This window comes from Schistocerca cancellata, chromosome 2 (genome assembly GCF_023864275.1).
Source record: "Schistocerca cancellata isolate TAMUIC-IGC-003103 chromosome 2, iqSchCanc2.1, whole genome shotgun sequence".
Lineage (NCBI taxonomy): Eukaryota > Metazoa > Arthropoda > Insecta > Orthoptera > Acrididae > Schistocerca > Schistocerca cancellata.
This window is the reverse complement of record NC_064627.1, coordinates 95,808,302-95,880,390: the sequence shown is the minus strand read 5'-3', so window position 1 is coordinate 95,880,390 and position 72,089 is coordinate 95,808,302.

Sequence of the window (72,089 nt, the reverse complement as noted above, 5' to 3'; positions counted from 1 at the left end):
CAAGAAAGGCTCAAAGCACGAACTATTAGAAGAGTTACTCCTCTTGTAAATAAGTCGATATTTTGCCTTTTGTATTCAATATCGAAGCAATTTCTGTGTTTCATCGTTGATTTGAAGGTCCAAGGGATACAGTAAACCTGCAATGATGCGTCGGTATCTATTACTGCTGTCCCAGGAAAGGCTCAAATCACGAACTATTAGAAGAGTTACTCCTCTTATAAATAAGTCGACATCTTGCCTTTTGTATTCAATATCGATTCAATTTCTGCATTTCATCGTTGATTTGAAGGTCCAAGGGATACACTAAACCTGCAATGGTGCATCGGAATCTAATACCGCTGACCCAGGAAAGGCTCAAAGCACGAACTATTTGAAGAGTTACTCCTCTTGTAAATAAGTCGACATTTTGCCTTTTGTATTCAATATCGATGCAATTTCTGGGTTTCATCGTTGACTAGAAGGTCCAAGAGATACAGTAAACCTGCAATGGTGCATCGGAATCTAATACTGCTGTCCCAGGAAATTCTCTAAGCACGAACTATTAGAAGAGTTACTCGTCTTGTAAATAAGTCGACATTTAGCCTTTCGTATTCAATATCGATGCAATTTCTGTGTTTCATCGTTGACTCGAAGGTCAAAGGGATACAGTAAACCTACAATGGTGCATCGGAATCTAATACTGCTGTCGCAGGAAAGGCTAAAAGCTCGAACTATTTGAAGAGTTACTCCTCTTGTAAATAAGTCGACATTTTGCCTTTTGTATTCAATATCGATGCAATTTCTGTGTTTCATCGTTGATTTGAAGGTCCATGGGATACAGAAAACCTGCAATGGTGAATCGGAATCTGATACTGCTGTCCCAGGAAAGGCTCAATACACGAACTATTAGAAGAGTTACTCCTCTTGTAATTAAATCGACATTTTGCCTTTTGTATACAATATCGATGCAATGTCTGTGTTTCATCGTTGATTTGAAGGTCCAAGGGATACAGTAAACCAGCAATGGTGCATCGGATTCTAATACTGCTGTCGCAGGAAAGGCTCAAAGCACGAACTATTAGAAGAGTTACTCCTCTTGTAAATAAGTCGATATTTTGCCTTTTGTATTCAATATCGATGCAATTTCTGTGTTTCATCGTTGATTTGAAGGTCCAAGGGATACAGTAAACCTGCAATGATGCGTCGGTATCTAATGCTGCTGTCCCTGGAAAGGCTCAAAGCACGAACTATTAGAAGAGTTACTCCTCTTATAAATAAGTCGACATCTTGCATTTTGTATTCAATATCGATGCAATTTCTGTGTATAATCGTTGATTTGAAGGTCCAAGGGATACACTAAACCTGCAATGGTGCATCGGAATCTAATACCGCTGCCCCAGGAAAGGCTCAAAGCACGAACTATTAGAAGAGATACTCCTATTGTAAATAAGTCAACAATTTTCCTTTTGTATTCAATATCGATGCAAATTCTGTGTTTCATCGTTGATTTGAAGGTCCAAGGGATACATTAAACCAGCAATGGTGCATCGGAATCTAATACTGTTGTCCCAGGAAAGGCTCAAAGCACGAACTATTAGAAGAGCTACTCCTCTTGTAAATAAGACGACATTTTCCATTTGTATTCAATATCGATGCAATTTCTGTGTTTCGTCGTTGATTTGAAGGTCAAAGGGATACAGTTAACCTGCAATGGTGCATCGGAATCTAATACTGCTGTCCCAGGAAATTCTAAAATCACGAACAATTAGAAGAGTTACACCTGTTGTAAATAAGTCGATATCTTGCCTTTTGTTTTCAATATCGATGCAATTTCTGTGTTTCATCGTTGATTTGAAGGTCCAAGGGATACAATAAACCTGCAATGGTCCATCGGAATCTAATACTGCTGTCCCAGGAAAGGCTCAAAGCACGAACTATTAGAAGAGCTACACCTCTTGTAAATAAGACGACATTTTCCATTTGTATTCAATATCGATGCAATTTTTGTGTTTCATCGTTGATTTGAAGGTCCTAGGGATACAGTAAAGCTGCAATGGTGTATAGGAATCTAATTCTGCTGTCCCAGGAAAGGCTAAAACACGAACTATTAGAAGAGTTACACCTCTTGTAAATAAGTCGATATCTTGCGTTTTGTGTTCAATATCGATGCAATTTCTGTGTTTCATCGTTGATTTGAAGGTCCAAGGGATACAGTAAACCTGCGATGGTGCATCGGAATCTAATACTGCTGTCCCAGGAAAGGCTCAAATCACGAACTATTAGAAGAGCTACTCCTCTTGTAAATAAGACGACATTTTCCATTTGTATTCAATATCGATGCAATTTCTGTGTTTCGTCGTTGATTTGAAGGTCAAAGGGATACAGTTAGCCTGCAATGGTGCATCGGAATATAATACTGCTGTCCCAGGAAATTCTAAAAGCACGAACAATTAGAAGAGTTACACCAGTTGTAAATAAGTCGATATCTTGCCTTTTGTATTCATATCGATGCAATTTCTGTGTTTCATCGTTGATTTGAAGGTCCAAGGGATACAGTAAACCTGCAATGGTCCATCGGAATCTAATACTGCTGTCCCAGGAAAGGCTCAAAGCACGAACTATTAGAAGAGCTACACCTCTTGTAAATAAGACGACATTTTCCATTTGTATTCAATATCGATGTAATTTCTGTGTTTCATCGTTGATTTGAAGGTCAAAGGGATACAGTTAACCTGCAATGGTGCATCGGAATCTAATACTGCTGTCCCAGGAAATTCTAAACCACGAACTATTAGAAGGGTTACACCTCTTGTAATTAAGTCGACATTTATCCTTTTGTATTCAATATCGATGCGATTTCTGTGTTTCATCGTAGATTAGATGGTCAAAGGGATACAGTAAACCTACAATGGTGCATCGTAATCTAATACTGCTGTCCCAGGAATGGCTCAAAGCACGAACTTTTAGATGAGTTACTCCTCTTATAAATACGTCGACATCTTGCCTTTTGTATTCAATATCGATGCAATTTTTGTGTTTCATCGTTGATTTGAAGGTCCAAGGGATGCAGTAAAGCTGTAATGGTGCATCGGATTCTAATACTGTTGTCCCAGGAAAGGCTCAAAGTACGAACTACTAGAAGAGTTACTCCTCTTGTAAATAAGTCGACATTTTGACTTTTGTATACAATATCGATGCAATTTCTGTGTTTCATCGTTGATTTGAAGGTCAAAGGGATACAGTTAACCTGCAATGGTGCATCGGAATCTAATACTGCTGTCCCAGGAAATTCTATAAACACGAACTATTAGAAGAGTTACTCCTCTTGTAAATAAGTCGACATTTAGCCTTTTGTATTCAATATCGATGCAATTTCTGTGTTTCATCGTTGATTTGAAGGTCCAAGGGATACAGAAAACCTGCAATGGTGAATCGGAATCTGATACTGCTGTCCCAGGAAAGGCTCAAAGCACGAACTATTAGAAGAGTTACTCCTCTTGTAATTAAGTCGAAATTTTGCCTTTTGTATTCAATATCAGTGCAATTTCTGTGTTTCATCGATGATTTGAATGTCCAAGGGATGCAGTAAAGCTGTAATGGTGCATCGGAATCTAATACTGCTGTCCCAGGAAAGGCTCAAAGTACGAACTATTAGAAGAGTTACTCCTCTTGTAAATAAGTCGACATTTTGCCTTTTATATACAATATCGATGCAATTTCTGTGTTTCATCGATGATTTGAAGGTCCAAGGGATACAGTTAACCTGCAATGGTGCATCGGAATCTAATACTGCTGTCCCAGGAAATTCTATAAGCACGAACTATTAGAAGAGTTACTCCTCTTGTAAATAAGTCGACATTTAGCCTTTTGTATTCAATATCGATGCAATTTCTGTGTTTCATCGTTGATTTGAAGGTCCAAGGGATACATTAAACCTGCAATGGTGAATCGGAATCTAATACTGCTGTCCCAGGAAAGGCTCAAAACACGAACTATTAGAAGAGTTACTCCTCTTGTAATTAAGTCGAAATTTTGCCTTTTGTATTCAATATCAGTGCAATTTCTGTGTTTCATCGATGATTTGAATGTCCAAGGGATGCAGTAAAGCTGTAATGGTGCATCGGTATCTAATACTGCTGTCCCAGGAAAGGCTCAAAGTACGAACTATTAGAAGAGTTACTCCTCTTGTAAATAAGTCGACATTTTGACTTTTGTATACAATATCGCTGCAATTTCTGTGTTTCATCGTTGATTTGAAGGTCAAAGGGATACAGTTAACTTGCAATGGTGCATCGGAATCTAATACTGCTGTCCCAGGCAATTCTATAAGCACGAACTATTAGAAGAGTTACTCCTCTTGTAAATAAGTCGACATTTAGCCTTTTGTATTCAATATCGATGCAATTTCTGTGTTTCATCGTTGATTTGAAGGTCCAAGGGATACAGAAAACCTGCAATGGTGAATCGGAATCTGATACTGCTGTCCCAGGAAAGGCTCAAAGCACGAACTATTAGAAGAGTTACTCCTCTTGTAATTAAGTCGAAATTTGGCCTTTTGTATTCAATATCGATGCAATTTCTGTGTTTCATCGTTGAATTGAAGGTCCAAGGGATACAGTAAACCAGCAATGGTGCATCGGAATCTAATACTGTTGTCCCAAGAAAGGCTCAAAGCACGAACTATTAGAAGAGTTACTCCTCTTGTAAATAAGTCGATATTTTGCCTTTTGTATTCAATATCGAAGCAATTTCTGTGTTTCATCGTTGATTTGAAGGTCCAAGGGATACAGTAAACCTGCAATGATGCGTCGGTATCTATTACTGCTGTCCCAGGAAAGGCTCAAATCACGAACTATTAGAAGAGTTACTCCTCTTATAAATAAGTCGACATCTTGCCTTTTGTATTCAATATCGATGCAATTTCTGCGTTTCATCGTTGTTTTGAAGGTCCAAGGGATACACTAAACCTGCAATGGTGCATCGGAATCTAATACCGCTGACCCAAGAAAGGCTCAAAGCACGAACTATTTGAAGAGTTACTCCTCTTGTAAATAAGTCGACATTTTGCCTTTTGTATTCAATATCGATGCAATTTCTGGGTTTCATCGTTGACTTGAAGGTCCAAGAGATACAGTAAACCTGCAATGGTGCATCGGAATCTAATACTGCTGTCCCAGGAAATTCTCTAAGCACGAACTATTAGAAGAGTTACTCGTCTTGTAAATAAGTCGACATTTAGCCTTTCGTATTCAATATCGATGCAATTTCTGTGTTTCATCGTTGACTCGAAGGTCAAAGGGATACAGTAAACCTACAATGGTGCATCGGAATCTAATACTGCTGTCGCAGGAAAGGCTAAAAGCTCGAACTATTTGAAGAGTTACTCCTCTTGTAAATAAGTCGACATTTTGCCTTTTGTATTCAATATCGATGCAATTTCTGTGTTTCATCGTTGATTTGAAGGTCCAAGGGATACAGAAAACCTGCAATGGTGAATCGGAATCTGATACTGCTGTCCCAGGAAAGGCTCAATACACGAACTATTAGAAGAGTTACTCCTCTTGTAATTAAGTCGACATTTGGCCTTTTGTATTCAATATCGATGCAATGTCTGTGTTTCATCGTTGATTTGAAGGTCCAAGGGATACAGTAAACCAGCAATGGTGCATCGGATTCTAATACTGCTGTCGCAGGAAAGGCTCAAAGCACGAACTATTAGAAGAGTTACTCCTCTTGTAAATAAGTCGATATTTTGCCTTTTGTATTCAATATCGATGCAATTTCTGTGTTTCATCGTTGATTTGAAGGTCCAAGGGATACAGTAAACCTGCAATGATGCGTCGGTATCTAATGCTGCTGTCCCTGGAAAGGCTCAAAGCACGAACTATTAGAAGAGTTACTCCTCTTATAAATAAGTCGACATCTTGCATTTTGTATTATATATCGATTCAATTTCTGCGTTTCATCGTTGATTTGAAGGTCCAAGGGATACACTAAACCTGCAATGGTGCATCGGAATCTAATACCGCTGACCCAGGAAAGGCTCAAAACACGAACTATTTGAATAGTTACTCCTCTTGTAAATAAGTCGACATTTTGCCTTTTGTATTCAATATCGAAGCAATTTCTGGGTTTCATCGTTGACTTGAAGGTCCAAGAGATACAGTAAACCTGCAATGGTGCATCGGAATCTAATACTGCTGTCCCAGGAAATTCTCTAAGCACGAACTATTAAAAGAGTTACTCGTCTTGTAAATAAGTCGACATTTAGCCTTTCGTATTCAATATCGATGCAATTTCTGTGTTTCATCGTTGACTCGAAGGTCCAAGGGATACAGTAAACCAGCAATGGTGCTTCGGATTCTAATACTGCTGTCGCAGGAAAGGCTCAAAACACGAACTATTAGAAGAGTTACTCCTCTTGTAAATAAGTCGATATTTTGCCTTTTGTATTCAATATCGATGCAATTTCTGTGTTTCATCGTTGATTTGAAGGTCCAAGGGATACAGTAAACCTGCAATGATGCGTCGGTATCTAATGCTGCTGTCCCTGGAAAGGCTCAAAGCACGAACTATTAGAAGAGTTACTCCTCTTATAAATAAGTCGACATCTTGCATTTTGTATTCAATATCGATGCAATTTCTGTGTATAATCGTTGATTTGAAGGTCCAAGGGATACACTAAACCTGCAATGGTGCATCGGAATCTAATACCGCTGACCCAGGAAAGGCTCAAAGCACGAACTATTAGAAGAGTTACTCCTCTTGTAATTAAGTCGACATTTGGCCTTTTGTATTCAATATCGATGCAATTTCTGTATTTCATCGTTGAATTGAAGGTCCAAGGGATACAGTAAACCAGCAGTGGTGCATCGGAATCTAATACTGTTGTCCCAAGAAAGGCTCAAAGCACGAACTATTAGAAGAGTTACTCCTCTTGTAAATAAGTCGACATTTTGCCTTTTGTATTCAATATCGAAGCAATTACTGTGTTTCATCGTTGATTTGAAGGTCCAAGGGATACAGTAAACCTGCAATGATGCGTCGGTATCTATTACTGCTGTCCCAGGAAAGGCTCAAATCACGAACTATTAGAAGAGTTACTCCTCTTATAAATAAGTCGACATCTTGCCTTTTGTATTCAATATCGATTCAATTTCTGCGTTTCATCGTTGATTTGAAGGTCCAAGGGATACACTAGACCTGCAATGGTGCATCGGAATCTAATACCGCTGACCCAGGAAAGGCTCAAAGCACGAACTATTTGAAGAGTTACTCCTCTTGTAAATAAGTCGACATTTTGCCATTTGTATTCAATATCGATGCAATTTCTGGGTTTCATCGTTGACTTGAAGGTCCAAGAGATACAGTAAACCTGCAATGGTGCATCGGAATCTAATACTGCTGTCCCAGGAAATTCTCTAAGCACGAACTATTAGAAGAGTTACTCGTCTTGTAAATAAGTCGACATTTAGCCTTTCGTATTCAATATCGATGCAATTTCTGTGTTTCATCGTTGACTCGAAGGTCAAAGGGATACAGTAAACCTACAATGGTGCATCGGAATCTAATACTGCTGTCGCAGGAAAGGCTAAAAGCTCGAACTATTTGAAGAGTTACTCCTCTTGTAAATAAGTCGACATTTTGCCTTTTGTATTCAATATCGATGCAATTTCTGTGTTTCATCGTTGATTTGAAGGTCCAAGGGATACAGTAAACCTGCAATGATGCGTCGGTATCTAATGCTGCTGTCCCTGGAAAGGCTCAAAGCACGAACTATTAGAAGAGTTACTCCTCTTATAAATAAGTCGACATCTTGCATTTTGTATTCAATATCGATGCAATTTCTGTGTATAATCGTTGATTTGAAGGTCCAAGGGATACACTAAACCAGCAATGGTGCATCGGAATCTAATACCGCTGACCCAGGAAAGGCTCAAAGCACGAACTATTAGAAGAGTTACTCCTCTTGTAATTAAGTCGACATTTGGCCTTTTGTATTCAATATCGATGCAATTTCTGTATTTCATCGTTGAATTGAAGGTCCAAGGGATACAGTAAACCAGCAGTGGTGCATCGGAATCTAATACTGTTGTCCCAAGAAAGGCTCAAAGCACGAACTATTAGAAGAGTTACTCCTCTTGTAAATAAGTCGACATTTTGCCTTTTGTATTCAATATCGAAGCAATTACTGTGTTTCATCGTTGATTTGAAGGTCCAAGGGATACAGTAAACCTGCAATGATGCGTCGGTATCTATTACTGCTGTCCCAGGAAAGGCTCAAATCACGAACTATTAGAAGAGTTACTCCTCTTATAAATAAGTCGACATCTTGCCTTTTGTATTCAATATCGATTCAATTTCTGCGTTTCATCGTTGATTTGAAGGTCCAAGGGATACACTAGACCTGCAATGGTGCATCGGAATCTAATACCGCTGACCCAGGAAAGGCTCAAAGCACGAACTATTTGAAGAGTTACTCCTCTTGTAAATAAGTCGACATTTTGCCATTTGTATTCAATATCGATGCAATTTCTGGGTTTCATCGTTGACTTGAAGGTCCAAGAGATACAGTAAACCTGCAATGGTGCATCGGAATCTAATACTGCTGTCCCAGGAAATTCTCTAAGCACGAACTATTAGAAGAGTTACTCGTCTTGTAAATAAGTCGACATTTAGCCTTTCGTATTCAATATCGATGCAATTTCTGTGTTTCATCGTTGACTCGAAGGTCAAAGGGATACAGTAAACCTACAATGGTGCATCGGAATCTAATACTGCTGTCGCAGGAAAGGCTAAAAGCTCGAACTATTTGAAGAGTTACTCCTCTTGTAAATAAGTCGACATTTTGCCTTTTGTATTCAATATCGATGCAATTTCTGTGTTTCATCGTTGATTTGAAGGTCCATGGGATACAGAAAACCTGCAATGGTGAATCGGAATCTGATACTGCTGTCCCAGGAAAGGCTCATTACACGAACTATTAGAAGAGTTACTCCTCTTGTAATTAAGTCGACATTTGGCCTTTTGTATTCAATATCGATGCAATGTCTGTGTTTCATCGTTGATTTGAAGGTCCAAGGGATACAGTAAACCAGCAATGGTGCATCGGATTCTAATACTGCTGTCGCAGGAAAGGCTCAAAGCACGAACTATTAGAAGAGTTACTCCTCTTGTAAATAAGTCGATATTTTGCCTTTTGTATTCAATATCGATGCAATTTCTGTGTTTCATCGTTGATTTGAAGGTCCAAGGGATACAGTAAACCTGCAATGATGCGTCGGTATCTAATGCTGCTGTCCCTGGAAAGGCTCAAAGCACGAACTATTAGAAGAGTTACTCCTCTTATAAATAAGTCGACATCTTGCATTTTGTATTCAATATCGATGCAATTTCTGTGTATAATCGTTGATTTGAAGGTCCAAGGGATACACTAAACCTGCAATGGTGCATCGGAATCTAATACCGCTGCCCCAGGAAAGGCTCAAAGCACGAACTATTAGAAGAGATACTCCTATTGTAAATAAGTCAACAATTTTCCATTTGTATTCAATATCGATGCAAATTCTGTGTTTCATCGTTGATTTGAAGGTCCAAGGGATACATTAAACCAGCAATGGTGCATCGGAATCTAATACTGTTGTCCCAGGAAAGGCTCAAAGCACGAACTATTAGAAGAGCTACTCCTCTTGTAAATAAGACGACATTTTCCATTTGTATTCAATATCGATGCAATTTCTGTGTTTCGTCGTTGATTTGAAGGTCAAAGGGATACAGTTAACCTGCAATGGTGCATCGGAATCTAATACTGCTGTCCCAGGAAATTCTAAAATCACGAACAATTAGAAGAGTTACACCTGTTGTAAATAAGTCGATATCTTGCCTTTTGTATTCAATATCGATGCAATTTCTGTGTTTCATCGTTGATTTGAAGGTCCAAGGGATACAGTAAACCTGCAATGATGCGTCGGTATCTAATGCTGCTGTCCCTGGAAAGGCTCAAAGCACGAACTATTAGAAGAGTTACTCCTCTTATAAATAAGTCGACATCTTGCATTTTGTATTCAATATCGATGCAATTTCTGTGTATAATCGTTGATTTGAAGGTCCAAGGGATACACTAAACCTGCAATGGTGCATCGGAATCTAATACCGCTGACCCAGGAAAGGCTCAAAGCACGAACTATTAGAAGAGTTACTCCTCTTGTAATTAAGTCGACATTTGGCCTTTTGTATTCAATATCGATGCAATTTCTGTATTTCATCGTTGAATTGAAGGTCCAAGGGATACAGTAAACCAGCAGTGGTGCATCGGAATCTAATACTGTTGTCCCAAGAAAGGCTCAAAGCACGAACTATTAGAAGAGTTACTCCTCTTGTAAATAAGTCGACATTTTGCCTTTTGTATTCAATATCGAAGCAATTACTGTGTTTCATCGTTGATTTGAAGGTCCAAGGGATACAGTAAACCTGCAATGATGCGTCGGTATCTATTACTGCTGTCCCAGGAAAGGCTCAAATCACGAACTATTAGAAGAGTTACTCCTCTTATAAATAAGTCGACATCTTGCCTTTTGTATTCAATATCGATTCAATTTCTGCGTTTCATCGTTGATTTGAAGGTCCAAGGGATACACTAGACCTGCAATGGTGCATCGGAATCTAATACCGCTGACCCAGGAAAGGCTCAAAGCACGAACTATTTGAAGAGTTACTCCTCTTGTAAATAAGTCGACATTTTGCCATTTGTATTCAATATCGATGCAATTTCTGGGTTTCATCGTTGGCTTGAAGGTCCAAGAGATACAGTAAACCTGCAATGGTGCATCGGAATCTAATACTGCTGTCCCAGGAAATTCTCTAAGCACGAACTATTAGAAGAGTTACTCGTCTTGTAAATAAGTCGACATTTAGCCTTTCGTATTCAATATCGATGCAATTTCTGTGTTTCATCGTTGACTCGAAGGTCAAAGGGATACAGTAAACCTACAATGGTGCATCGGAATCTAATACTGCTGTCGCAGGAAAGGCTAAAAGCTCGAACTATTTGAAGAGTTACTCCTCTTGTAAATAAGTCGACATTTTGCCTTTTGTATTCAATATCGATGCAATTTCTGTGTTTCATCGTTGATTTGAAGGTCCATGGGATACAGAAAACCTGCAATGGTGAATCGGAATCTGATACTGCTGTCCCAGGAAAGGCTCATTACACGAACTATTAGAAGAGTTACTCCTCTTGTAATTAAGTCGACATTTGGCCTTTTGTATTCAATATCGATGCAATGTCTGTGTTTCATCGTTGATTTGAAGGTCCAAGGGATACAGTAAACCAGCAATGGTGCATCGGATTCTAATACTGCTGTCGCAGGAAAGGCTCAAAGCACGAACTATTAGAAGAGTTACTCCTCTTGTAAATAAGTCGATATTTTGCCTTTTGTATTCAATATCGATGCAATTTCTGTGTTTCATCGTTGATTTGAAGGTCCAAGGGATACAGTAAACCTGCAATGATGCGTCGGTATCTAATGCTGCTGTCCCTGGAAAGGCTCAAAGCACGAACTATTAGAAGAGTTACTCCTCTTATAAATAAGTCGACATCTTGCATTTTGTATTCAATATCGATGCAATTTCTGTGTATAATCGTTGATTTGAAGGTCCAAGGGATACACTAAACCTGCAATGGTGCATCGGAATCTAATACCGCTGCCCCAGGAAAGGCTCAAAGCACGAACTATTAGAAGAGATACTCCTATTGTAAATAAGTCAACAATTTTCCATTTGTATTCAATATCGATGCAAATTCTGTGTTTCATCGTTGATTTGAAGGTCCAAGGGATACATTAAACCAGCAATGGTGCATCGGAATCTAATACTGTTGTCCCAGGAAAGGCTCAAAGCACGAACTATTAGAAGAGCTACTCCTCTTGTAAATAAGACGACATTTTCCATTTGTATTCAATATCGATGCAATTTCTGTGTTTCGTCGTTGATTTGAAGGTCAAAGGGATACAGTTAACCTGCAATGGTGCATCGGAATCTAATACTGCTGTCCCAGGAAATTCTAAAATCACGAACAATTAGAAGAGTTACACCTGTTGTAAATAAGTCGATATCTTGCCTTTTGTATTCAATATCGATGCAATTTCTGTGTTTCATCGTTGATTTGAAGGTCCAAGGGATACAGTAAACCTGCAATGGTCCATCGGAATCTAATACTGCTGTCCCAGGAAAGGCTCAAAGCACGAACTATTAGAAGAGTTACACCTCTTGTAAATAAGACGACATTTTCCATTTGTATTCAATATCGATGCAATTTTTGTGTTTCATCGTTGATTTGAAGGTCCTAGGGATACAGTAAAGCTGCAATGGTGTATAGGAATCTAATTCTGCTGTCCCAGGAAAGGCTAAAACACGAACTATTAGAAGAGTTACACCTCTTGTAAAAAAGTCGATATCTTGCCTTTTGTGTTCAATATCGATGCATTTTCTGTGTTTCATCGTTGATTTGAAGGTCCAAGGGATACAGTAAACCTGCGATGGTGCATCGGAATCTAATACTGCTGTCCCAGGAAAGGCTCAAATCAGGAACTATTAGAAGAGCTACTCCTCTTGTAAATAAGACGACATTTTCCATTTGTATTCAATATCGATGCAATTTCTGTGTTTCGTCGTTGATTTGAAGGTCAAAGGGATACAGTTAGCCTGCAATGGTGCATCGGAATCTAATACTGCTGTCCCAGGAAATTCTAAAAGCACGAACAATTAGAAGAGTTACACCAGTTGTAAATAAGTCGATATCTTGCCTTTTGTATTCAATATCGATGCAATTTCTGTGTTTCATCGTTGATTTGAAGGTCCAAGGGATACAGTAAACCTGCAATGGTCCATCGGAATCTAATACTGCTGTCCCAGGAAAGGCTCAAAGCACGAACTATTAGAAGAGCTACACCTCTTGTAAATAAGACGACATTTTCCATTTGTATTCAATATCGATGTAATTTCTGTGTTTCATCGTTGATTTGAAGGTCAAAGGGATACAGTTAACCTGCAATGGTGCATCGGAATCTAATACTGCTGTCCCAGGAAATTCTAAACCACGAACTATTAGAAGAGTTACACCTCTTGTAATTAAGTCGACATTTATCCTTTTGTATTCAATATCGATGCGATTTCTGTGTTTCATCGTAGATTAGATGGTCAAAGGGATACAGTAAACCTACAATGGTGCATCGTAATCTAATACTGCTGTCCCAGGAATGGCTCAAAGCACGAACTTTTAGATGAGTTACTCCTCTTATAAATACGTCGACATCTTGCCTTTTGTATTCAATATCGATGCAATTTTTGTGTTTCATCGTTGATTTGAAGGTCCAAGGGATGCAGTAAAGCTGTAATGGTGCATCGGATTCTAATACTGTTGTCCCAGGAAAGGCTCAAAGTACGAACTACTAGAAGAGTTACTCCTCTTGTAAATAAGTCGACATTTTGCCTTTTGTATACAATATCGATGCAATTTCTGTGTTTCATCGTTGATTTGAAGGTCAAAGGGATACAGTTAACCTGCAATGGTGCATCGGAATCTAATACTGCTGTCCCAGGAAATTCTATAAGCACGAACTATTAGAAGAGTTACTCCTCTTGTAAATAAGTCGACATTTAGCCTTTTGTATTCAATATCGATGCAATTTCTGTGTTTCATCGTTGATTTGAAGGTCCAAGGGATACAGAAAACCTGCAATGGTGAATCGGAATCTGATACTGCTGTCCCAGGAAAGGCTCAAAGCACGAACTATTAGAAGAGTTACTCCTCTTGTAATTAAGTCGAAATTTTGCCTTTTGTATTCAATATCAGTGCAATTTCTGTGTTTCATCGATGATTTGAATGTCCAAGGGATGCAGTAAAGCTGTAATGGTGCATCGGAATCTAATACTGCTGTCCCAGGAAAGGCTCAAAGTACGAACTATTAGAAGAGTTACTCCTCTTGTAAATAAGTCGACATTTTGCCTTTTATATACAATATCGATGCAATTTCTGTGTTTCATCGATGATTTGAAGGTCCAAGGGATACAGTTAACCTGCAATGGTGCATCGGAATCTAATACTGCTGTCCCAGGAAATTCTATAAGCACGAACTATTAGAAGAGTTACTCCTCTTGTAAATAAGTCGACATTTAGCCTTTGGTATTCAATATCGATGCAATTTCTGTGTTTCATCGTTGATTTGAAGGTCCAAGGGATACATTAAACCTGCAATGGTGAATCGGAATCTAATACTGCTGTCCCAGGAAAGGCTCAAAACACGAACTATTAGAAGAGTTACTCCTCTTGTAATTAAGTCGAAATTTTGCCTTTTGTATTCAATATCAGTGCAATTTCTGTGTTTCATCGATGATTTGAATGTCCAAGGGATGCAGTAAAGCTGTAATGGTGCATCGGTATCTAATACTGCTGTCCCAGGAAAGGCTCAAAGTACGAACTATTAGAAGAGTTACTCCTCTTGTAAATAAGTCGACATTTTGACTTTTGTATACAATATCGCTGCAATTTCTGTGTTTCATCGTTGATTTGAAGGTCAAAGGGATACAGTTAACTTGCAATGGTGCATCGGAATCTAATACTGCTGTCCCAGGCAATTCTATAAGCACGAACTATTAGAAGAGTTACTCCTCTTGTAAATAAGTCGACATTTAGCCTTTTGTATTCAATATCGATGCAATTTCTGTGTTTCATCGTTGATTCGAAGGTCAAAGGGATACAGTAAACCTACAATGGTGCATCGGAATCTAATACTGCTGTCGCAGGAAAGGCTAAAATCTCGAACTATTTGAAGAGTTACTCCTATTGTAAATAATTCGACATTTTGCCTTTTGTATTCAATATCGATGCAATTTCTGTGTTTCATCGTTGATTTGAAGGTCCAAGGGATACAGAAAACCTGCAATGGTGAATCGGAATCTGATACTGCTGTCCCAGGAAAGGCTCAAAGCACGAACTATTAGAAGAGTTACTCCTCTTGTAATTAAGTCGACATTTGGCCTTTTGTATTCAATATCGATGCAATTTCTGTGTTTCATCGTTGAATTGAAGGTCCAAGGGATACAGTAAACCAGCAATGGTGCATCGGAATCTAATACTGTTGTCCCAAGAAAGGCTCAAAGCACGAACTATTAGAAGAGTTACTCCTCTTGTAAATAAGTCGATATTTTGCCTTTTGTATTCAATATCGAAGCAATTTCTGTGTTTCATCGTTGATTTGAAGGTCCAAGGGATACAGTAAACCTGCAATAATGCGTCGGTATCTATTACTGCTGTCCCAGGAAAGGCTCAAATCACGAACTATTAGAAGAGTTACTCCTCTTATAAATAAGTCGACATCTTGCCTTTTGTATTCAATATCGATGCAATTTCTGCGTTTCATCGTTGTTTTGAAGGTCCAAGGGATACACTAAACCTGCAATGGTGCATCGGAATCTAATACCGCTGACCCAAGAAAGGCTCAAAGCACGAACTATTTGAAGAGTTACTCCCCTTGTAAATAAGTCGACATTTTGCCTTTTGTATTCAATATCGATGCAATTTCTGGGTTTCATCGTTGACTTGAAGGTCCAAGAGATACAGTAAACCTGCAATGGTGCATCGGAATCTAATACTGCTGTCCCAGGAAATTCTCTAAGCACGAACTATTAGAAGAGTTACTCGTCTTGTAAATAAGTCGACATTTAGCCTTTCGTATTCAATATCGATGCAATTTCTGTGTTTCATCGTTGACTCGAAGGTCAAAGGGATACAGTAAACCTACAATGGTGCAACGGAATCTAATACTGCTGTCGCAGGAAAGGCTAAAAGCTCGAACTATTTGAAGAGTTACTCCTCTTGTAAATAAGTCGACATTTTGCCTTTTGTATTCAATATCGATGCAATTTCTGTGTTTCATCGTTGATTTGAAGGTCCAAGGGATACAGAAAACCTGCAATGGTGAATCGGAATCTGATACTGCTGTCCCAGGAAAGGCTCAATACACGCACTATTAGAAGAGTTACTCCTCTTGTAATTAAGTCGACATTTGGCCTTTTGTATTCAATACCGATGCAATGTCTGTGTTTCATCGTTGATTTGAAGGTCCAAGGGATACAGTAAACCAGCAATGGTGCATCGGATTCTAATACTGCTGTCGCAGGAAAGGCTCAAAGCACGAACTATTAGAAGAGTTACTCCTCTTGTAAATAAGTCGATATTTTGCCTTTTGTATTCAATATCGATGCAATTTCTGTGTTTCATCGTTGATTTGAAGGTCCAAGGGATACAGTAAACCTGCAATGATGCGTCGGTATCTAATGCTGCTGTCCCTGGAAAGGCTCAAAGCACGAACTATTAGAAGAGTTACTCCTCTTATAAATAAGTCGACATCTTGCATTTTGTATTCAATATCGATGCAATTTCTGTGTATAATCGTTGATTTGAAGGTCCAAGGGATACACTAAACCTGCAATGGTGCATCGGAATCTAATACTGTTGTCCCAGGAAAGGCTCAAATCACGAACTATTAGAAGAGCTACTCCTCTTGTAAATAAGACGACATTTTCCATTTGTATTCAATATCGATGCAATTTCTGTGTTTCGTCGTTGATTTGAAGGTCAAAGGGATACAGTTAGCCTGCAATGGTGCATCGGAATCTAATACTGCTGTCCCAGGAAATTCTAAAAGCACGAACAATTAGAAGAGTTACACCAGTTGTAAATAAGTCGATATCTTGCCTTTTGTATTCAATATCGATGCAATTTCTGTGTTTCATCATTGATTTGAAGGTCCAAGGGATACAGTAAACCTGCAATGGTGCATCGGAATCTAATACTGCTGTCCCAGGAAATTCTAAAATCACGAACAATTAGAAGAGTTACACCTGTTGTAAATAAGTCGATATCTTGCCTTTTGTATTCAATATCGATGCAATTTCTGTGTTTCATCGTTGATTTGAAGGTCCAAGGGATACAGTAAACCTGCAATGGTCCATCGGAATCTAATACTGCTGTCCCAGGAAAGGCTCAAAGCACGAACTATTAGAAGAGCTACACCTCATGTAAATAAGACGACATTTTCCATTTGTATTCAATATCGATGCAATTTTTGTGTTTCATCGTTGATTTGAAGGTCCTAGGGATACAGTAAAGCTGCAATGGTGTATCGGAATCTAATTCTGCTGTCCCAGGAAAGGCTAAAACACGAACTATTAGAAGAGTTACACCTCTTGTAAATAAGTCGATATCTTGCCTTTTGTGTTCAATATCGATGCAATTTCTGTGTTTCATCGTTGATTTGAAGGTCCAAGGGATACAGTAAACCTGCGATGGTGCATCGGAATCTAATACTGCTGTCCCAGGAAAGGCTCAAATCACGAACTATTAGAAGAGCTACTCCTCTTGTAAATAAGACGACATTTTCCATTTGTATTCAATATCGATGCAATTTCTGTGTTTCGTCGTTGATTTGAAGGTCAAAGGGATACAGTTAGCCTGCAATGGTGCATCGGAATCTAATACTGCTGTCCCAGGAAATTCTTAAAGCACGAACAATTAGAAGAGTTACACCAGTTGTAAATAAGTCGATATCTTGCCTTTTGTATTCAATATCGATGCAATTTCTGTGTTTCATCATTGATTTGAAGGTCCAAGGGATACAGTAAACCTGCAATGGTCCATCGGAATCTAATACTGCTGTCCCAGGAAAGGCTCAAAGCACGAACTATTAGAAGAGCTACACCTCTTGTAAATAAGACGACATTTACCATTTGTATTCAATATCGATGCAATTTCTGTGTTTCATCGTTGATTTGAAGGTCAAAGGGATACAGTTAACCTGCAATGGTGCATCGGAATCTAATACTGCTGTCCCAGGAAATTCTAAACCACGAACTATTAGAAGATTTACACCTCTTGTAATTAAGTCGACATTTATCCTTTTGTATTCAATATCGATGCGATTTCTGTGTTTCATCGTAGATTAGATGGTCAAAGGGATACAGTAAACCTACAATGGTGCATCGTAATCTAATATTGCTGTCCCAGGAATGGCTCAAAGCACGAACTTTTAGATGAGTTACTCCTCTTATAAATACGTCGACATCTTGCCTTTTGTATTCAATATCGATGCAATTTTTGTGTTTCATCGTTGATTTGAAGGTCCAAGGGATGCAGTAAAGCTGTAATGGTGCATCGGATTCTAATACTGTTGTCCCAGGAAAGGCTGAAAGTACGAACTACTAGAAGAGTTACTCCTCTTGTAAATAAGTCGACATTTTGCCTTTTGTATACAATATCGATGCAATTTCTGTGTTTCATCGTTGATTTGAAGGTCAAAGGGATACAGTTAACCTGCAATGGTGCATCGGAATCTAATACTGCAGTCCCAGGAAATTCTATAAGCACGAACTATTAGAAGAGTTACTCCTCTTGTAAATAAGTCGACATTTAGCCTTTTGTATTCAATATCGATGCAATTTCTGTGTTTCATCGTTGATTTGAAGGTCCAAGGGATACAGAAAACCTGCAATGGTGAATCGGAATCTGATACTGCTGTCCCAGGAAAGGCTCAAAGCACGAACTATTAGAAGAGTTACTCCTCTTGTAATTAAGTCGAAATTTTGCCTTTTGTATTCAATATCAGTGCAATTTCTGTGTTTCATCGATGATTTGAATGTCCAAGGGATGCAGTAAAGCTGTAATGGTGCATCGGAATCTAATACTGCTGTTACAGGAAAGGCTCAAAGTACGAACTATTAGAAGAGTTACTCCTCTTGTAAATAAGTCGACATTTTGACTTTTATATACAATATCGATGCAATTTCTGTGTTTCATCCTTGATTTGAAGGTCAAAGGGATACAGTTAACCTGCAATGGTGCATCGGAATCTAATACTGCTGTCCCAGGAAATTCTATAAGCACGAACTATTAGAAGAGTTACTCCTCTTGTAAATAAATCGACATTTAGCCTTTTGTATTCAATATCGATGCAATTTCTGTGTTTCATCGTTGATTCGAAGGTCAAAGGGATACAGTATACCTACAATGGTGCATCGGAATCTAATACTGCTGTTGCAGGAAAGGCTAAAATCTCGAACTATTTGAAGAGTTACTCCTATTGTAAATAATTCGACATTTTGCTTTTTGTATTCATTATCGATGCAATTTCTGTGTTTCATCGTTGATTTGAAGGTCCAAGGGATACAGAAAACTTGCAATGGTGAATCGGAATCTGATACTGCTGTCCCAGGAAAGGCTCAAAGCACGAACTATTAGAAGAGTTACTCCTCTTGTAATTAAGTCGACATTTGGACTTTTGTATTCAATATCGATGCAATTTCTGTGTTTCATCGTTGAATTGAAGGTCCAAGGGATACAGTAAACCAGCAATGGTGCATCGGAATCTAATACTGTTGTCCCAAGAAAGGCTCAAAGCACGAACTATTAGAAGAGTTACTCCTCTTATAAATAAGTCGTCATCTTGCCTTTTGTATTCAATATCGATGCAATTTCTGCGTTTCATCGTTGTTTTGAAGGTCCAAGGGATACACTAAACCTGCAATGGTGCATCGGAATCTAATACCGCTGACCCAGGAAAGGCTCAAAGCACGAACTATTTGAAGAGTTACTCCTCTTGTAAATAAGTCGACATTTTGCCTTTTGTATTCAATATCGATGCAATTTCTGGGTTTCATCGTTGACTTGAAGGTCCAAGAGATACAGTAAACCTGCAATGGTGCATCGGAATCTAATACTGCTGTCCCAGGAAAATCTCTAAGCACGAACTATTAGAAGAGTTACTCGTCTTGTAAATAAGTCGACATTTAGCCTTTCGTATTCAATATCGATGCAATTTCTGTGTTTCATCGTTGACTCGAAGGTCAAAGGGATACAGTAAACCTACAATGGTGCATCGGAATCTAATACTGCTGTCGCAGGAAAGGCTAAAAGCTCGAACTATTTGAAGAGTTACTCCTCTTGTAAATAAGTCGACATTTTGCCTTTTGTATTCAATATCGATGCAATTTCTGTGTTTCATCGTTGATTTGAAGGTCCAAGGGATACAGAAAACCTGCAATGGTGAATCGGAATCTGATACTGCTGTCCCAGGAAAGGCTCAATACACGAACTATTAGAAGAGTTACTCCTCTTGTAATTAAGTTGACATTCGGCCTTTTGTATTCAATATCGATGCAATGTCTGTGTTTCATCGTTGATTTGAAGATCCAAGGGATACAGTAAACCAGCAATGGTGCATCGGATTCTAATACTGCTGTCCCTGGAAAGGCTCAAAGCACGAACTATTAGAAGAGTTACTCCTCTTGTAAATAAGTCGATATTTTGCCTTTTGTATTCAATATCGATGCAATTTCTGTGTTTCATCGTTGATTTGAAGGTCAAAGGGATACAGTTAACCTGCAATGGTGCATCGGAATCTAATACTGCTGTCCCAGGAAATTCTATAAGCACGAACTATTAGAAGAGTTACTCCTCTTGTAAATAAGTCGACATTTAGCCTTTTGTATTCAATATCGATGCAATTTCTGTGTTTCATCGTTGATTTGAAGGTCCAAGGGATACAGAAAACCTGCAATGGTGAATCGGAATCTGATACTGCTGTCCCAGGAAAGGCTCAAAGCACGAACTATTAGAAGAGTTACTCCTCTTGTAATTAAGTCGAAATTTTGCATTTTGTATTCAATATCAGTGCAATTTCTGTGTTTCATCGATGATTTGAATGTCCAAGGGATGCAGTAAAGCTGTAATGGTGCATCGGAATCTAATACTGCTGTCCCAGGAAAGGCTCAAAGTACGAACTATTAGAAGAGTTACTCCTCTTCTAAATAAGTCGACATTTTGCCTTTTGTATACAATATCGATGCAATTTCTGTGTTTCATCGTTGATTTGAAGGTCAAAGGGATACAGTTAACCTGCAATGGTGCATCGGAATCTAATACTGCTGTCCCAGGAAAGGCTCAAAACACGAACTATTAGAAGAGTTACTCCTCTTGTAATTAAGTCGAAATTTTGCCTTTTGTATTCAATATCAGTGCAATTTCTGTGTTTCATCGATGATTTGAATGTCCAAGGGATGCAGTAAAGCTGTAATGGTGCATCGGAATCTAATACTGCTGTCCCAGGAAAGGCTCAAAGTACGAACTATTTGAAGAGTTACTCCTGTTGTAAATAAGTCGACATTTTGCCTTTTGTATACAATATCGATGCAATTTCTGTGTTTCATCGTTGATTTGAAGGTCAAAGGGATACAGTTAACCTGCAATGGTGCATCGAAATCTAATACTGCTTTCCCAGGAAATTCTATAAGCACGAACTATTAGAAGAGTTACTCCTCTTGTAAATAAGTCGACATTTAGCCTTTTGTATTCAATATCGATGCAATTTCTGTGTTTCATCGTTGATTTGAAGGTCCAAGGGATACATTAAACCTGCAATGGTGAATCGGAATCTAATACTGCTGTCCCAGGAAAGGCTCAAAACACGAACTATTAGAAGAGTTACTCCTCTTGTAATTAAGTCGAAATTTTGCCTTTTGTATTCAATATCAGTGCAATTTCTGTGTTTCATCGATGATTTGAATGTCCAAGGGATGCAGTAAAGCTGTAATGGTGCATCGGAATCTAATACTGCTGTCCCAGGAAAGGCTCAAAGTACGAACTATTAGAAGAGTTACTCCTCTTGTAAATAAGTCGACATTTTGCCTTTTGTATACAATATCGATGCAATTTCTGTGTTTCATCGTTGATTTGAAGGTCAAAGGGATACAGTTAACCTGCAATGGTGCATCGGAATCTAATACTGCTGTCGCAGGAAAGGCTAAAATCTCGAACTATTTGAAGAGTTACTCCTATTGTAAATAATTCGACATTTTGCCTTTTGTATTCAATATCGATGCAATTTCTGTGTTTCATCGTTGATTTGAAGGGCCAAGGGATACAGTAAACCAGCAATGGTGCATCGGAATCTAATACTGTTGTCCCAAGAAAGGCTCAAAGCACGAACTATTACAAGAGTTACTCCTCTTGTAAATAAGTCGATATTTTGCCTTTTGTATTCAATATCGAAGCAATTTCTGTGTTTCATCGTTGATTTGAAGGTCCAAGGGATACAGTAAACCTGCAATTATGCGTCGGTATCTATTACTGCTGTCCCAGGAAAGGCTCAAATCACGAACTATTAGAAGAGTTACTCCTCTTATAAATAAGTCGACATCTTGCCTTTTGTATTCAATATCGATGCAATTTCTGCGTTTCATCGTTGATTTGAAGGTCCAAGGGATACACTAAACCTGCAATGGTGCATCGGAATCTAATACCGCTGACCCAGGAAAGGCTCAAAGCACGAACTATTTGAAGAGTTACTCCTCTTGTAAATAAGTCGACATTTTGCCTTTTGTATTCAATATCGATGCAATTTCTGGGTTTCATCGTTGACTTGAAGGTCCAAGAGATACAGTAAACCTGCAATGGTGCACCGGAATCTAATACTGCTGTCCCAGGAAATTCGCTAAGCACGAACTATTAGAAGAGTTACTCGTCTTGTAAATAAGTCGACATTTAGCCTTTCGTATTCAATATCGATGCAATTTCTGTGTTTCATCGTTGACTCGAAGGTCAAAGGGATACAGTAAACCTACAATGGTGCATCGGAATCTAATACTGCTGTCGCAGGAAAGGCTAAAAGCTCGAACTATTTGAAGAGTTACTCCTCTTGTAAATAAGTCGACATTTTGCCTTTTGTATTCAATATCGATGCAATTTCTGTGTTTCATCGTTGATTTGAAGGTCCAAGGGATACAGAAAACCTGCAATGGTGAATCGGAATCTGATACTGCTGTCCCAGGAAAGGCTCAATACACGAACTATTAGAAGAGTTACTCCTCTTGTAATTAAGCCGACATTTGGCCTTTTGTATTCAATATCGATGCAATGTCTGTGTTTCATCGTTGATTTGAAGGTCCAAGGGATACAGTAAACTAGCAATGGTGCATCGGATTCTAATACTGCTGTCGCAGGAAAGTCTCAAAGCACGAACTATTAGAAGAGTTACTCCTCTTGTAAATAAGTCGATATTTTGCCTTTTGTATTCATTATCGATGCAATTTCTGTGTTTCATCGTTGATTTGAAGGTCCAAGGGATACAGTAAACCTGCAATGATGCGTCGGTATCTAATGCTGCTGTCCCTGGAAAGGCTCAAAGCACGAACTATTAGAAGAGTTACTCCTCTTATAAATAAGTCGACATCTTGCATTTTGTATTCAATATCGATGCAATTTCTGTGTATAATCGTTGATTTGAAGGTCCAAGGGATACACTAAACCTGCAATGGTGCATCGGAATCTAATACCGCTGTCCCAGGAAAGGCTCAAAGCACGAACTATTAGAAGAGATACTCCTATTGTAAATAGGTCAACAATTTTCCTTTTGTATTCAATATCGATGCAAATTCTGTGTTTCATCGTTGATTTGAAGGTCGAAGGGATACATTAAACCAGCAATGGTGCATCGGAATCTAATACTGTTGTCCCAGGAAAGGCTCAAAGCACGAACAATTAGAAGAGCTACTCCTCTTGTAAATAAGACGACATTTTCCATTTGTATTCAATATCGATGCAATTTCTGTGGTTCGTCGTTGATTTGAAGGTCAAAGGGATACAGTTAACCTGCAATGGTGCATCGGAATCTAATACTGCTGTCCCAGGAAATTCTAAAATCACGAACAATTAGAAGAGTTACACCTGTTGTAAATCAGTCGATATCTTGCCTTTTGTATTCAATATCGATGCAATTTCGGTGTTTCATCGTTGATTTGAAGGTCCAAGGGATACAGTAAAGCTGCAATGGTGTATCGGAATCTAATTCTGCTGTCCCAGGAAAGGCTAAAACACGAACTATTAGAAGAGTTACACCTCTTGTAAATAAGTCGATATCTTGCCTTTTGTGTTCAATATCGATGCAATTTCTGTGTTTCATCGTTGATTTGAAGGTCCAAGGGATACAGTAAACCTGCGATGGTGCATCGGAATCTAATACTGCTGTCCCAGGAAAGGCTCAAATCACGAACTATTAGAAGAGCTACTCCTCTTGTAAATAAGACGACATTTTCCATTTGTATTCAATATCGATGCAATTTCTGTGTTTCATCGTTGATTTGAAGGTCAAAGGGATACAGTTAACCTGCAATGGTGCATCGGAATCTAATACTGCTGTCCCAGGAAATTCTAAAACACGAACTATTAGAAGTGTTACACCTCTTGTAATTAAGTCGACATTTATCCTTTTGTATTCAATATCGATGCAATTTCAGTGTTTCATCGTAGATTAGATGGTCAAAGGGATACAGTAAACCTACAATGGTGCATCGTAATCTAATACTGCTGTCCCAGGAATGGCTCAAAGCACGAACTTTTAGAAGAGTTACTCCTCTTATAAATACGTCGACATCTTGCCTTTCGTATTCAATATCGATGCAATATTTGTGTTTCATCGTTGATTTGAAGGTCCAAGGGATACAGTAAATCTGCAATGGTGCATCGGAATCTAATACTGCTGTCCCAGGAAAGGCTCAAAGCACGAACTATTACAAGTGTTACTAGTCTTGTAAATAAGTCGACATTTTGCATTTTGTATTCACTATCCATGAAATTTCTGTGTTTCATCGTTGATTTGAAGGTCCAAGGGATACAGTAAACCTGCAATGGTGCATCGGAATCTAATCCTGCTGTCCCAGGAAAGGCTAAAACACGAACTATTAGAAGAGTTACACCTCTTGTAAATAAGTCGATATCTTGCTTTTGTATTCAATATCGATGCAATTTCTGTGTTTCATCGTTGATTTGAAGATCCAAGGGATACAGTAAACCTGCAATGGTGCATCGGAATCTAATACTGCTGTCCCAGGAAAGGCTCAAAGCACGAACTTTTAGAAGAGCTACTCCTCTTGTAAATAAGATGACATTTTCCATTTGTATTCAATATCGATGCAATTTCTGTGTTTCATCGTTGATTTGAAGGTCAAGGGGATACAGTTAACCTGCAATGGTGCATCGGAATCTAATACTGCTGTCCCAGGAAATTCTAAAAGCACGAACTATTAGAAGAATTACACCTCTTGTAAATAAGTCGACATTTATCCTTTTGTATTCAATATCGATGCAATTTCTGTGTTTCATCGTTGATTCGATGGTCAAAGGGATACAGCAAACCTACAATGGTGCATCGGAATCTAATACTGCTGTCGCAGGATAGGCTAAAAGCTCGAACTATTTGAAGAGTTACTCCTCTTGTAAATAAGTCGACATTTTGCCTTTTGTATTCAATATCGATGCAATTCCTGTGTTTCATCGTTGATTTGAAGGTCAAAGGGATACATTAAACCTGCAATGGTGAATCGGAATCTAATACTGCTGTCCCAGGAAAGGCTCAAAACACGAACTATTAGAAGAGTTACTCCTCTTGTAATTAAGTCGAAATTTTGCCTTTTGTATTCAATATCGGTGCAATTTCTGTGTTTCATCGATGATTTGAAGGTCCAAGGGATGCAGTAATGCTGTAATGGTGCATCGGAATCTAATACTGCTGTCCCAGGAAAGGCTCAAAGTACTAACAATTAGAAGAGTTACTCCTCTTGTAATTAAGTCGACATTTGGCCTTTTGTATTCAATATCGATGCAATTTCTGTGTTTCATCGTTGATTTGAAGGTCAAAGGGATACAGTTAACCTACAATGGTGCATCGGAATCTAATACTGCTGTCATAGGAAATTCTATAAGCACGAACTATTAGAAGAGTTACTACTCTTGTAAATAAGTCGATATTTAGCCTTTTGTATTCAATATCGATGCAATTTCTGTGTTTCATCGCTGATTCGAAGGTCAATGGGATACAGTAAACCTACAATGGTGCATCGAAATCTAATACTGCTGTCGCAGGAAAGGCTAAAATCTCGAACTATTTGAAGAGTTACTCCTATTGTAAATAATTCGACATTTTGCCTTTTGTATTCAATATCGATGCAATTTATGTGTTTCATCGTTGATTTGAAGGTCCAAGGGATACAGAAAACCTGCAATGGTGAATCGGAATCTGATACTGCTGTCCCAGGTAAGGCTCAAAGCACGAACTATTAGAAGAGTTACTCCTCTTGTAATTAAGTCGACATTTGGCCTTTTGTATTCAATATCGATGCAATTTCTGTGTTTCATCGTTGATTTGAAGGTCCAAGGGATACAGTAAACCAACAATGGTGCATCGGAATCTAATACTGTTGTCCCAGGAAAGGCTCAAAACACGAACTATTAGAAGAGCTATTCCTCTTGTAAATAAGTCGATATTTTGCCTTTTGTATTCAATATCGATGCAATTTCTGTGTTTCATCGTTGTTTTGAAGGTCCAAGGGATACAGTAAACCTGCAATGATGCGTCGGTATTTAATGCTGCTGTACCTGGAGAGGCTCAAAGCACGAACTATTAGAAGAGTTACTCCTCTTATAAATAAGTCGACATCTTGCATTTTGTATTCTATATCGATGCAATTTCTGTGTATAATCGTTGATTTGAAGTTCCAAGGGATACACTAAACTTGCAATGGTGCATCGGTATCTAATACCGCTGTCCCAGGAAAGGCTCAAAGCATGAACCATTAGAAGAGATACTCCTATTGGAAATAAGTCAACATTTTTCCTTTTATATTCAATATCGCTGCAAATTCTGTGTTTCATCGTTGATTTGAAGGTCCAAGGGATACATTAAACCAGCAATGGTGCATCGGAATCTAATACTGTTGTCCCAGGAAAGGATCAAAGCACGAGCTATTTGAAGTGTTACTCCTCTTGTAAATAAGTCGACGTTTTGCCTTTTGTATTCAATATCGATGCAATTTCTGTGTTTCATCATTGATTTGAAGGACCAAGGGATACAGTAAACCTGCAATGATGCATCGTAATCTAATACTGCTGTCATAAGAATGGCTCAAAGCACGAACTATTAGAAGAGTTACTCCTCTTATAAATAAGTCGACATCTTGCCTCTTGTATACTATATAGATGCAATTTCTGTGTTTCATCGTTGATTTGAAGGTCCAAGGGATACAGTAAATTTGCAATGGTGCATCGGAATCTAATACTGCTGTCCCAGGAAAGGCTCAAAGCACGAACTATTACAAGTGTTACTAGTCTTGTAAATAAGTCGACATTTTGCATTTTGTATTCAATATCGATGCAATTTCTGTGTTTCATCGATTATTTGAAGGTCCTAGGGATACAGTAAAGCTGCAATGGTGTATCGGAATGTAATTCTGCTGTCCCAGGAAAGGCTAAAACACGAACTATTAGAAGAGTTACACCTCTTGTAAATAAGTCGATATCTTGCCTTTTGTGTTTAATATCGATGTAATTTCTGTGTTTCATCGTTGATTTGAAGGTCCAAGGGATACAGTAAAACTGCAATGGTGCATCGGAATCTAATACTGCTGTCCCAGGAAAGGCTCAAAGCACGAACTATTAAAAGAGCTACTCCTCTTGTAAATAAGACGACATTTTCCATTTGTATTCAATATCGATGCAATTTCTGTGTTTCGTTGTTGATTTGAAGGTCAAAGGGATACAGTTAACCTGCAATGGTGCATTGGAATCTAATACTGCTGTCCCAGGAAATTCTAAAAGCACGAACAATTAGAAGAGTTACACCTCTTGTAAATAAGTCGATATCTTACCTTTTGTATTCAATATCGATGCAATTTCTGTGTTTCATCGTTGATTTGAAGGTCCAAGGGATACAGTAAACTTGCAATGGTGCATCGGAATCTAAGACTGCTGTCCCAGGAAAGGTTCAAAGCACGAACTATTAGAAGAGCTACTCCTCTTGTAAATAAGACGACATTTTCCATTTGTATTCAATATCGATGCAATTTTTGTGTTTCATCGTAGAATTGAAGGTCAAAGGGATACAGTTAACCTGCAATGGTGCATCGGAATCTAATACTGCTGTCCCAGGAAATTCTAAAAGCACGAACTATTAGAAGAGTTACACCTCTTGTAAATAAGTCGACATTTATCCTTTTGAATTCAATATCGATGCAATTTCTGTGTTTCATCGTTGATTCGATGGTCAAAGGGATACAGTAGACCTACAATGGTGCATCGGAATCTAATACTGCTGTCGCAGGATAGGCTAAAAGCTCGAACTATTTGAAGAGTTACTCCTCTTGTAAATAAGTCGACATTTTGCCTTTTGTATTCAATATCGATGCAATTCCTGTGTTTCATCGTTGATTTGAAGGTCCAAGGGATATATTAAACCTGCAATGGTGAATCGGAATCTAATACTGCTCTCCCAGGAAAGGCTCAAAACACGAACTATTAGAAGAGTTACTCCTCTTGTAATTAAGTCGAAATTTTTTGCATTTTGTATTCAATATCGGTGTAATTTCTGTGTTTCATCGAAGATTTGAAGGTCCAAGGGATGCAGTAAAGCTGTAATGGTGTATCGGAATCTAATACTGCTGTCCCAGGAAAGGCTCAAAGCACGAACTATTAGAAGAGTTACTCCTCTTGTAAATAAGTCGACATCTTGCCCTTTCTATTCAATATCGATTCAATTTCTGTGTTTCATCGTTGAATTGAAGGTCCAAGGGATACAGTAAACCAGCAATGGTGCTTCGGAATCTAATACTGTTGTCCCAAGAAAGGCTCAAAGCACGAACTATTAGAAGAGTTACTCCTCTTATAAATAAGTCGACATCTTGCCTTTTATAATCAATATCGATGCAATTTCTGTATTTCATCTTTGATTTGAAGGTCCAAGGGATACACTAAAACTGCAATGGTGCATCGGAATCTAATACCGCTGTCCCAGGAAAGGCTGAAAACACAAATTATTAGAAGAGTTACTCCTCTTCTAAACAAGTCAAAATTTTGCCTTTTGTATTCAATATCGATGCAATTTCTGTGTATAATCGTTGATTTGAAGGTCCAAGGGATACACTAAACCTGCAATGGTGCATCGGAATCTAATACCGCTGTCCCAGGAAAGGCTCAAAGCACGAACTATTAGAAGAGATACTCCTATTGTAAATAGGTCAACAATTTTCCTTTTGTATTCAATATCGATGCAAATTCTGTGTTTCATCGTTGATTTGAAGGTCGAAGGGATACATTAAACCAGCAATGGTGCATCGGAATCTAATACTGTTGTCCCAGGAAAGGCTCAAAGCACGAACAATTAGAAGAGCTACTCCTCTTGTAAATAAGACGACATTTTCCATTTGTATTCAATATCGATGCAATTTCTGTGTTTCGTCGTTGATTTGAAGGTCAAAGGGATACAGTTAACCTGCAATGGTGCATCGGAATCTAATACTGCTGTCCCAGGAAATTCTAAAATCACGAACAATTAGAAGAGTTACACCTGTTGTAAATCAGTCGATATCTTGCCTTTTGTATTCAATATCGATGCAATTTCGGTGTTTCATCGTTGATTTGAAGGTCCAAGGGATACAGTAAAGCTGCAATGGTGTATCGGAATCTAATTCTGCTGTCCCAGGAAAGGCTAAAACACGAACTATTAGAAGAGTTACACCTCTTGTAAATAAGTCGATATCTTGCCTTTTGTGTTCAATATCGATGCAATTTCTGTGTTTCATCGTTGATTTGAAGGTCCAAGGGATACAGTAAACCTGCGATGGTGCATCGGAATCTAATACTGCTGTCCCAGGAAAGGCTCAAATCACGAACTATTAGAAGAGCTACTCCTCTTGTAAATAAGACGACATTTTCCATTTGTATTCAATATCGATGCAATTTCTGTGTTTCATCGTTGATTTGAAGGTCAAAGGGATACAGTTAACCTGCAATGGTGCATCGGAATCTAATACTGCTGTCCCAGGAAATTCTAAAACACGAACTATTAGAAGTGTTACACCTCTTGTAATTAAGTCGACATTTATCCTTTTGTATTCAATATCGATGCAATTTCAGTGTTTCATCGTAGATTAGATGGTCAAAGGGATACAGTAAACCTACAATGGTGCATCGTAATCTAATACTGCTGTCCCAGGAATGGCTCAAAGCACGAACTTTTAGAAGAGTTACTCCTCTTATAAATACGTCGACATCTTGCCTTTCGTATTCAATATCGATGCAATATTTGTGTTTCATCGTTGATTTGAAGGTCCAAGGGATACAGTAAATCTGCAATGGTGCATCGGAATCTAATACTGCTGTCCCAGGAAAGGCTCAAAGCACGAACTATTACAAGTGTTACTAGTCTTGTAAATAAGTCGACATTTTGCATTTTGTATTCACTATCCATGAAATTTCTGTGTTTCATCGTTGATTTGAAGGTCCAAGGGATACAGTAAACCTGCAATGGTGCATCGGAATCTAATCCTGCTGTCCCAGGAAAGGCTAAAACACGAACTATTAGAAGAGTTACACCTCTTGTAAATAAGTCGATATCTTGCTTTTGTATTCAATATCGATGCAATTTCTGTGTTTCATCGTTGATTTGAAGGTCCAAGGGATACAGTAAACCTGCAATGGTGCATCGGAATCTAATACTGCTGTCCCAGGAAAGGCTCAAAGCACGAACTTTTAGAAGAGCTACTCCTCTTGTAAATAAGATGACATTTTCCATTTGTATTCAATATCGATGCAATTTCTGTGTTTCATCGTTGATTTGAAGGTCAAGGGGATACAGTTAACCTGCAATGGTGCATCGGAATCTAATACTGCTGTCCCAGGAAATTCTAAAAGCACGAACTATTAGAAGAATTACACCTCTTGTAAATAAGTCGACATTTATCCTTTTTTATTCAATATCGATGCAATTTCTGTGTTTCATCGTTGATTCGATGGTCAAAGGGATACAGCAAACCTACAATGGTGCATCGGAATCTAATACTGCTGTCGCAGGATAGGCTAAAAGCTCGAACTATTTGAAGAGTTACTCCTCTTGTAAATAAGTCGACATTTTGCCTTTTGTATTCAATATCGATGCAATTCCTGTGTTTCATCGTTGATTTGAAGGTCAAAGAGATACATTAAACCTGCAATGGTGAATCGGAATCTAATACTGCTGTCCCAGGAAAGGCTCAAAACACGAACTATTAGAAGAGTTACTCCTCTTGTAATTAAGTCGAAATTTTGCCTTTTGTATTCAATATCGGTGCAATTTCTGTGTTTCATCGATGATTTGAAGGTCCAAGGGATGCAGTAATGCTGTAATGGTGCATCGGAATCTAATACTGCTGTCCCAGGAAAGGCTCAAAGTACTAACAATTAGAAGAGTTACTCCTCTTGTAATTAAGTCGACATTTGGCCTTTTGTATTCAATATCGATGCAATTTCTGTGTTTCATCGTTGATTTGAAGGTCAAAGGGATACAGTTAACCTACAATGGTGCATCGGAATCTAATACTGCTGTCATAGGAAATTCTATAAGCACGAACTATTAGAAGAGTTACTACTCTTGTAAATAAGTCGATATTTAGCCTTTTGTATTCAATATCGATGCAATTTCTGTGTTTCATCGCTGATTCGAAGGTCAATGGGATACAGTAAACCTACAATGGTGCATCGAAATCTAATACTGCTGTCGCAGGAAAGGCTAAAATCTCGAACTATTTGAAGAGTTACTCCTATTGTAAATAATTCGACATTTTGCCTTTTGTATTCAATATCGATGCAATTTATGTGTTTCATCGTTGATTTGAAGGTCCAAGGGATACAGAAAACCTGCAATGGTGAATCGGAATCTGATACTGCTGTCCCAGGTAAGGCTCAAAGCACGAACTATTAGAAGAGTTACTCCTCTTGTAATTAAGTCGACATTTGGCCTTTTGTATTCAATATCGATGCAATTTCTGTGTTTCATCGTTGATTTGAAGGTCCAAGGGATACAGTAAACCAACAATGGTGCATCGGAATCTAATACTGTTGTCCCAGGAAAGGCTCAAAACACGAACTATTAGAAGAGCTATTCCTCTTGTAAATAAGTCGATATTTTGCCTTTTGTATTCAATATCGATGCAATTTCTGTGTTTCATCGTTGTTTTGAAGGTCCAAGGGATACAGTAAACCTGCAATGATGCGTCGGTATTTAATGCTGCTGTACCTGGAGAGGCTCAAAGCACGAACTATTAGAAGAGTTACTCCTCTTATAAATAAGTCGACATCTTGCATTTTGTATTCTATATCGATGCAATTTCTGTGTATAATCGTTGATTTGAAGTTCCAAGGGATACACTAAACTTGCAATGGTGCATCGGTATCTAATACCGCTGTCCCAGGAAAGGCTCAAAGCATGAACCATTAGAAGAGATACTCCTATTGGAAATAAGTCAACATTTTTCCTTTTATATTCAATATCGCTGCAAATTCTGTGTTTCATCGTTGATTTGAAGGTCCAAGGGATACATTAAACCAGCAATGGTGCATCGGAATCTAATACTGTTGTCCCAGGAAAGGATCAAAGCACGAGCTATTTGAAGTGTTACTCCTCTTGTAAATAAGTCGACGTTTTGCCTTTTGTATTCAATATCGATGCAATTTCTGTGTTTCATCATTGATTTGAAGGACCAAGGGATACAGTAAACCTGCAATGATGCATCGTAATCTAATACTGCTGTCATAAGAATGGCTCAAAGCACGAACTATTAGAAGAGTTACTCCTCTTATAAATAAGTCGACATCTTGCCTCTTGTATAATATATAGATGCAATTTCTGTGTTTCATCGTTGATTTGAAGGTCCAAGGGATACAGTAAATTTGCAATGGTGCATCGGAATCTAATACTGCTGTCCCAGGAAAGGCTCAAAGCACGAACTATTACAAGTGTTACTAGTCTTGTAAATAAGTCGACATTTTGCATTTTGTATTCAATATCGATGCAATTTCTGTGTTTCATCGATTATTTGAAGGTCCTAGGGATACAGTAAAGCTGCAATGGTGTATCGGAATGTAATTCTGCTGTCCCAGGAAAGGCTAAAACACGAACTATTAGAAGAGTTACACCTCTTGTAAATAAGTCGATATCTTGCCTTTTGTGTTTAATATCGATGTAATTTCTGTGTTTCATCGTTGATTTGAAGGTCCAAGGGATACAGTAAAACTGCAATGGTGCATCGGAATCTAATACTGCTGTCCCAGGAAAGGCTCAAAGCACGAACTATTAAAAGAGCTACTCCTCTTGTAAATAAGACGACATTTTCCATTTGTATTCAATATCGATGCAATTTCTGTGTTTCGTTGTTGATTTGAAGGTCAAAGGGATACAGTTAACCTGCAATGGTGCATTGGAATCTAATACTGCTGTCCCAGGAAATTCTAAAAGCACGAACAATTAGAAGAGTTACACCTCTTGTAAATAAGTCGATATCTTACCTTTTGTATTCAATATCGATGCAATTTCTGTGTTTCATCGTTGATTTGAAGGTCCAAGGGATACAGTAAACTTGCAATGGTGCATCGGAATCTAAGACTGCTGTCCCAGGAAAGGTTCAAAGCACGAACTATTAGAAGAGCTACTCCTCTTGTAAATAAGACGACATTTTCCATTTGTATTCAATATCGATGCAATTTTTGTGTTTCATCGTAGAATTGAAGGTCAAAGGGATACAGTTAACCTGCAATGGTGCATCGGAATCTAATACTGCTGTCCCAGGAAATTCTAAAAGCACGAACTATTAGAAGAGTTACACCTCTTGTAAATAAGTCGACATTTATCCTTTTGAATTCAATATCGATGCAATTTCTGTGTTTCATCGTTGATTCGATGGTCAAAGGGATACAGTAGACCTACAATGGTGCATCGGAATCTAATACTGCTGTCGCAGGATAGGCTAAAAGCTCGAACTATTTGAAGAGTTACTCCTCTTGTAAATAAGTCGACATTTTGCCTTTTGTATTCAATATCGATGCAATTCCTGTGTTTCATCGTTGATTTGAAGGTCCAAGGGATATATTAAACCTGCAATGGTGAATCGGAATCTAATACTGCTCTCCCAGGAAAGGCTCAAAACACGAACTATTAGAAGAGTTACTCCTCTTGTAATTAAGTCGAAATTTTTTGCATTTTGTATTCAATATCGGTGTAATTTCTGTGTTTCATCGAAGATTTGAAGGTCCAAGGGATGCAGTAAAGCTGTAATGGTGTATCGGAATCTAATACTGCTGTCCCAGGAAAGGCTCAAAGCACGAACTATTAGAAGAGTTACTCCTCTTGTAAATAAGTCGACATCTTGCCCTTTCTATTCAATATCGATTCAATTTCTGTGTTTCATCGTTGAATTGAAGGTCCAAGGGATACAGTAAACCAGCAATGGTGCTTCGGAATCTAATACTGTTGTCCCAAGAAAGGCTCAAAGCACGAACTATTAGAAGAGTTACTCCTCTTATAAATAAGTCGACATCTTGCCTTTTATAATCAATATCGATGCAATTTCTGTATTTCATCTTTGATTTGAAGGTCCAAGGGATACACTAAAACTGCAATGGTGCATCGGAATCTAATACCGCTGTCCCAGGAAAGGCTGAAAACACAAATTATTAGAAGAGTTACTCCTCTTCTAAACAAGTCAAAATTTTGCCTTTTGTATTCAATATCGATGCAATTTCTGTGTTTCATCGTTGATTTGAAGGTCCAAGGGATACAGTAAACCTCCAATGGTGCATCGGAACGTAATACTGCTGTCCCAGGAAAGGCTCAAAGCACGAACTATTTGAAGAGTTACTCCTCTTGTAAATAAGTCGACATTTTGCCTTTTGTATTCAATATCGATGCAATTTCTGTGTTTCATCGTTGATTTGAAGGTCCAAGGGATACAGAAAACCTGCAATGGTGAATCGGAATCTGATACTGCTGTCCCAGGAAAGGCTCAAAACACGAACTATTAGAAGAGTTACTCCTCTTGTAATTAAGTCGACATTTGGCCTTTTGTATTCAATATCGATGCAATTTCTGTGTTTCATCGTTGCTTTGAAGGTCCAAGGGATACAGTAAACCAGCAATGGTGCATCGGAATCTAATACTGTTGTCCCAGGAAAGGCTCAAAGCACGAACTATTAGAAGAGTTTCTCCTCTTGTAAATAAGTCGATATTTTGCCTTTTGTATTCAATATCGATGCAATTTCTGTGTTTCATCGTTGAATTGAAGGTCCAAGGGATACAGTAAACCTGCAATGATGCGTAGGTATCTAATGCTGCTGTCCCTGGAAAGGATCAAAGCACGAACTATCAGAAGAGTTACTCCTCTTATAAATAAGTCGACATATTGTATTATGTATTCAATATCGATGCAATTTCTGTGTATAATCGTTGATTTGAAGGTCCAATGGATACACTAAACATGCAATGGTGCATCGGAATCTAATACCGCTGTCCCAGGAAAAGCTCAAAGCACGAACTATTAGAAGAGATACTCCTATTGTAAATAAGTCAACATTTTTCCTTTTGTATTCAATATCGATGCAAATTCTGTGTTTCATCGCTGATTTGAAGGTCGAAGGGATACATTAAACCAGCAATGGTGCATCGGAATCTAATACTGTTGTCCCAGGAAAGGCTCAAAGCACGAACTATTACAAGTGTTACTAGTCTTATAAATAAGTCGACATTTTGCATTTTGTATTCACTATCCATGAAATTTTTGTGTTTCATCGTTGATTTGAAGGTCCAAGGGATACAGTAAACCTGCAATGGTGCATCGGAATCTAATACTGCTGTCCCAGGAAAGGCTAAAACACGAACTATTAGAAGAGTTACACCACTTGTAAATATGTCGACATTTTACCTTTTGTATTCAATATCGATGCAATTTTTGTGTTTCATCGTTGATTTGAAGGTCCAAGGGATACAGTAAATCTGCAATGGTGCATCGGAATCTAATACTGCTGTCCCAGGAAAGGCTCAAAGCACGAACTATTACAAGTGTTACTAGTCTTATAAATAAGTCGACATTTTGCATTTTGTATTCACTATCCATGAAATTTTTGTGTTTCATCGTTGATTTGAATGTCCAAGGGATACAGTAAACCTGCAATGGTGCATCGGAATCTAATACTGCTGTCCCAGGAAAGGCTAAAACACGAACTATTAGAAGAGTTACACCACTTGTAAATAAGTCGATATCTTGCCTTTTGTATTCAATATCGATGCAATTTCTGTGTTTCATCGTTGATTTGAAGGTCCAAGGGATACAGTAAACCTGCAATGGTGCATCGGAATCTAATACTGCTGTCCCAGGAAAGGCTCAAAGCACGAACAATTAGAAGAGCTACTCCTCTTGTAAATAGGACGACATTTTCCATTTGTATTCAGTATCGATGCAATTTCTGTGTTTCATCGTTGATTTGAAGGTCAAAGGGATACAGTTAACCTGCAATGGTGCATCGGAATCTAATACTGCTGTCCCAGGAAATTCTAAAAGCACGAACTATTAGAAGAGTTACACCTCTTGTAAATAAGTCGACATTTATCGTTTTGTATTCAATATCGGTGCAATTTCCGTGTTTCATCGTTGATTCGATGGTCAAAGGGATACAGTAAACCTACAATGGTGCATCGGAATCTAATACTGCTGTCGCAGGATAGGCTAAAAACTCGAACTATTTGAAGAGTTACTCCTCTTGTAAATAAGTCGACATTTTGCCTTTTGTATTCAATATCGATGCAATTCCTGTGTTTCATCGTTAATATGAAGGTCCATGAGATACATTAAACCTGCAATGGTGAATCGGAATCTAATACTGCTGTCCCAGGAAGGCTCAAATCACGAACTATTAGAAGAGTTACACCTCTTGTAATTAAGTCGAAATTTTGCCTTTTGTATTCAATATCGGTGCAATTTCTGTGTTTCATCGATGATTTGAAGGTCCAAGGGATGCAGTAAAGCTGTAATGGTGCATCGGAATCTAATACTGCTGTCCCAGGAAAGGCTCAAAGTACGAACTATTAGAAGAGTTACTCCTCTTGTAAGTAAGTCGACATTTTGCCTTTTGTTTACAATATCGATGCAATTTCTGTGTTTCATCGTTGATTTGAAGGTCAAAGGGGTACAGTTAACCTGCAATGGTGCATCGGAATCTAATACTGCTGTCCCAGGAAATTCTATAAGCACGAACTATTAGAAGAGTTACTCCTCTTGTAAATAAGTCGACATTTAGCCTTTTGTATTCAATATCGATGCAATTTCTGTGTTTCATCGTTGATTCGAAGGTCAACGGGATACAGTAAACCTACAATGGTGCATCGGAATCTAATACTGCTGTCGCAGGAAAGGCTAAAATCTCGAACTGTTTGAAGAGTTACTCCTATTGTAAATAAATCGACATTTTGCCTTTTGTATTCAATATCGATGCAATTTCTGTGTTTCATCGTTGATTTGAAGGTCCAAGGGATACAGAAAACCTGCAATGGTGAATCGGAATCTGATACTGCTGTCCCAGGAGAGGCTCAAAGCACGAACTATTAGAAGAGTTACTCCTCTTGTAATTAAGTCGACATTTGGCCATTTGTATTCAATATCGATGCAATTTCTGTGTTTCATCGTTGATTTGAAGGTCCAAGGGATACAGTAAACCAGCAATGGTGCATCGGAATCTAATACTGTTGTCCCAGGAAAGGCTCAAAGCACGAACTATTAGAAGAGTTATTCCTCTTGTAAGTAAGTCGATATTTTAGCTTTTGTATTCAATATCGATGCAATTTCTGTGTTTCATCGTTGATTTGAAGGTCCAAGGGATACAGTAAACCTGCAATGATGCGTCGGTATTTAATGCTGCTGTCCCTGGAGAGGCTCAAAGCACGAACTATTAGAAGAGATACTCCTCTTATAAATAAGTCGACATCTTGCATTTTGTATTCAATATCGATGCAATTTCTGTGTATAATCGTTGATTTGAAGTTCCAAGGGATACACTAAACCTGCAATGGTGCATCGGAATCTAATACCGCTGTCCCAGGAAAGGCTCAAAGCACGAACTATTAGAAGAGATACTCGAATTGTAAATAAGTCAAAATTTTTCCTTTTGTATTCAATATCGATGCAAATTCTGTGTATCATCGTTGATTTGAAGGTCCAAGGGATACATTAAACCAGCAATGGTGCATCGGAATCTAATACTGTTGTCCCAGGAAAGGATCAAAGCACGAGCTATTTGAAGAGTTACTCCTCTTGCAAATAAGTCGACGTTTTGCATTTTGTATTCAATATCGATGCAATTTCTGTGTTTCATCATTGATTTGAAGGACCAAGGGATACAGTAAACCTGCAATGATGCATCGTAATCTAATACTGCTGTCATAAGAATGGCTCAAAGCACGAACTATTAGAAGAGTTACTCCTCTTATAAATAAGTCGACATCTTGCCTCTTGTATTCTATATAGATGAAATTTCTGTGTTTCATCGTTGATTTGAAGGTCCAAGGGATACAGTAAATTTGCAATGGTGCATCGGAATCTAATACTGCTGTCCCAGGAAAGGCTCGAGCACGAACTATTACAAGTGTTACTAGTCTTGTAAATAAGTCGACATTTTGCATTTTGTATTCAATATCGATGCAATTTCTGTGTTTCATCGTTGATTTGAAGGTCCTAGGGATACAGTAAAGCTGCAATGGTGTATCGGAATCTAATTCTGCTGTCCCAGGAAAGGCTAAAACAAGAACTATTAGAAGAGTTACACCTCTTGTAAATAAGTCGATATCTTGCCTTTTGTGTTCAATATCGATGTAATTTATGTGTTTCATCGTTGATTTGAAGGTCCAAGGGATACAGTAAACCTGCAATACTGCTGTCCCAGGAAAGGCTCAAAGCACGAACTATTAGAAGAGCTACTCTTCTTGTAAATAAGACGACATTTTCCATTTGTGTTCAATATCGATGCAATTTCTGTGTTTCGTCGTTGATTTGAAGGTCAAAGGGATACAGTTAACCTGCAATGGTGCATCGGAATCTAATACAGCTGTCCCAGGAAATTCTAAAAGCACGAACAATTAGAAGAGTTACACCTCTTGTAAATAAGTCGATATCTTGCCTTTTTGTATTCAATATCGATGCAATTTCTGTGTTTCATCGTTGATTTGAAGGTCCAAGGGATACAGTAAACCTGCAATGGTGCATCGGAATCTAATACTGCTGTCCCAGGAAAGGTTCAAAGCACGAACTATTATAAGAGCTACTCCTCTTGTAAATAAGACGACATTTTCCATTTGTATTCAATATCGATGCAATTTTTGTGTTTCATCGTTGATTTGAAGGTCAAAGGGATACAGTTAACCTGCAATGGTGCATCGGAATCTAATACTGCTGTCCCAGGAAATTCTAAAAGCACGAACTATTAGAAGAGTTACACCTCTTGTAAATAAGTCGACATTTATCCTTTTGTATTCAATATCGATGCAATTTCTGTGTTTCATCGTTGATTTGATGGTCAAAGGGATACAGTAAACCTACAATGGTGCATCGGAATCTAATACCGCAGTCGCAGGATAGGCTAAAATCTCGAACTATTTGAAGAGTTACTCCTCTTGTAAATAAGTCGACATTTTGCCTTTTGTATTCAATATCGATGCAATTCCTGTGTTTCATCGTTGATTTGAAGGTCCAAGGGATACATTAAACCTGCAATGGTGAATCGGAAACTAATACTGCACTCCCAGGAAAGGCTCAAACACGGACTATTAGAAGAGTTACTCCTCTTGTAATTAAGTCGAAATTTTGCCTTTTGTATTCAATATCGGTGCAATTTCTGTGTTTCATCGATGATTTGTAGGTCCAAGGGATGCAGTAAAGCTGTAATGGTGCATCGGAATCTAATACTGCTGTCCCAGGAAAGGCTCAAAACACGAACTATTAGAAGAGTTACTCCTCTTGTAAATAAGTCGACATCTTGCCCTTTCTATTCAATATCGATTCAATTTCTGTGTTTCATCGTTGAATTGAAGGTCCAAGGGATACAGTAAACCAGCAATGGTGCTTCGGAATCGAATACTGTTGTCCCAAGAAAGGCTCAAAGCACGAACTATTAGAAGAGTTACTCCTCTTATAAATAAGTCGACATCTTGCATTTTGTATTCAATATCGATGCAATTTCTGTATTTCATCGTTGATTTGAAGGTCCAAGGGACACACTAAACCTGCAATGGTGCATCGGAATCTAATACCGCTGTCCCAGGACAGGCTGAAAGCACAAATTATTAGAAGAGTTACTCCTCTTGTAAACAAGTCAAAATTTTGCCTTTTGTATTCAATATCGATGCAATTTCTGTGTTTCATCGTTGATTTCAAGGTCCAAGGGATACAGTAAACCTCCAATGGTGCATCGGAACGTAATACTGCTGTCCCAGGAAAGGCTCAAAGCACGAACTATTTGAAGAGTTACACCTCTTGTAAATAAGTCGATATTTTGCCTTTTGTATTCAATATCGATGCAATTTCTGGGTTCATCGTTGACTTGAAGGTCCAAGAGATACAGTAAACCTGTAATGGTGCATCGGAATCTAATACTGCTGTCCGAGGAAAGGCTCAAAGCACGAACTATTAGAAGAGTTACCCGTCTTGTAAATAAGTAGTCATTTTGCCATTTGTAGTCAATATCGATGCAATTTCTGTGTTTCGTCGTTGATTTGAAGGTCAAAGGGATACAGTTAACCTGCAATGGTGCATCGGAATCTAATACTGCTGTCCCAGGAAATTCTATACGCACGAACTATTAGAAGAGTTACTCCTCTTGTAAATAAGTCGACATTTAGCTTTTTGTATTCAATGTCGATGCAATTTCTGTGTTTCATCGTTGATTCGAAGGTCAAAGGGATACAGTAAACCTACAATGGTGCATCGGAATCTAATACTGCTGTCGCAGGAAAGGCTAAAAGCTCGAGCTATTTGAAGAGTTACTCCTCTTGTAAATAAGTCGACATTTTGCATTTTGTATTCAATATCGATGCAATTTCTGTGTTTCATCGTTGATTTGAAGGTCCAAGGGATACAGAAAACCTGCAATGGTGAATCGGAATCTGATACTGCTGTCCCAGGAAAGGCTCAAAACACGAACTATTAGGAGAGTTACTCCTCTTGTAATTAAGTCGACATTTGGCCTTTTATATTCAATATCGATGCAATTTCTGTGTATAATCGTTGATTTGAAGGTCCAAGGGATACACTAAACCTGCAATGGTGCATCGGAATCTAATACCGCTGTCCCAGGAAAGGCTCAAAGCACGAACTATTAGAAGGGATACTCCTATTGTAAATAAGTCAACATTTTTCCTTTTGTATTCAATATCGATGCAAATTCTGTGTTTCATCGCTGATTTGAAGGTTAAAGGGATACATTAAACCAGCAATGGTGCATCGGAATCTAATACTGTTGTCCCAGGAATGGCTCAAAGCACGAACTATTAGAAGAGTTACTCCTCTTATAAATAAGTCGACATCTTGCCTTTTGTATTCTATATCGACGCAATTTCTGTGTTTCATCGTTGATTTGAAGGTCCAAGGGATACAGTAAATTTGCAATGGTGCATCGGAATCTAATACTGCTGTCCCAGGAAAGGCTCAAAGCACGAACTATTACAAGTGTTACTAGTCTTGTAAATAAGTCGTCATTTTGCATTTTGTATTCAATATCGATGCAATTTCTGTGTTTCATCGTTGATTTGAAGGTCCTAGGGATACAGTAAAGCTGCAATGGTGTTTCGGAATCTAATTCTGCTGTCCCAGGAAAGGCTAAAACACGAACTATTAGAAGAGTTACACTTGTAAATAAGTCGATATCTTGCCTTTTGTGTTCAATATCGACGCAATTTCTGTGTTTCATCGTTGATTTGAAGTTCCAAGGGATACAGTAAACCTGCAATGGTGCATCGGAATCTAATACTGCTGTCCCAGGAAAGGCTCAAAGCACGAACTATTAGAAGAGCTACTCCTCTTGTAAATAAGACGACATTTTCCATTTGTATTCAATATCGATGCAATTTCTGTGTTTCGTCGTTGATTTGAAGGTCAAAGGGATACAGTTAACCTGCAATGGTGCATCGGAATCTAATACTGCTGTCCCAGGAAATTCTAAAAGCACGAACAATCAGAAGAGTTACTCCTCTTGTAAATAAGTCGACATTTAGCCTTTTGTATTCAATATCGATGCAATTTCTGTGTTTTATCGTTGATTCGAAGGTCAAAGGGATACAGTAAACCTACCATGGTGCATCGGAATGTAATACTGCTGTCCCAGGAAAGGCTCAAAACACGAACTATTAGAAGAGTTACACCTCTTGTAATTAAGTCGACATTTTGCCTTTTGTATTCAATATCGATGCAATTTCTGTGTTTCATCGATGATTTGAAGGTCCAAGGGATGCAGCAAGGCTGTAATGGTGCATCGGAATCTAATACTGCTGTCCCAGGAAATTCTAAAAGCACGACCTATTAGAAGAGTTACACCTCTTGTAAATAAGTCGACATTTATCCTTTTGTATTCAATATCGATGCAATTTCTGTGTTTCATCGTTGATTCGATGGTCAAAGGGATACAGTAAACCTACAATGGTGCATCGGAATCTAATACTGCTGTCCCAGGAAAGGCTCAAAACACGAACTATTAGAAGAGTTACTCCTCTTGTAATTAAGTCGACATATTGCCTTTTGTATTCAATATCGATGCAATTTCTGTGTTTCATCGTTGATTTGAGGGTCCAAAGGATACAGTAAACCTGCAATGGTGGATCGGAACGTAATACTGCTGTCCCAGGAAAGGCTCAAAGCACGAACTATTTGAAGAGTTACTCCTCTTGTAAATAAGTCGACATTTTGCCTTTTGTATTCAATATCGATGCAATTTCTGGGTTTCATCGTTGACTTGAAGGTCCAAGAGATACAGTAAACCTGCAATGGTGCATCGGAATCTAATACTGCTGTCACAGGAAAGGCTCAAAGCACGAACTATTAGAAGAGTTACTCGTCTTGTAAATAAGTCGACATTTTGCCTTTTGTATACAATATCGATGCAATTTCTGTGTTTCATCGTTGATCTGAAGGTCAAAGAGATACAGTTAACCTACAATGGTGCATCGGAATCTAATACTGCTGTCCCAGGAAATTCTATAAGCACGAACTATTAGAAGAGTTACTCCTCTTGTAAATAAGTCGCCATTTAGCCTTTTGTATTCAATATCGCTGCAATTTCTGTGTTTCATCGTTGATTCGAAGGTCAAAGGGATACAGTAAACCTACAATGGTGCATCGGAATCTAATACTGCTGTCGCAGGAAAGGCTAAAAGATCGAACTATTTGAAGAGTTACTCCTCTTGTAAATAAGTCGACATTTTGCCTTTTGTATTCAATATCGATGCAATTTCTGTGTTTCATCGTTGATTTCAAGGTCCAAGGGATACAGAAAACCTGCAACGGTGAATCGGAATCTGATACTGCTGTCCCAGGAAAGGCTCAAAACACGAACTATTAGAAGAGTTACTCCTCTTGTAATTAGGTCGACATTTGGCCTTTTGTATTCAATATCGATGCAATTTCTGTGTTTCATCGTTGATTTGAAGGTCCAAGGGATACAGTAAACCAGCAATGGTGCATCGGAATCTAATACTGTTGTCCCAGGAAATGCTCAAAGCACGAACTATTAGAAGAGTTATTCCTCTTGTAAATAAGTCGATCTTTTGCCTTTTGCATTCAATATCGATGCAATTTCTGTGTTTCATCGTTGATTTGAAGGTCCAAGGGATACAGTAAACCTGCAATGATGCGTCGGTATTTAATGCTGCTGTCCCTGGAAAGGCTCAAAGCACGAACTATTAGAAGATTTACTCCTCTTATAAATAAGTCGACATCTTGCATTTTGTATTCAATATCGATGCAATTTCTGTGTATAGTCGTTGATTTGAAGTTCCAAGGGATACACTAAACCTGCAATGGCGCATCGGAATCTAATACCGCTGTCCCAGGAAAGCCTCAAAGCACGAACTATTAGAAGAGATACTCCTATTGTAAATAAGTCAACATTTTTCCTTTTGTATTCAATATCGATGCAAATTCTGTGTTTCATCCTTGGTTTGAAGGTCCAAGGGATACATTAAACCAGCAATGGTGCATCGGAATCTAATACTGTTGTCCCAGGAAAGGATCAAAGCACGAGCTATTAGAAGAGTTACTCCACTTGTAAATAAGTCGACATTTTGCCTTTTGTATTCAATATCGATGCAATTTCTGTGTTTCATCATTGATATGAAGGACCAAGGGATACAGTAAACCCGCAATGATGCATCGTAATCTAATACTGCTGTCCCAGGAATGGCTCAAAACACGAACTATTAGAAGAGTTACTCCTCTTATAAATAATTCGACATCTTGCCTTTTGTATTCTATATCGATGCAATTTCTGTGTTTCATCGTTGATTTGAAGGTCCAAGGGATACAGTAAATTTGCAATGGTGCATCGGAATCTAATACTGCTGTCCCAGGAAAGGCTCAAAGCACGAACTATTACAAGTGTTACTAGTCTTGTAAATAAGTCGACATTTTGCATTTTGTATTCAATAATGATGCAATTTCTGTGTTTCATCGTTGATTTGAAGGTCCTAGGGATACAGTAAAGCTGCATTGTGTATCGGAATCTAATACTGCTGTCCCAGGAAATTCTAAAACACGAACAATTAGAAGAGTTACACCTCTTGTAAAAAGTCGATATCTTGCCTTTTGTATTCAATATCGATGCAATTTCTGTGTTTCATCGTTGATTTGAAGGTCCAAGGGATACAGTAAACCTGCAATGGTGCATCGGAATCTAATACTGCTGTCCCAGGAAAGGCTCAAAGCACGAACTATTAGAAGAGCTATTCCTCTTGTAAATAAGACGACATTTTCCATTTGTATTCAATATCGATGCAATTTCTGTGTTTCATCGTTGATTTGAAGGTCAAAGGGATACAGTTAACCTGCAATGGTGCATCGGAATCTAATACTGCTGTCCCAGGAAATTCTAAAAGCACGAACTATTAGAAGAGTTACACCTCTTGTAAATAAGTCGACACTTATCCTTTTGTATTCAATATCGATGCAATTTCTGTGTTTCATCGTTGATTCCATGGTCAAAGGGATACATTAAACCTACAATGGTGCATCGGAATCTAATACTGCTGTCGCAGGATAGGCTAAAAGCTCGAACTATTTCAAGAGTTACTCCTCTTGTAAATAAGTCGATATTTTGCCTTTTGTATTCAATATCGATGCAATTCCTGTGTTTCATCGTTGATTTGAAGGTCCAAGGGATACATTAAACCTGCAATGGTGAATCGGAATCTAATACTGCTGTCCCAGGAAAGGCTCAAAACACGAACTATTAGAAGGGTTACACCTCTTGTAATTAAGTCGAAATTTTGCCTTTTGTATTCAATATCGGTGCAATTTCTGTGTTTCATCGATGATTTGAAGGTCCAAGGGATGCAGTAAAGCTGTAATGGTGCATCGGAATCTAATACTGCTGTCCCAGGAAAGGCTCAAAGCACGAACTATTAGAAGAGTTACTCCTCTTGTAAATAAGTCGACATCTTGCCCTTTCTATTCAATATCGAAGCAATTTCTGTGTTTCATCGTTGATTTGAAGGTCCAAGGGATACAGTAAACCTGCAATGATACGTCGGTATCTAATACTGCTGTCCCAGGAAAGGCTCAAATCACGAACTATTAGAAGAGTTACTCCTCTTATAAATAAGTCGACATCTTGCATTTTGTATTCAATATCGATGCAATTTCTGTATTTCATCGTTGATTTGAAGGTCCAAGGGATACACTAAACCTGCAATGGTGCATCGGAATCTAATACCGCTGTCCCAGGAAAGGCTGATAGCACAAATTATTAGAAGAGTTACTCCTCTTGTAAACAAGACAACATTTTGCCTTTTGTATTCAATATCGATGCAATTTCTGTGTTTCATCGTTGATTTGAAGGTCCAAGGGATACAGTAAACCTCCAATGGTGCATCGGAACGTAATACTGCTGTCCCAGGAAAGGCTCAAAGCACGAACTATTTGAAGAGTTACTCCTCTTGTTAATAAGACGACATTTTGCCTTTTGTATTCAATATCGATGCAATTTCTGGGTTTCATCGTTGACTTGAAGGTCCAAGAGATACAGTAAACCTGCAATGGTGCATCGGAATCTAATACTGCTGTCCGAGGAAAGGCTCAAAGCACGAACTATTAGAAGAGTTACTCGTCTTGTAAATAAGTCGACATTTTGCCTTTTGTATTCAATATCGATGCAATTTCTGTGTTTCATCGTTGATTTGAAGGTCAAAGGGATACAGTTAACCTGCAATGGTGCATCGGAATCTAATACTGCTGTCCCAGGAAATTCTATAAGCACGAACTATTAGAAGAGTTACTCCTCTTGTAAATAAGTCGACATTTAGCTTTTTGTATTCAATATCGATGCAATTTCTGTGTTTCATCGTTGATTCGAAGGTCAAAGGGATACAGTAAATCTACAATGGTGCATCGGAATCTAATACTGCTGTCGCAGGAAAGGCTAAAAGCTCGAACTATTTGAAGAGTTACTCCTCTTGTAAATAAGTCGACATTTTGCCTTTTGTATTCAATATCGATGCAATTTCTGTGTTTCATCGTTGATTTGAAGGTCCAAGGGATACAGAACACCTGCAATGGTGAATCGGAATCTGATACTGCTGTCCCAGGAAAGGCTCAAAACACGAACTATTAGAAGAGTTACTCCTCTTGTAATTAAGTCGACATTTGGCCTTTTGTATTCAATATCGATGCAATTTCTGTATTTCATCGTTGATTTGAAGGTCCAAGGGATACAGTAAACCAGCAATGGTGCATCGGAATCTAATACTGTTGTCCCAGAAAAGGCTCAAAGCAGGAACTATTAGAAGAGTTACTACTCTTGTAAATAAGTCGATATTTTGCCTTTTGTATTCAATATCGATGCAATTTCTGTGTTTCATCGTTGATTTGAAGGTCCAAGGGATACAGTAAACCTGGAATGAGGCATCAGAATCTAATACTGCTGTCCCAGGAAAGGCTCAAAGCACGAACTATTAGAAGAGCTACTCCTCTTGTAAATAAGACGACATTTTCCATTTGTATTCAATATCGATGCAATTTCTGTGTTTCGTCGTTGATTTGAAGGTCAAAGGGATACAGTTAAACTGCAATGGTGCATCGGAATGTAATACTGCTGTCCCAGGAAAGACTCAAAAAACGACCTATTAGAAGAGTTACTCCTCTTGTAATTAAGTCGACATTTTGCCTTTTGTATTCAATATCGATGCAATTTCTGTGTTTCATCGATGATTTGAAGGTCCAAGGGATGCAGCAAGGCTGTAATGGTGCATCGGAATCTAATACTGCTGTCCCAGGAAAGGCTCAAAGCACGAACTATTAGAAGAGTTACTCCTCTTGTAAATAAGTCGACATCTTGCCCTTTGTATTCAATATCGATTCAATTTCTGTGTTTCATCGTTGAACTGAAGGTCCAAGGGATACAGTAAACCAGCAATGGTGCATCGGAATCTAATACTGTTGTCCCAAGAAAGGCTCAAAGCACGAACTATTAGAAGAGTTACTCTTCTTGTAAATAAGTCGATATTTTGCTTTTTGTATTCAATATCGAAGCAATTTCTGTGTTTCATCGTTGATTTGAAGGTCCAAGGGATACAGTAAACCTGCAATGATGCGTCGGTATCTAATACTGCTGTCCCAGGAAAGGCTCAAGGCACGAACTATTAGAAGAGTTACTCCTCTTATAAATAAGTCGACATCTTGCCTTTTGTATTCAATATCGATGCAATTTCTGTGTTTAATCGTTGATTTGAATGTCTAAGGGATACAGTAAACTTCGAATGGTGCATCGGAACCTAATACTGCTGTCCCAGGAAAGGCTCAAAGCACGAACTATTTGAAGAGTTACTCCTCTTGTAAATAAGTCGACATTTTGCCTTTTGTATTCAATATCGATGCAATTTCTGTGTTTCATCGTTGATTTGAAGGTCCAAGGGATACAGTAAACCTGTAATGATGCAGCGGTATCTAATACTGCTGTCCCAGGAAAGGCTCAAAGCATGAACTATTAGAAGAGTTGCTCCTCTTGTAAATTTGTCGACATTTTGCCTTTTGTATACAATATCGGTGCAATATCTGTGTTTCATCGTTGATTTGAAGGTCCAAGGGATACAGTAAACCTGCAATGGTGGATCCGAAATTAATACTGCCGTCCCAGGAAAGACTCAAAGCACTACCTATTAGAAGAGTTTCTCCTCTTGTAAATAGGTCGACATTTTGCATTTTGTATTCAATATCGATGCAATTTCTGTGTTTCATCGTTGATTTGAAGGTCCAAGGGATACAGTAAACCTGCAATGGTGCATCGTGATATAATACTGCTGTCCCAGGAAAGGCTCAAATCACGACCTATTAGAAGAGTCACTCCTCTTATAAATAAGTCGACATTTTGCCTTTTGTATTCAATTTCGATGCAATTTCTGTGTTTCATCGTTGATTTGAAGGTCCAAGGGATACAGTAAACCTGCAATGGTGCATCGGAATCTAATACTGCTGTCCCAGGAAAGGCTAAAAGCACGAACTATTAGAAGAGTTACTCCTCTTGTAAATAAGTCTTCAATTTGCTTTTTGTATTCAATATCGATGCGATTTCTGTGTTTCATCGTTGATTCGACGGTGCAAGGGATACAGTAAACCTGCAATGGTGCATCGGAATCTAATACTGCTGTCCCAGGAAAGGCTCAAAGCACGAACTATTAGAAGAGTTACTCCTCTCATAAATAAGTCGACATCTTGCCTTTTGTATTCAATATCAATGCAATTTCTGTGTTTAATCGTTGATTTGAATGTCTAAGGGATACAGTAAACTTCGAATGGTGCATCGGAACCTAATACTGCTGTCCCAGGAAAGGCTCAAAGCACGAACTATTTGAAGAGTTACTCCTCTTGTAAATAAGTCGAAATTTTGTAATTTGTATTCAATATCGGTGCAATTTCTGGGTTTCATCGTTGACTTGAAGGTCCAAGAGATACAGTAAACCTGCAATGGTGCATCGGAATCTAATACTGCTGTCCCAGGAAAGGCTCAAAGCACGAACTATTAGAAGAGTTACTCGTCTTGTAAATAAGTCGACATTTTGCCTTTTGTATTCAATATCGATGCAATTTCTGTGTTTCATCGTTGATTTGAAGTTCCAAGGGATACAGTAAACCTGTAATGATGCAGCGGTATCTAATACTGCTGTCCCAGGAAAAGCTCAAAACACGAAATATTAGAAGAGTTACTCCGCTTATAAATAAGTCGACATCTTGCCTTTTGTATTCAATATCGATGCAATTTCTGTGTTTAATCGTTGATTTGAAGGTCCAAGGGATACACTAAACCTGCATTGGTGGATCGGAATCTAATACTGCTGTCCCAGGAAAGGCTCAAAGCACGAACAACTAGAAGAGTTACTAATCTTGTAAATATATCAACCTTTTGCCTTTTGTATTCAATATCGATGCAATTTCTGTGTTTCATCGTTGATTTGAAGGTCAAAGGGATACAGTAAACCTCCAATGGTGCATCGGAATCTAATACTGCTGTCCCAGGAAAGGCTCATATCTCGAACTATTAGAAGAGTTACTCCTCTTGTAGATAAAGACATTTTGCCTTTTGTATTCAATATCGATGCAATTTCTGTGTTTCATCGTTGATTTGAAGGTCCAAGGGATACAGTAATCTTGCAATGGAGCATCGGAATCTAACACTGCTGTCCCAGGAAAGGCTCAAAGCATGAACTATTAGAAGAGTTGCTCCTCTTGTAAATTTGTCGACATTTTGCCTTTTGTATACAATATCGGTGCAATATCTGTGTTTCATCGTTGATTTGAAGGTCCAAGGGATACAGTAAACCTGCAATGGTGGATCCGAAATTAATACTGCCGTCCCAGGAAAGACTCAAAGCACTACCTATTAGAAGAGTTTCTCCTCTTGTAAATAGGTCGACATTTTGCATTTTGTATTCAATATCGATGCAATTTCTGTGTTTCATCGTTGATTTGAAGGTCCTAGGGATACAGTAAAGCTGCAATGGTGTATCGGAATCTAATTCTGCTGTCCCAGGAAAGGCTAAAACAAGAACTATTAGAAGAGTTACACCTCTTGTAAATAAGTCGATATCTTGCCTTTTGTGTTCAATATCGATGTAATTTATGTGTTTCATCGTTGATTTGAAGGTCCAAGGGATACAGTAAACCTGCAATACTGCTGTCCCAGGAAAGGCTCAAAGCACGAACTATTAGAAGAGCTACTCTTCTTGTAAATAAGACGACATTTTCCATTTGTGTTCAATATCGATGCAATTTCTGTGTTTCGTCGTTGATTTGAAGGTCAAAGGGATACAGTTAACCTGCAATGGTGCATCGGAATCTAATACTGCTGTCCCAGGAAATTCTAAAAGCACGAACAATTAGAAGAGTTACACCTCTTGTAAATAAGTCGATATCTTGCCTTTTGTATTCAATATCGATGCAATTTCTGTGTTTCATCGTTGATTTGAAGGTCCAAGAGATACAGTAAACCTGCAATTGTGCATCGGAATCTAATACTGCTGTCCCAGGAAAGGTTCAAAGCACGAATTATTATAAGAGCTACTCCTCTTGTAAATAAGACGACTTTTTCCATTTGTATTCAATATCGATGCAATTTTTGTGTTTCATCGTTGATTTGAAGGTCAAAGGGATACAGTTAACCTGCAATGGTGCATCGGAATCTAATACTGCTGTCCCAGGAAATTCTAAAAGCACGAACTATCAGAAGAGTTACACCTCTTGTAAATAAGTCGACATTTATCCTTTTGTATTCAATATCGATGCAATTTCTGTGTTTCATCGTTGATTTGATGGTCAAAGGGATACAGTAAACCTACAATGGTGCAGCGGAATCTAATACTGCTGTCGCAGGATAGGCTAAAATCTCGAACTATTTGAAGAGTTACTCCTCTTGTAAATAAGTCGACATTTTGCCTTTTGTATTCAATATCGATGCAATTCCTGTGTTTCATCGTTGATTTGAAGGTCCAAGGGATACATTAAACCTGCAATGGTGAATCGGAAACTAATACTGCACTCCCAGAAAAGGCTCAAACACGAACTATTAGAAGAGTTACTCCTCTTGTAATTAGGTCGAAATTTTGCCTTTTGTATTCAATATCGGTGCAATTTCTGTGTTTCATCGATGATTTGAAGGTCCAAGGGATGCAGTAAAGCTGTAATGGTGCATCGGAATCTAATACTGCTGTCCCAGGAAAGGCTCAAAGCACGAACTATTAGAAGAGTTACTCCTCTTGTAAATAAGTCGACATCTTGCCCTTTCTATTCAATATCGATTCAATTTCTGTGTTTCATCGTTGAATTGAAGGTCCAAGGGATACAGTAAACCAGCAATGGTGCTTCGGAATCTAATACTGTTGTCCCAAGAAAGGCTCAAAGCACGAACTATTAGAAGAGTTACTCCTCTTATAAATAAGTCGACATCTTGCATTTTGTATTCAATATCGATGCAATTTCTGTATTTCATCGTTGATTTGAAGGTCCAAGGGATACACTAAACCTGCAATGGTGCATCGGAATCTAATACCGCTGTCCCAGGAAAGGCTGAAAGCACAAATTATTAGAAGAGTTACTCCTCTTGTAAACAAGTCAAAGTTTTGCCTTTTGTATTCAATATCGATGCAATTTCTGTGTTTCATCGTTGATTTCAAGGTCCAAGGGATACAGTAAACCTCCAATGGTGCATCGGAACGTAATAGTGCTGTCCCAGGAAAGGCTCAAAGCACGAACTATTTGAAGAGTTACACCTCTTGTAAATAAGTCGACATTTTGCCTTTTGTATTCAATATCGATGCAATTTCTGGGTTCATCGTTGACTTGAAGGTCCAAGAGATACAGTAAACCTGTAATGGTGCATCGGAATCTAATACTGCTGTCCGAGGAAAGGCTCAAAGCACGAACTATTAGAAGAGTTACTCGTCTTGTAAATAAGTCGACATTTTGCATTTTGTATTCAATATCGATGCAATTTCTGTGTTTCGTCGTTGATTTGAAGGTCAAAGGGATACAGTTAACCTGCAATGGTGCATCGGAATCTAATACTGCTGTCCCAGGAAATTCTATACGCACGAACTATTAGAAGAGTTACTCCTCTTGTAAATAAGTCGACATTTAGCCTTTTGTATTCAATATCGATGCAATTTCTGTGTTTCATCGTTGATTCGAAGGTCAAAGGGATACAGTAAACCTACAATGGTGCATCGGAATCTAATACTGCTGTCGCAGGAAAGGCTAAAAGCTCGACCTATTTGAAGAGTTACTCCTCTTGTAAATAAGTCGACATTTTGCATTTTGTATTCAATATCGATGCAATTTCTGTGTTTCGTCGTTGATTTGAAGGTCAAAGGGATACAGTTAACCTGCAATGGTGCATCGGAATCTAATACTGCTGTCCCAGGAAATTCTATACGCACGAACTATTAGAAGAGTTACTCCTCTTGTAAATAAGTCGACATTTAGCCTTTTGTATTCAATATCGATGCAATTTCTGTGTTTCATCGTTGATTCGAAGGTCAAAGGGATACAGTAAACCTACAATGGTGCATCGGAATCTAATACTGCTGTCGCAGGAAAGGCTAAAAGCTCGACCTATTTGAAGAGTTACTCCTCTTGTAAATAAGTCGACATTTTGCATTTTGTATTCAATATCGATGCAATTTCTGTGTTTCATCGTTGATTTGAAGGTCCAAGGGATACAGAAAACCTGCAATGGTGAATCGGAATCTGATACTGCTGTCCCAGGAAAGGCTCAAAACACGAACTATTAGGAGAGTTACTCCTCTTGTAATTAAGTCGACATTTGGCCTTTTGTATTCAATATCGATGCAATTTCTGTGTATAATCGTTGATTTGAAGGTCCAAGGGATACACTAAACCTGCAATGGTGCATCGGAATCTAATACCGCTGTCCCAGGAAAGGCTCAAAACACGAACTATTGGAAGGGATACTCCTATTGTAAATAAGTCAACATTTTTCCTTTTGTATTCAATATCGATGCAAATTCTGTGTTTCATCGCTGATTTGAAGGTTAAAGGGATACATTAAACCAGCAATGGTGCATCGGAATCTAATACTGTTGTCCCAGGAATGGCTCAAAGCACGAACTATTAGAAGAGTTACTCCTCTTATAAATAAGTCGACATCTTGCCTTTTGTATTCTATATCGATGCAATTTCTGTGTTTCATCGTTGATTTGAAGGTCCAAGGGATACAGTAAATTTGCAATGGTGCATCGGAATCTAATACTGCTGTCCCAGGAAAGGCTCAAAGCACGAACTATTACAAGTGTTACTAGTCTTGTAAATAAGTCGTCATTTTGCATTTTGTATTCAATATCGATGCAATTTCTGTGTTTCATCGTTGATTTGAAGGTCCTAGGGATACAGTAAAGCTGCAATGGTGTTTCGGAATCTAATTCTGCTGTCCCAGGAAAGGCTAAAACACGAACTATTAGAAGAGTTACACTTGTAAATAAGTCGATATCTTGCCTTTTGTGTTCAATATCGACGCAATTTCTGTGTTTCATCGTTGATTTGAAGTTCCAAGGGATACAGTAAACCTGCAATGGTGCATCGGAATCTAATACTGCTGTCCCAGGAAAGGCTCAAAGCACGAACTATTAGAAGAGCTACTCCTCTTGTAAATAAGACGACATTTTCCATTTGTATTCAATATCGATGCAATTTCTGTGTTTCGTCGTTGATTTGAAGGTCAAAGGGATACAGTTAACCTGCAATGGTGCATCGGAATCTAATACTGCTGTCCCAGGAAATTCTAAAATCACGAACAATCAGAAGAGTTACTCCTCTTGTAAATAAGTCGACATTTAGCCTTTTGTATTCAATATCGATGCAATTTCTGTGTTTTATCGTTGATTCGAAGGTCAAAGGGATACAGTAAACCTACCATGGTGCATCGGAATGTAATACTGCTGTCCCAGGAAAGGCTCAAAACACGAACTATTAGAAGAGTTACTCCTCTTGTAATTAAGTCGACATTTTGCCTTTTGTATTCAATATCGATGCAATTTCTGTGTTTCATCGATGATTTGAAGGTCCAAGGGATGCAGCAAGGCTGTAATGGTGCATCGGAATCTAATACTGCTGTCCCAGGAAATTCTAAAAGCACGACCTATTAGAAGAGTTACACCTCTTGTAAATAAGTCGACATTTATCCTTTTGTATTCAATATCGATGCAATTTCTGTGTTTCATCGTTGATTCGATGGTAAAAGGGATACAGTAAACCTACAATGGTGCATCGGAATCTAATACTGCTGTCCCAGGAAAGGCTCAAAGCACGAACTATTAGAAGAGTTACTCCTCTTGTAATTAAGTCGACATATTGCCTTTTGTATTCAATATCGATGCAATTTCTGTGTTTCATCGTTGATTTGAGGGTCCAAGGGATACAGTAAACCTGCAATGGTGGATCGGAACGTAATACTGCTGTCCCAGGAAAGGATCAAAGCACGAACTATTTGAAGAGTTACTCCTCTTGTAAATAAGTCGACATTTTGCCTTTTGTATTCAATATCGATGCAATTTCTGGGTTTCATCGTTGACTTGAAGGTCCAAGAGATACAGTAAACCTGCAATGGTGCATCGGAATCTAATACTGCTGTCCCAGGAAAGGCTCAAAGCACGAACTATTAGAAGAGTTACTCGTCTTGTAAATAAGTCGACATTTTGCCTTTTGTATACAATATCGATGCAATTTCTGTGTTTCATCGTTGATCTGAAGGTCAAAGGGATACAGTTAACCTGCAATTGTGCATCGGAATCTAATACTGCTGTCCCAGGAAATTCTATAAGCACGAACTATTAGAAGAGTTACTCCTCTTGTAAATAAGTCGCCATTTAGCCTTTTGTATTCAATATCGCTGCAATTTCTGTGTTTCATCGTTGATTCGAAGGTCAAAGGGATACAGTAAACCTACAATGGTGCATCGGAATCTAATACTGCTGTCGCAGGAAAGGCTAAAATATCGAACTATTTGAAGAGTTACTCCTCTTGTAAATAAGTCGACATTTTGCCTTTTGTATTCAATATCGATGCAATTTCTGTGTTTCATCGTTGATTTGAAGGTCCAAGGGATACAGATACCTGCAATGGTGAATCGGAAATTTATACTGCTGTCCCTGGAAAGGCTCAAAGCACGAACTATTAGAAGAGTTATTCCTCTTGTAAATAAGTCGATCTTTTGCCTTTTGCATTCAATATCGATGCAATTTCTGTGTTTCATCGTTGATTTGAAGGTCCAAGGGATACAGTAAACCTGCAATGATGCGTCGGTATTTAATGCTGCTGTCCCTGGAAAGGCTCAAAGCACGAACTATTAGAAGATTTACTCCTCTTATAAATAAGTCGACATCTTGCATTTTGTATTCAATATCGATGCAATTTCTGTGTATAGTCGTTGATTTCAAGTTCCAAGGGATACACTAAACCTGCAATGGCGCATCGGAATCTAATACCGCTGTCCCAGGAAAGCCTCAAAGCACGAACTATTAGAAGAGATACTCCTATTGTAAATAAGTCAACATTTTTCCTTTTGTATTCAATATCGATGCAAATTCTGTGTTTCATCCTTGGTTTGAAGGTCCAAGGGATACATTAAACCAGCAATGGTGCATAGGAATCTAATACTGTTGTCCCAGGAAAGGATCAAAGCACGAGCTATTAGAAGAGTTACTCCACTTGTAAATAAGTCGACATTTTGCCTTTTGTATTCAATATGGATGCAATTTCTGTGTTTCATCGTTGATTTGAAGGTCCAAGGGATACAGTAAACCTGCAATGATGCATCGTAATATAATACTGCTGTCCCAGGAATGGCTCAAAGCACGAACTATTAGAAGAGTTACTCCTCTTATAAATAAGTCGACATCTTGCCTTTTGTATTGTATATCGATGCAATTTCTGTGTTTCATCGTTGATTTGAAGGTCCAAGGGATACAGTAAATTTGCAATGGTGCATCGGAATCTAATACTGCTGTCCCAGGAAAGGCTCAAAGCACGAACTATTACAAGTGTTACTAGTCTTGTAAATAAGTCGACATTTTGCATTTTGTATTCAATAATGATGCAATTTCTGTGTTTCATCGTTGATTTGAAGGTCCTAGGGGTACAGTAGAGCTGCAATGGTGTATCGGAATCTAATACTGCTGTCCCAGGAAATTCTAAAACACGAACAATTAGAAGAGTTACACCTCTTGTAAAAAGTCGATATCTTGCCTTTTGTATTCAATATCGATGCAATTTCTGTGTTTCATCGTTGATTTGAAGGTCCAAGGGATACAGTAAACCTGCAATGGTGCATCGGAATCTAATACTGCTGTCCCAGGAAAGGCTCAAAGCACGAACTATTAGAAGAGCTATTCCTCTTGTAAATAAGACGACATTTTCCATTTGTATTCAATATCGATGCAATTTCTGTGTTTCATCGTTGATTTGAAGGTCAAAGGGATACAGTTAACCTGCAATGGTGCATCGGAATCTAATACTGCTGTCCCAGGAAATTCTAAAAGCACGAACTATTAGAAGAGTTACACCTCTTGTAAATAAGTCGACACTTATCCTTTTGTATTCAATATCGATGCAATTTCTGTGTTTCATCGTTGATTCCATGGTCAAAGGGATACATTAAACCTACAATGGAGCATCGGAATCTAATACTGCTGTCGCAGGATAGGCTAAAAGCTCGAACTATTTCAAGAGTTACTCCTCTTGTAAATAAGTCGACATTTTGCCTTTTGTATTCAATATCGATGCAATTCGTGTGTTTCATCGTTGATTTGAAGGTCCAAGGGATACATTAAACCTGCAATGGTGAATCGGAATCTAATACTGCTGTCCCGGGAAAGGCTCAAAACACGAACTATTAGAAGAGTTACACCTCTTGTAATTAAGTCGAAATTTTGCCTTTTGTATTCAATATCGGTGCAATTTCTGTGTTTCATCGATGATTTGAAGGTCCAAGGGATGCAGTAAAGCTGTAATGGTGCATCGGAATCTAATACTGCTGTCCCAGGAAAGGCTCAAAACACGAACTATTAGAAGAGTTACTCCTCTTGTAAATAAGTCGACATCTTGCCCTTTCTATTCAATATCGAAGCAATTTCTGTGTTTCATCGTTGATTTGAAGGTCCAAGGGATACAGTAAACCTGCAATGATACGTCGGTATCTAATACTGCTGTCCCAGGAAAGGCTCAAATCACGAACTATTAGAAGAGTTACTCCTCTTATAAATAAGTCGACATCTTGCCTTTTGTATTCAATATCGATGCAATTTCTGTATTTCATCGTTGATTTGAAGGTCCAAGGGATACACTAAACCTGCAATGGTGCATCGGAATCTAATACCGCTTCCCAGGAAAGGCTGATAGCACAAATTATTAGAAGAGTTACTCCTCTTGTAAACAAGACAACATTTTGCCTTTTGTATTCAATATCGATGCAATTTCTGTGTTTCATCGTTGATTTGAAGGTCTAAGGGATACAGTAAACCTCCAATGGTGCATCGGAACGTAATACTGCTGTCCCAGGAAAGGCTCAAAGCACGAACTATTTGAAGAGTTACTCCTCTTGTTAATAAGACGACATTTTGCCTTTTGTATTCAATATCGATGCAATTTCTGGGTTTCATCGTTGACTTGAAGGTCCAAGAGATACAGTAAACCTGCAATGGTGCATCGGAATCTAATACTGCTGTCCGAGGAAAGGCTCAAAGCATGAACAATTAGAAGAGTTACTCGTCTTGTAAATAAGTCGACATTTTGCATTTGTATTCAATATCGATGCAATTTCTGTGTTTCATCGTTGATTTGAAGGTCAAAGGGATACAGTTAACCTGCAATGGTGCATCGGAATCTAATACTGCTGTCCCAGGAAATTCTATAAGCACGAACTATTAGAAGAGTTACTCCTCTTGTAAATAAGTCGACATTTAGCTTTTTGTATTCAATATCGATGCAATTTCTGTGTTTCATCGTTGATTCGAAGGTCAAAGGGATACAGTAAATCTACAATGGTGCATCGGAATCTAATACTGCTGTCGCAGGAAAGGCTAAAAGCTCGAACTATTTGAAGAGTTACTCCTCTTGTAAATAAGACGACATTTTGCCTTTTGTATTCAATAACGATGCAATTTCTGTGTTTCATCGTTGATTTGAAGGTCCAAGGGATACAGAACATCTGCAATGGTGAATCGGAATCTGATACTGCTGTCCCAGGAAAGGCTCAAACCACGAACTATTAGAAGAGTTACTCCTCTTGTAATTAAGTCGACATTTGGCCTTTTGTATTCAATATCGATGCAATTTCTGTGTTTCATCGTTGATTTGAAGGTCCAAGGGATACAGTAAACCAGCAATGGTGCATCGGAATCTAATACTGTTGTCCCAGGAAAGGCTCAAAGCACGAACTATTAGAAGAGTTACTACTCTTGTAAATAAGTCGATATTTTGCCTTTTGTATTCAATATCGATGCAATTTCTGTGTTTCATCGTTGATTTGAAGGTCCAAGGGATACAGTAAACCTGCAATGATGCGTCGGTATCTAATGCTGCTGTCCCTGGAAAGGCTCAAAGCACGAACTATTAGAAGAGTTACTCCTCTTATAAATAAGTCGACATCTTGCATTTTGTATTCAATATCGATGCAATTTCTGTGTATAATCGTTGATTTGAAGGTCCAAGGGATACACTAAACCTGCAGTGGTGCATCGGAATCTAATATCGCTGTCCCAGGAAAGGCTCAAAGCACCAACTATTAGAAGAGATACTCCTATTGTAAAGAAGTCAACATTTTTCCATTTGTATTCAATATCGATGCAAACTCTGTGTTTCATCGCTGATTTGAAGGTCCAAGGGATACATTAAACCAGCAATGGTGCATCGGAATCTAATACTGTTGTCCCAGGAAAGGCTCAAAGCATGAGCTATTAGAAGAGTTAGTCCTCTTGTAAATAAGTCGACATTTTGCCTTTTGTATTCAATATCGATGCAATTTCTGTGTTTCATCGTTGATTTGAAGGTCCTAGGGATACAGTAAAGCTGCAATGGTGTATCGGAATCTAATTCTGCTGTCCCAGGAAAGGCTAAAACACGAACTATTAGAAGAGTTACACCTCTTGTAAATAAGTCGATATCTTGCCTTTTGTGTTCAATATCGATGCAATTTCTGTGTTTCATCGTTGATTTGAAGGTCCAAGGGATACAGTAAACCTGCAATGGTGCATCAGAATCTAATACTTCTGTCCCAGGAAAGGCTCAAAGCACGAACTATTAGAAGAGCTACTCCTCTTGTAAATAAGACGACATTTTCCATTTGTATTCAATATCGATGCAATTTCTGTGTTTCGTCGTTGATTTGAAGGTCAAAGGGATACAGTTAAACTGCAATGGTGCATCGGAATGTAATACTGCTGTCCCAGGAAAGCCTCAAAAAACGAACTATTAGAAGAGTTACTCCTCTTGTAATTAAGTCGACATTTTGCCTTTTGTATTCAATATCGATGCAATTTCTGTGTTTCATCGATGATTTGAAGGTCCATGGGATGCAGCAAGGCTGTAATGGTGCATCGGAATCTAATACTGCTGTCCCAGGAAAGGCTCAAAGCACGAACTATTAGAAGAGTTACTCCTCTTGTAAATAAGTCGACATCTTGCCCTTTGTATTCAATATCGATTCAATTTCTGTGTTTCATCGTTGAATTGAAGGTCCAAGGGATACAGTAAACCTGCAATGATGCGTCGGTATCTAATACTGCTGTCCCAGGAAAGGCTCAAAGCACGAACTATTAGAAGAGTTACTCGTCTTGTAAATAAGTCGACATTTTGCCTTTTGTATTCAATATCGATGCAATTTCTGTGTTTCATCGTTGATTTGAAGGTCCAAGGGATACAGTAAACCTGTAATGATGCAGCGGTATCTAATACTGCTGTCCCAGGAAAAGCTCAAAACACGAAATATTAGAAGAGTTACTCCGCTTATAAATAAGTCGACATCATGCCTTTTGTATTCAATATCGATGCAATTTCTGTGTTTAATCGTTGATTTGAAGGTCCAAGGGATACACTAAACCTGCATTGGTGGATCGGAATCTAATACTGCTGTCCCAGGAAAGGCTCAAAGCACGAACAACTAGAAGAGTTACTAATCTTGTAAATATATCAACCTTTTGCCTTTTGTATTCAATATCGATGCAATTTCTGTGTTTCATCGTTGATTTGAAGGTCAAAGGGATACAGTAAACCTCCAATGGTGCATCGGAATCTAATACTGCTGTCCCAGGAAAGGCTCATAGCTCGAACTATTAGAAGAGTTACTCCTCTTGTAGATAAATAGATATTTTGCCTTTTGTATTCAATATCGATGCAATTTCTGTTTTTTCATCGTTGATTTGAAGGTCCAAGGGATACAGTAATCTTGCAATGGAGCATCGGAATCTAACACTGCTGTCCCAGGAAAGGCTCAAAGCATGAACTATTAGAAGAGTTGCTCCTCTTGTAAATTTGTCGACATTTTGCCTTTTGTATACAATATCGGTGCAATATCTGTGTTTCATCGTTGATTTGAAGGTCCAAGGGATACAGTAACCCTGCAATGGTGGATCCGAAATTAATACTGCCGTCCCAGGAAAGACTCAAAGCACTACCTATTAGAAGAGTTTCTCCTCTTGTAAATAGGTCGACATTTTGCATTTTGTATTCAATATCGATGCAATTTCTGTGTTTCATCGTTGATTTGAAGGTCCAAGGGATACAGTAAACCTGCAATGGTGCATCGTGATATAATACTGCTGTCCCAGGAAAGGCTCAAATCACGACCCATTGGAAGAGTCACTCCTCTTATAAATAAGTCGACATTTTGCCTTTTGTATATAATTTCGATGCAATTTCTGTGTTTCATCGTTGATTTGAAGGTCCAAGGGATACAGTAAACCTGCAATGGTGCATCGGAATCTAATACTGCTGTCCCAGGAAAGGCTAAAAGCACGAACTATTAGAAGAGTTACTCCTCTTGTAAATAAGTCTTCAATTTGCTTTTTGTATTCAATATCGATGCGATTTCTGTGTTTCATCGTTGATTCGACGGTGCAAGGGATACAGTACACCTGCAATGGTGCATCGGAATCTAATACTGCTGTCCCAGGAAAGGCTAAATGCACGAACTATTAGAAGAGTTACTCCTCTTGTAAATAAGTCGACCTGTTGCCTTTTGTATTCAATATCGATGCAATTTCTGTGTTTCATCGTTGATTTAAAGGTCCAAGGGATACAGTAAGCCTGCAATGGTGCATCGGAATCTAATACTGCTGTCCCAAAAAAGGCTCAAACACGAACTATTTGAAGAGTTACTCCTCTTGTAAATAAGTCGACATTTTGCCATTTGTATTCAATATCGATGCGATTTCTGTGTTTCATCGTTGATTCGAAAGTGCAAGGGATACACTAAACCTGCAATGGTGCATCGGAATCTAATACCGCTGTCCCAGGAAAGGCTCAAAGCACAAACTATTAGAAGAGTTACTCCTCTTGTAAACAAGTCAACATTTTTCCTTTTGTATTCAATACAAATGCAATTTCTGTGTTTCATCGTTGATTTGAAGCTCCAAGGGATACAGTCAACTTCTAATGGTGCATCGGAACCTAATACTGCTGTCCCAGGAAAGGCTCAAAGCACGAACTATTTGAAGAGTTACTCCTCTTGTAAATAAGTCGAAAATTTGTCTTTTGTATTCAATATCGGTGCAATTTCTGGGTTTCATCGTTGACTTGAAGGTCCAAGAGATACAGTAAACCTGCAATGGTGCATCGCAATCTAATACTGCTGTCCCAGGAAAGGCTCAAAGCACGAACTATTAGAAGAGTTACTCGTCTTGTAAATAAGTCGACATTTTGCCTTTTGTATTCAATATCGATGCAATTTCTGTGTTTCATCGTTGATTTGAAGGTCCAAGGGATACAGTAAACCTGTAATGATGCATCGGTATGTAATACTGCTGTCGCAGGAAAAGCTCAAAGCACGAAATATTAGAAGAGTTACTCCGCTAATAAATAAGTCGACATCTTGCCTTTTGTATTCAATATCGATGCAATTTCTGTGTTTAATCGTTGATTTGAAGGTCCAAGGCATACACTAGACGTACATTGGTGGATCGGAATCTAATACTGCTGTCCCAGGAAAGGCTCAAAGCACGAACAATTAGAAGAGTTACTAATCTTGTAAATATATCAATCTTTTGCCTTTTGTATTCAATATCGATGCAATTTCTGTGTTTCATCGTTGATTTGAAGGTCCAAGGGATACAGTAAACCTCAAATGGTGCATCGGAATCTAATACTGCTGTCCCAGGATAGGCTCATAGCTCGAACTATTAGAAGAGTTGGTCCTCTTGTAGATAAATAGACATTTTGCCTTTTGTATTCAATATCGATGCAATTTCTGTGTTTCATCGTTGATTTGAAGGTCCAAGGGATACAGTAATCTTGCAATGGTGCATCGGAATCTAACACTGCTGTCCCAGGAAAGGCTCAAAGCACGAACTATTAAAAGAGTTACTCCTCTTGTAAATTTGTCGACATTTTGCCTGTTGTATACAATATCGGTGCAATATCTGTGTTTCATCGTTGATTTGAAGGTCCAAGGGATACAGTAAACCTGCAATGGTGGATCGGAAATCAATACTGCTGTCCCAGGAAAGACTCAAAGCACTACCTATTAGAAGAGTTTCTCCTCTTGTAAATAGGTCGAAATTTTGCATTTTGTATTCAATATCGATGCAATTTCTGTGTTTCATCGTTGATTTGAAGGCCCAAGGGATACAGTAAACCTGCAATGGTGCATCGTGATATAATACTGCTGTCCCAGGAAAGGCTCAAATCACGAACTATTAGAAGAGTTACTCCTCTTATAAATAAGTCGACATTTTGCCTTTTGTATTCAATATTGATGCAATTTCTGTGTTTCATCGTTGATTAGAAGGTCCAAGGGGTACAGAAAATCTGCAATGGTGCATCGGAACCTAATACTGCTGCCCCAGGAAAGGCTCAAAGCACGAACTATTAGAAGAGCTACTCCTCTTATAAATATGTCGACATTTTGCCTTTTGTATTCAATATCGATGCAATTTCTGTGTTTCATCGTTAATTTGAAGGTCCAAGGGATACAGTAAACCTGCAATGGTGCATCGGAATCTAATACTGCTGTCCCAGGAAAGCCTAAAAGCACGAACTATTAGAAGAGTTACTCCTCTTGTAAATAAGTCGTTAATTTGCTTTTTGTATTCAATATCGATGCGATTTCTGTGTTTCATCGTTGATTCGAAGGTCCAAGGGATACAGTAAACCTGCAATGGTGCATCGGAATCTAATACTGCTGTCCCAGGAAAAGCTAAATGCACGAAATATTAGAAGAGTTACTCCTCTTGTAAATAAGTCGACCAGTTGCCTTTTGTATTCAATATCGATGCAATTTCTGTGTTTCATCGTTGATTTGAAGGTCCAAGGGATACAGTAAGCCTGCAATGGTGTATCGGAATCTAGTACTGCTGTCCCAAAAAAGGCTCAAACACGAACTATTTGAAGAGTTACTCCTCTTGTTAATAAGTCGAAATTTTGACTTTTGTATCCAATATCGATGCAATTTCTATGTTTCATCGTTGAGTTTTAGGTCCAATGGATACATTTAACCTGCAATGGTGCATCGGAATCTAATACTGCTGTCCCAGGAAAGGCTCAAAGCACGAACTATTAGAAGAGTTCTCCTCTTGCAAATAAGTCGCCATTTTGCGTTTTGTATTCAATATCGATGCATTTTCTGTGTTTCATCGTTGATTTGAAGGTCTATGGGATACACTAAACCTGCAATGGTGCATCGGAATCTAATACCGCTGTCCCAGGAAAGGCTCAAAGCACAAACTATTAGAAGAGTTACTCATCTTGTAAACAAGTCAACATTTTCCCTTTTGTATTCAATACAAATGCAATTTCTGTGTTTCATCGTTGATTTGAAGCTCCAAGGGATACAGTAAACTTCTAATGGTGCATCGGAACCTAATACTGCTGTCCCAGGAAAGGCTCAAAACACGAACTATTTGAAGAGTTACTCCTCTTGTAAATAAGTCGAAATTTTGTCTTTTGTATTCAATATCGGTGCAATTTCTGGGTTTCATCGTTGACTTGAAGGTCCAAGAGATACAGTAAACCTGCAATGGTGCATCGGAATCTAATACTGCTGTCCCAGGAAAGGCTCAAAGCACGAACTATTAGAAGAGTTACTCGTCTTGTAAATAAGTCGACATTTTGCCTTTTGTATTCAATATCGATGCAATTTCTGTGTTTCATCGTTGATTTGAAGGTCCAAGGGATACAGTAAACCTGTAATGATGCATCGGTATCTATGACTGCTGTCCCAGGAAAAGCTCAAAGCACGAAATATTAGAAGAGTTTCTCCTCTTGTAAATAGGTCGAAATTTTGCATTTTGTATTCAATATCGATGCAATTTCTGTGTTTAATCGTTGATTTGAAGGTCCAAGGCATACACTAAACGTGCATTGGTGAATCGGAATCTAATACTGCTGTCCCAGGAAAGGCTCAAAGCACGAACAATTAGAAGAGTTACTAATCTTGTAAATATATCAAACTTTTGCCTTTTGTATTCAATATCGATGCAATTTCTGTGTTTCATCGTTGATTTGATGGTCCAAGGGATACAGTAAACCTCCAATGGTGCATCGAAATCTAATACTGCTGTCCCAGGAAAGGCTCATAGCTCGAACTATTAGAAGAGTTGGTCCTCTTGTAGATAAATAGACATTTTGCCTTTTGTATTCAATATCGATGCAATTTCTGTGTTTCATCGTTGATTTGAAGGTCCAAGGGATACAGTAATCTTGCAATGGTGCATCGGAATCTAACACTGCTGTCCCAGGAAAGGCTCAAAGCACGAACTATTAAAAGAGTTACTCCTCTTGTAAATTTGTCGACATTTTGCCTTTTGTATACAATATCGGTGCAATATCTGTGTTTCATCGTTGATTTGAAGGTCCAAGGGATACAGTAAACCTGCAATGGTGGATCGGAAATTAATACTGCTGTCCCAGGAAAGACTCAAAGCACTACCTATTAGAAGAGTTTCTCCTCTTGTAAATAGGTCGAAATTTTGCATTTTGTATTCAATATCGATGCAATTTCTGTGTTTCATCGTTGATTTGAAGGCCCAAGGGATACAGTAAACCTGCAATGGTGCATCGTAATATAATACTGCTGTCCCAGGAAAGGCTCAAATCACGAACTATTAGAAGAGTTACTCCTCTTATAAATATGTCGACATTTTGCCTTTTGTATTCAATATCGATGCAATTTCTGTGTTTCATCGTTGATTTGAAGGTCCAAGGGGTACAGAAAATCTGCAATGGTGCATCGGAACCTAATACTGCTGTCCCAGGAAAGGCTCAAAGCACGAACTATTTGAAGAGTTACTCCTCTTGTAAATAAGTCGAAATTTTGTCATTTGTATTCAATATCGGTGCAATTTCTGGGTTCATCGTTGACTTGAAGGTCCAAGAGATACAGTAAACCTGCAATGGTGCATCGGAATCTAATACTGCTGTCCCAGGAAAGGCTCAAAGCACGAACTATTAGAAGAGTTACTCGTCTTGTAAATAAGTCGACATTTTGCCTTTTGTATTCAATATCGATGCAATTTCTGTGTTTCATCGTTGATTTGAAGGTCCAAGGGATACAGTAAACCTGTAATGATGCATCGGTATGTAATACTGCTGTCCCAGGAAAAGCTCAAAGCACGAAATATTAGAAGAGTTACTCCGCTAATAAATAAGTCGACATCTTGCCTTTTGTATTCAATATCGATGCAATTTCTGTGTTTAATCGTTGATTTGAAGGTCCAAGGCATACACTAGACGTACATTGGTGGATCGGAATCTAATACTGCTGTCCCAGGAAAGGCTCAAAGCACGAACAATTAGAAGAGTTACTAATCTTGTAAATATATCAATCTTTTGCCTTTTGTATTCAATATCGATGCAATTTCTGTGTTTCATCGTTGATTTGAAGGTCCAAGGGATACAGTAAACCTCAAATGGTGCATCGGAATCTAATACTGCTGTCCCAGGATAGGCTCATAGCTCGAACTATTAGAAGAGTGGGTCCTCTTGTAGATAAATAGACATTTTGCCTTTTGTATTCAATATCGATGCAATTTCTGTGTTTCATCGTTGATTTGAAGGTCCAAGGGATACAGTAATCTTGCAATGGTGCATCGGAATCTAACACTGCTGTCCCAGGAAAGGCTCAAAGCACGAACTATTAAAAGAGTTACTCCTCTTGTAAATTTGTCGACATTTTGCCTGTTGTATACAATATCGGTGCAATATCTGTGTTTCATCGTTGATTTGAAGGTCCAAGGGATACAGTAAACCTGCAATGGTGGATCGGAAATCAATACTGCTGTCCCAGGAAAGACTCAAAGCACTACCTATTAGAAGAGTTTCTCCTCTTGTAAATAGGTCGAAATTTTGCATTTTGTATTCAATATCGATGCAATTTCTGTGTTTCATCGTTGATTTGAAGGCCCAAGGGATACAGTAAACCTGCAATGGTGTATCGTGATATAATACTGCTGTCCCAGGAAAGGCTCAAATCACGAACTATTAGAAGAGTTACTCCTCTTATAAATAAGTCGACATTTTGCCTTTTGTATTCAATATTGATTCAATTTCTGTGTTTCATCGTTGATTTGAAGGTCCAAGGGGTACAGAAAATCTGCAATGGTGCATCGGAACCTAATACTGCTTCCCCAGGAAAGGCTCAAAGCACGAACTATTAGAAGAGCTACTCCTCTTATAAATATGTCGACATTTTGCCTTTTGTATTCAATATCGATGCAATTTCTGTGTTTCATCGTTAATTTGAAGGTCCAAGGGATACAGTAAACCTGCAATGGTGCATCGGAATCTAATACTGCTGTCCCAGGAAAGCCTAAAAGCACGAACTATTAGAAGAGTTACTCCTCTTGTAAATAAGTCGTTAATTTGCTTTTTGTATTCAATATCGATGCGATTTCTGTGTTTCATCGTTGATTCGAAGGTCCAAGGGATACAGTAAACCTGCAATGGTGCATCGGAATCTAATACTGCTGTCCCAGGAAAAGCTAAACGCACGAAATATTAGAAGAGTTACTCCTCTTGTAAATAAGTCGACCAGTTGCCTTTTGTATTCAATATCGATGCAATTTCTGTGTTTCATCGTTGATTTGAAGGTCCAAGGGATACAGTAAGCCTGCAATGGTGTGTCGGAATCTAGTACTGCTGTCCCAAAAAAGGCTCAAACACGAACTATTTGAAGAGTTACTCCTCTTGTTAATAAGTCGACATTTTGACTTTTGTATCCAATATCGATGCAATTTTTATGTTTCATCGTTGAGTTTTAGGTCCAATGGATACATTTAACCTGCAATGGTGCATCGGAATCTAATACTGCTGTCCCAGGAAAGGCTCAAAGCACGAACTATTAGAAGAGTTCTCCTCTTGCAAATAAGTCGCCATTTTGCGTTTTGTATTCAATATCGATGCATTTTCTGTGTTTCATCGTTGATTTGAAGGTCTATGGGATACACTAAACCTGCAATGGTGCATCGGAATCTAATACCGCTGTCCCAGGAAAGGCTCAAAGCACAAACTATTAGAAGAGTTACTCATCTTGTAAACAAGTCAACATTTTCCCTTTTGTATTCAATACAAATGCAATTTCTGTGTTTCATCGTTGATTTGAAGCTCCAAGGGATACAGTAAACTTCTAATGGTGCATCGGAACCTAATACTGCTGTCCCAGGAAAGGCTCAAAACACGAACTATTTGAAGAGTTACTCCTCTTGTAAATAAGTCGAAATTTTGTCTTTTGTATTCAATATCGGTGCAATTTCTGGGTTTCATCGTTGACTTGAAGGTCCAAGAGATACAGTAAACCTGCAATGGTGCATCGGAATCTAATACTGCTGTCCCAGGAAAGGCTCAAAGCACGAACTATTAGAAGAGTTACTCGTCTTGTAAATAAGTCGACATTTTGCCTTTTGTATTCAATATCGATGCAATTTCTGTGTTTCATCGTTGATTTGAAGGTCCAAGGGATACAGTAAACCTGTAATGATGCATCGGTATCTATGACTGCTGTCCCAGGAAAAGCTCAAAGCACGAAATATTAGAAGAGTTTCTCCTCTTGTAAATAGGTCGAAATTTTGCATTTTGTATTCAATATCGATGCAATTTCTGTGTTTAATCGTTGATTTGAAGGTCCAAGGCATACACTAAACGTGCATTGGTGAATCGGAATCTAATACTGCTGTCCCAGGAAAGGCTCAAAGCACGAACAATTAGAAGAGTTACTAATCTTGTAAATATATCAACCTTTTGCCTTTTGTATTCAATATCGATGCAATTTCTGTGTTTCATCGTTGATTTGATGGTCCAAGGGATACAGTAAACCTCCAATGGTGCATCGAAATCTAATACTGCTGTCCCAGGAAAGGCTCATAGCTCGAACTATTAGAAGAGTTGGTCCTCTTGTAGATAAATAGACATTTTGCCTTTTGTATTCAATATCGATGCAATTTCTGTGTTTCATCGTTGATTTGAAGGTCCAAGGGATACAGTAATCTTGCAATGGTGCATCGGAATCTAACACTGCTGTCCCAGGAAAGGCTCAAAGCACGAACTATTAAAAGAGTTACTCCTCTTGTAAATTTGTCGACATTTTGCCTTTTGTATACAATATCGGTGCAATATCTGTGTTTCATCGTTGATTTGAAGGTCCAAGGGATACAGTAAACCTGCAATGGTGGATCGGAAATTAATACTGCTGTCCCAGGAAAGACTCAAAGCACTACCTATTAGAAGAGTTTCTCCTCTTGTAAATAGGTCGAAATTTTGCATTTTGTATTCAATATCGATGCAATTTCTGTGTTTCATCGTTGATTTGAAGGCCCAAGGGATACAGTAAACCTGCATTGGTGCATCGTAATATAATACTGCTGTCCCAGGAAAGGCTCAAATCACGAACTATTAGAAGAGTTACTCCTCTTATAAATATGTCGACATTTTGCCTTTTGTATTCAATATCGATGCAATTTCTGTGTTTCATCGTTGATTTGAAGGTCCAAGGGGTACAGAAAATCTGCAATGGTGCATCGGAACCTAATACTGCTGTCCCAGGAAAGGCTCAAAGCACGAACTATTTGAAGAGTTACTCCTCTTGTAAATAAGTCGAAATTTTGTCATTTGTATTCAATATCGGTGCAATTTCTGGGTTCATCGTTGACTTGAAGGTCCAAGAGATACAGTAAACCTGCAATGGTGCATCGGAATCTAATACTGCTGTCCCAGGAAAGGCTCAAAGCACGAACTATTAGAAGAGTTACTCGTCTTGTAAATAAGTCGACATTTTGCCTTTTGTATTCAATATCGATGCAATTTCTGTGTTTCATCGTTGATTTGAAGGTCCAAGGGATACAGTAAACCTGTAATGATGCAGCGGTATCTAATACTGCTGTCCCAGGAAAAGCTCAAAACACGAAATATTAGAAGAGTTACTCCGCTTATAAATAAGTCGACATCTTGCCTTTTGTATTCAATATCGATGCAATTTCTGTGTTTAATCGTTGATTTGAAGGTCCAAGGGATACACTAAACCTGCATTGGTGGATCGGAATCTAATACTGCTGTCCCAGGAAAGGCTCAAAGCACGAACAACTAGAAGAGTTACTAATCTTGTAAATATATCAACCTTTTGCCTTTTGTATTCAATATCGATGCAATTTCTGTGTTTCATCGTTGATTTGAAGGTCAAAGGGATACAGTAAACCTGCAATGGTGCATCGGAATCTAATACTGCTGTCCCAGGAAAGGCTCATAGCTCGAACTATTAGAAGAGTTACTCCTCTTGTAGATAAATAGACATTTTGCCTTTTGTATTCAATATCGATGCAATTGCTGTGTTTCATCGTTGATTTGAAGGTCCAAGGGATACAGTAATCTTGCAATGGAGCATCGGAATTTAACACTGCTGTCCCAGGAAAGGCTCAAAGCATGAACTATTAGAAGAGTTGCTCCTCTTGTAAATTTGTCGACATTTTGCCTTTTGTATACAATATCGGTGCAATATCTGTGTTTCATCGTTGATTTGAAGGTCCAAGGGATACAGTAAACCTGCAATGGTGGATCCGAAATTAATACTGCCGTCCCAGGAAAGACTCAAAGCACTACCTATTAGAAGAGTTTCTCCTCTTGTAAATAGGTCGACATTTTGCATTTTGTATTCAATATCGATGCAATTTCTGTGTTTCACCGTTGATTTGAAGGTCCAAGGGATACAGTAAACCTGCAATGGTGCATCGTGATATAATACTGCTGTCCCAGGAAAGGCTCAAATCACGACCTATTAGAAGAGTCACTCCTCTTATAAATAAGTCGACATTTTAACTTTTGTATTCAATTTCGATGCAATTTCTGTCTTTCATCGTTGATTTGAAGGTCCAAGGGATACAGTAAACCTGCAATGGTGCATCGGAATCTAATACTGCTGTCCCAGGAAAGGCTAAAAGCACGAACTATTAGAAGAGTTACTCCTCTTGTAAATAAGTCTTCAATTTGCTTTTTGTATTCAATATCGTTGCGATTTCTGTGTTTCATCGTTGATTCGACGGTGCAAGGGATACAGTAAACCTGCAATGGTGCATCAGAATCTAATACTGCTGTCCCAGGAAAGGCTAAATGCACGAACTATTGGAAGAGTTACTCCTCTTGTAAATAAGTCGACCTGTTGCCTTTTGTATTCAATATCGATGCAATTTCTGTGTTTCATCGTTGATTTAAAGGTCCAAGGGATACAGTAAGCCTGCAATGGTGTATCGGAATCTAATACTGCTGTCCCAAAAAAGGCTGAAACACGAACTATTTGAAGAGTTACTCCTCTTGTAAATAAGTCGACATTTTGCCACTTGTATTCATTGTCGATTGCGATTTCTGTGTTTCATCGTTGATTCGAAGGTGCAAGGGATACACTAAACCTGCAATGGTGCATCGGAATCTAATACCGCTGTCCCAGGAAAGGCTCAAAGCACAAACTATTAGAAGAGTTACTCCTCTTGTAAACAAGTCAACATTTTCCCTTTTGTATTCAATACAAATGCAATTTCTGTGTTTCATCGTTGATTTGAAGCTCCAAGGGATGCAGTAAACTTCTAATGGTGCATCGGAACCTAATACTGCTGTCCCAGGAAAGGCTCAAAGCACGAACTATTTGAAGAGTTACTCCTCTTGTAAATAAGTCAAAATTTTGTATTTTGTATTCAATATCGGTGCAATTTCTGGGTTTCATCGTTGACTTGAAGGTCCAAGAGATACAGTAAACCTGCGATGGTGCATCGCAATCTAATACTGCTGTCCCAGGAAAGGCTCAAAGCACGAAATATTAGAAGAGTTACTCCGCTAATAAATAAGTCGACATCTTGCCTTTTGTATTCAATATCGATGCAATTTCTGTGTTTAATCGTTGATTTGAAGGTCCAAGGCATACACTAGACGTGCATTGGTGGATCGGAATCTAATACTTCTGTCCCAGGAAAGGCTCAAGGCACGAACAATTAGAAGAGTTACTAACCTTGTAAATATATCAACCTTTTGCCTTTTGAATTCAATATCGATGCAATTTCTGTGTTTCATCGTTGATTTGAAGGTCCAAGGGATACAGTAAACCTCAAATGGTGCATCGGAATCTAATACTGCTGTCCCAGGATAGGCTCATAGCTCGAACTATTATAAGAGTTGGTCCTCTTGTAGATAAATAGACATTTTGCCTTTTGTATTCAATATCGATGCAATTTCTGTGTTTCATCGTTGATTTGAAGGTCCAAGGGATACAGTAATCT